Here is a 72,089-nt window from a genome sequence, read left to right as displayed (position 1 = left end):
CTGAATACGATGATCAAATTAGTGAGTATTATAGTGCTCGTGTGAATGCAACATTTACTGGTAACTAGTTTAGACAGTCAAGACCATGTACACCTCTCATGACACCTTTAGATTATGCGAGTGACAGACTCAAAAGTACTTGAGCATGAGAGACAAGCCCTTCTAGAGGAACAAGCTAAGAAGGAAGACCAATTTAGACGCCTAGAGGAAGAAAGGCAAGTTATGATTGAGATAGAAAGGAAAGCCCATCAAGAAGCACAAGGCCTTCTAGTGACTCTTCAACTTGACAATAAATTCAACAATGTGCACATTGGTGGTGGAAAAAATTCTCCTCCGCTCATTTTTCGTGAGACTCCATGAAATGGAAAACATTGGAGAACGCCTTCACCATCTCCTAGTCCTAGAGGAAGGAGAGCTTCAAGTTATGATGATTATAGGAGACCAATACATCCTAGAGTTTCAAGACAACCTTCATAACATGCTCATCATGGTTCACAATATGGAGGTGGTAGCTCTAAATTTGACCGCAATTCTTATGATTTCATGGCTATGCAACAAGACCCACATTTTTCAGCAACATATGGAAGCATATATGGAACAAAACAAAGATGCATGCTTTCAACATTTAATCAACAAGGGTGCTAAGGTCCCTTACAACTTTTATGTAGACAAAAAGATTCAAAAGCACAATCCCTTAACAAAAGAAGAAATTGACCAATTGAAGAAACAACTGAAGCAAATATCGGCACCCAAGAGTTATTTTTCACTTGATTCAATTTTGCCTAATCCTTTTGGTAAGAGTGTTGACATGAAAGATTTTCCTAGAAAAATTGAGATCCCCCAATATGGCAAATATGATGGAAATGGGGATCTAAATGATCATGTGCATCAATTCTATACTATGAGTTTTGAGTTTCATCATGAGTACTCATACCCTTTGAGATCATTTCCAAGGAGTCTTAAGGTTCAAGTAATGGAATGGTTTACCAATATAACTCCTCTTGTTAAGATGTTCCCTGAGTTAATTCAACAATTTGTTCAACACTTTGCATATAATCTTTCATGATATGTCTCACTACTGGACTTATGTCACACAGAGAAAAATCAAGGAGAAACCTTTGTTACTTTCTTGCAAGGATGGAGACGGCAGTGCTCTTGTTATTCCAGGGCTATTCCTAAGAAAGAAAAGATTGAAATCCTCATTAGTAATATGGTTCTTGAGATGAAGTATGAAGTTAGGAAGATGGTTTTTGAGTTCTTTGATACCATGGTTGAAGCTACATTTAGAATTGAGGATGCTTTGAGAGAGCAAGGTATTTTGACAAACAATGAAAACAACAAGAATGGTCAGAATAACAACAACAATAACAAGGGTAAAGGACACAACACATGTTGGAATAAGAACAAACAAGTGGTTAATGATGGAGTTGTGGACTCCTCTAAGCCTAAAGACCAAGTTATTCTCCATTTGGCTTGTGCCAATCAACAAAGTCACAAACCAAGATATCAAGAAAGGCCTAAAGGAGAGAAACGTAAGTTTACACAATTAGGTGAGTCATATGAAAAGATATTCATGAAGCTCCTTGCTCATAATATTTTGCACCCTTATGATGCCGCAAAGTTTTTCATATCTAAAGTTAAGGCATGGTGGTGGGATGAGAAGGCCTATTGCAAACTTCACAATGGCATTGGACATGATATTGAAAACTATGGGAGATTTATGTATATTGTTCAAGATCTTGTTGAGAATGGAAAACTTGAAATAGATGGATTAAATACCAATGCTAATCATGCAGTCTTCAAAGAGCCTTTGCCTAAGTATGAGAAAGAGGAAGCTTCCCAACCTAAGAATGCCAAGGTTGCAATCAATTACCAATGCTAATCATGCAGTCTTCAAAGAGCCTTTTCCTAAGTATGAGAAAGAGGAACCTTCCCAACCTAAGAATGCCAAGGTTGCAATCAATTACAATTATGCAAATGCAGAAGATGTTGTCAATATGCTTGAGGTTGTAGAAGAAAGTGTCAATATGATGGATGATAAAGATCCCAGTGGTTATGATTTAAATTTGAGCTCTCCTATCCTTGGTGAAAAACCATATTTGGTGTTAAGAGGTGCTCACTCTAGAGAGTCATCTCAAGGTCCCCTTGTGGTTAGAGGACCCAATTCTAACCAATCAAGTAAACCTAAGTCAATGACTTGCCAAAGTCTCAATGTTGTTCTGCAAACTCAAGGTCCCTTGTCATCAAAGGACCTAGTTCAAACCAACCGAGTAAGCCAAAACAAGTGCAATTCAAGTATGTTCCTTCAAAATTGATGATTAATCCTAGGTCGAATTATAATCTTGTTGATCAATTGCAAAGAACTCCTGCTCAAATTTTGATCTTTGAGCTTTTAGAGTTGTCTCTAAGACACAAACAAGTTCTTGAGGATTCTTTGCACATGGTGAATGTCCCCAACAATTCAGATGTCGTTCAATTCTAGAACATGGTTAATCATATTGCTAGCCCTCATTCCCTTTCCTTTTAAAAGGAAGATGATCAATCTTTGAGCCATCTGCACAATCTTGCCCTTCATATTGAGGTCATGATCCATATAACCCACGTTAGGAGTGTGTTGATAGATGGGGCTGTTGGGATTAATATTTGTTCTTTGAGTCTTTTAAAGACATTAGGTTATTTTGAACAAGTTATTGATACCAGAAGGAAGATTATTGTCAGAGCCTATGATGAGGCAAAGAGTAGTTCAAAGAGGTTGGTTGTCCTTCTTGTTAGGATTGGTCTTGTTGAAAAATATATTTTATTCCAAATAGTTGATGTTGGAGCCCTTGTGTACAATATTTTACTTGGTAGACCATTGATTCATGATATGCAAGTAGTGTCATCTATCTATCATCAGTGTATTGAGTTCCCTTATAATAGAACAAAGATTTGTATACCTGGGGATAATACTTTGTCTATTAACTCAATTTCAGCAAGTACTCATGTTCCCCCCCAATAAAGAAGCAGATGATTTTGATGCAACTTTAGCTGAATGTAAAGAAAAGGTCAAATCCATAGACCTTGGCATGAGGGGATATCAACTCAACTCCCTCGTAACATTACCAGTTTCACCTAGGTCTAATTGTAAACCTTCACAAGAGATGAAACCTTCCTCTTCAACTATGACATTGTTTGACACATTTGTACAGTCTTTGATGCCTATTCAAAATGAGATAGAAGATGTGGCTATTAGAGATTTGATTTATAGAGAAGAGAAGTATATGCACAATGAGAACTTCACTCCCCCTCCTAAAGCTTATGGAAGAGGGTATACTTTTGTCAAGAAGATGGGCTGTCCTGGACATGGCCCTCTTAGTAATAGATTGGATGCTAAAGTCAAACCCCTTGATCGTGGTCTTTTCAAATGTAAGTCTAAGAAGTTGGTTGGCCTAGGATATGAGAATCACAATAAGAATGTTGCTTCTATCCTTGATAAGTCAGATAGTGAAGAAGAACAAGAGTACATACCTAATTTGGAAAATTAGCAAGATATGTGTGAAGATTGGGTCCCTTCTACTAATCTCTCACAAGACAATTGCAAATTTAGAACAAGAGAGTATGACCCTTGATGATATTGAGGCTTCCACATCTAGGTGCCCCAAGACTTCATGGTGTAAGCATCCTAGTTGAGATTCATAAACAAATTCCAATGAGTATGAATGGGACTCACTCTCGAAGCCTTCTACATTTGATATGGATATTGATGTTGTTCATACATATAGTTCTCAACTCGAGTTAGTCGATGATTCATGTGTAGGATTAGATGATTTCAATTCACATGTTACCTTAGTGGACGATTCTTTGCTTGTTAGGACAAATCCCAATTTGGGTAGTCTAGGAAGTTACTTAACGAAATCTGACTCTTCAATCACCAAAGATATCATCCATATTCATAACCTTGAACCAATAATTGATTTACCCCTTGTTCATCTTGATTTGATTGATTGGTCCCAATGTAATCACAAACCTGAGCTTTTAATGTTTCAAAATGATTATGAGATAGCCTATTATTTGAATGCCATTGAACCCGTAGTCACTTTCACCAGTGAATCGACTACCAACATGGTAGAGCTAGACATCAAGTACCTTAGTCACAAAATAAAAAGAAAATAAAATAAAAAGAATAGGAGTTCTAACGGAAAAAACCACTATGTGGCACTGTCAGAATCGAAAAAAAAAAAGTAAAAAGAAAGGACGTATCCGAGGGTGAAAACCTCTTTGAGGTGCCTAAGGACGAGGTGCTTGATCATCTCCCTAGTTATTTTCAGGATAGATCTTTCGTGCTTATTGAACCAACACAAGCAGTTAATTTGGGTATGGAGGAAGCTCCACAAATAGTACATTTGGCTTAGTCTTTGTCATCACAAGAAAAAGAAGCCTAAATTAAGTTCTTACTACAAGGTGATGCACCTATTCAAGTTGATTTCCCAAATGAGCACCTCATGTATATGACTAAAAGAACATGGAAGATGTTCTTTGATGGATCATTTATGCAAAATGGTTCAAGAGCTGGTGTGTTGTTTGTTTCTCCTCATGGGTACATGATTTTTGAATCTTACAAGTTATTATTTCCATGTACAAATAAAATTTTTGAGTATGAAGCTTTAATGAATGGAATGAATTACAGAGTTACGCAATTATGGGGATTCATAGTTGATAATCAACCAAGTCAATGATGATTATTTAACAAAAAATGAGAAATTGGTACCTTACAAGAAAATGTTTGATTCCTTGAGACACTACTTCACATTTATTTCATTTCAAAAAATCCCTAGAGTAGAAAACAAAGCAACTAATGCTATCGCTACACTTGCTTCACTTCTTTAATTTGAGCAACATGAATCAAGTTTTGAAATCCCGGTGGAAGAGCTACATCACCCCATCTATGATTCCCCAGAAAGTCATGCTATTTGTACCCTTGTTGGTCATGAGTCATCCCGTTACAATGTCATTTATTCATACCTTCATGATGGCATTATACTTGAAACCTTTAATTGATCTTAACACAGAAACCTTATTCAAAATGTCTGTCACCATTCCCTTATCTCTAGTGATTTGTATAGGAGGGGTATAGACGGAACACTTCTTAGATGCTTAGAAAAGGAAGAATTCGATCAAGCGTTAGTTGACATCCATGAGGGCATCTGTGGGGGACATTCCAATGGTCTTTCCATGGCTCGAAGGTTGCTTAGAGTGGGGTACTATTGGCCCACAATGCAGATTGATGCAGTAGCTTTTGCAAATTCATATGAAAAGTTTCAAAAACATGGTAACCTCGTACATGCTTTGGGCGAGAAACTCATTCCTTCTATCTCTCATTAGTTGTTTCGGCATTGGGCCTTTGATCTTGTTGGGTAGATTCATACCAACTCATCATGTGGACATAAGTTTATTATCACTGCTACTGATTACTTCACTAAATGGGTAGAAGTTATCCCACTTTGTGTTGCCTCGGGCAAGAAAATTTCTCTATTTATTATGAATCATATTATCTATAGATATGGAGTTCCTTCTGAGATTATCACTAGTGATGGAGACCAGTTTAAAAATAAGGACCTTAAACAATTTTGTAAGAAATTCAAGATAAAATAACATTGGTCCTCCATTTACTTCCCGCAAGGAAACGATCAAGCAAAATCATCAAATAAAACCATTCTCAAAATCTTACATAGAACGGTTCATAAGAATGGTAGAGATTGGTACTTACAAATAAATTTGGATTTGTGGGTCTATAGAATGAGTATTCATATTCCTAATAGAGCTACTCCCTTTGCCCTTACATATGGTGTTTTAAGCAATGTTACCTTTAGAGGTTGAGATTCCTTCACTAAGAGTTTCCCTCAAAGGTCTAGTTATAGATGAAGACTACCACGCCATGAGACTTCAAGAGTTAGAACTTCTAGATGAGAAACACCAAGCATCATTTGACCATATGAGGGTCTATCAAAAGTGCACGTCAAAAGCATTCAACAAAAAAGTTCACCCTAGAGAATTCTAGGTGGGAGATCTTTTCCTACGCAAAAATCCCAAGAATCAATAGAATAGAGATCAAAAGGGTGAATTTGAACCTAACTGGCTTGGAATTTACATTATTACAACAACTTTTGAGTCTGGTGCCTATTTACTATCTATAGCAAAGGGAGAGAAGCTCCCTGATCCTATCAATGTCTTGCACTTGATGAAGTTCTATCCATGATGCCCATTTTGTCTAGGGGCATGTTTGTACATATTTATTGATCTTGAAAAAATACAAAAAAATGATATATTTAAAAAAATCCAAAAAAATGATATATTGTCAAAATTCTAAAAATTGGAAAATGTCCTAAAAAAATGATCATCTTAGTAATAAGTGCTTTGATGTATCTCCAAAAAAATTATATATTCCAAAAAACCAAAAAAATAATAACTGCAATAATAATCTAAGTGGTGAAAACTGGGAAATGTGTGCTACTTGAGGCCTTTACACCCCTATTTCTTAGCGCATGTCCTCAACACTTAGCCTTCCTCCATCATGCCTTGTCCTCATTGTCTTGGTTTGGAATTAGTCTTTGTCTAGGGGGCATAACTATGTTAGATTTGGTCTCTTGGATGTGTTAGTCTTTAGGACACCTCACAAATGGTGTTTTTCAACACCACCCCAACTATATTTTTTAATACAACCCTTGACATCGAGTGTTTTTCAACACTTATCGATTTGGTCTTACCTAGTTTCATCATGTGATCTTACCTACTTGCAAGCATTCAATCCTTATCATCGAAACTCAATATCAATTAACACACTTAAATTTTTAAACACAAACACTTAATGCTTGACCTATGTCATCATCTTTTCTTTGTGTGCTGACTATTTTTCGTTTAGTGTCCTTGTTTGATAAGTCTCTCCAAGATGCATAGCTAGAGGACCTGGGGCATGGGGTATGGGGCATGTTTTTATTTTTTTTCTACTTTTGGGTGTAGACTTGAAACTCTAGAGTGTCTCTTGAGGCATCATCCTTGACTACTTTGCACATAAGTTCTTATGGTCATCCTAGCATCTATGCCTTGGTTCGAGCATTGCTGCATTAAATTGGGTAAGCTAACATTGAAGTCATCTTGACCTTTATGTCTTTGATGTTTATGTTAGAATTTTTTCACATTCCAATCTGATATAAATCACATTCATATCTTCATAGTTGCGCTTATAATTAGTGATGATCATGTGATTTTCTGATGTTTGTTAATAATGGCCTATTGATGAAAACAAGTTCTTTTACATTCTCTAATGAATGATGAACACAAAATCCTATGTTACAATTTCTCTATTGCAAGTACACCTTTGTATTTTCATGTAGCTTGCATTATTAGACTTCATGTTAGTTTGGATTTTTAGGCTGCATTATGAGTTTGAGAGGGTTTTCTCTTCATCTTTCTTGTGGACTTTTAATCAACTATGGTCATGCTTTGATCTTCATTTCCTTATCTTCTTTCATGATCTCAATCAAAATTTATATCTTAAACAATTGATTGATTTTGAGGCATTCTATTTCTTACAGAATATTTTATTTTCTTCTTTTTGTTTCTTTCCATATCTTCCAAATTTCTACCTTCCATTCGCTTTCACCCCACTTCTTTTCTTCTAATTCAACTTTGGGGCATAATATTTCATGCTTGATATTCTACCTTGGTTCTGTGATTCTTATATCTTTCATCTTGCATCAAGAACTTTATCTTTTGTTCAATTTGATCAAATTTATCAATTTTTTGTTTCTCCTCTATCTCATTTCGATTTCAATCATGAGGGGGTAGTACCTATCAACTTCAATCCTTGATTCAGTTTTATCAATTTTATCCTCGACTTTTTTAAGTGAAAACTTATTTGTATTCTTTGTCTTTATGTGTTCTTGAGTCGACCACACATCTGGGTTGTTTTGTGATCCCAAATTGATCTCACATTTCAATTTCTTTCTTTGACTACATGTGTTCCCAAGTCAATCACACATTAGTCAAAGAGGGACGAATTTATGCACCCTAAAATGGTTGCCTAGACTATAGGGCCAAATTATTCAATTTAGCAAATTTCCTAAATCAATGGCTTTCAATATTTTATTAAATCAATTCAAATCAATTTCTTTGATCAGATTGTAATTAATTCAAGTATTTCAACATTTCTTAAGGTTTGATCATTTTATCCTAAGTCTTATTTAATTAAAAGAAAAAATCACTTTTAATTAAATAATTAATCCACATTTAATTAATTAAGAGAAAATCCCCTCTTTTAATTTAATTAAATATTTCCTATTTAATTAAAAGAACTTGCTCCCTTTTAATTAAATAAAATCCCACTTGAAAAAGGAAATAAAAATAAAATAAATTCTTTTTTCCTCTACACTTAAATGCTCTATTTCAAAGTGGGATTCCATTTAATTTTCTTCCTATTTTGTTATTGGTGGAATTTTGTCTCCCACGGTCATTCTTTCACCACCCTTGATTAAATCTTATTGCCTCTTAATCTTAATCATCCATTCTTTTTTATAAGGAAGAGCCCTCTCCTCATTTTTGACATCCATAATAATGCTATTATTATGTTGTAGGTTTGGAGAGCGATTTTTGGAGAAGGAATTTGAGCATTAAAGGTTTTTGTGGAGAACTTCTATCTTCTTGTCTTCTTCTCTCATGCATCCATGGCTTCCATCATCATGATCCATCCTCGCATTTTGATGCAGGAGCATCCAGAGGTATAAGGGCAATCTTGTGTCAACCAAAAAAATGTACTTAGACTTAGTTTCTGTTTCATGTGTTTTCATTTTTGGATACCCATTTGGGTCAAATAAAGGTTCCAACTCTCATAGTTCCACTATCAGTGTTCAAGGATAGAGTATTTGAACACTTTGGGATACGTGTAAATGCCAAAAAAATAAGAGTATGTAATTGAGCCATCATTTTTGTGAACTAGAAGGTGTAAATTGGCCAGATGAATGTAATTGTAATTTAGAGTATTCCAGAAAAAGAATCAGGTCAAAAGGCCCCACGATTTGAAAGTTATTGCAGTTTTTCAATTTTTGGAGACCTCCTAAGAGTGCTTCAAAGTCAGGTTAGGGGCATTAAATGACCTTTGAAAGGGCCAAAAAAGGGGAATGAGCAAAGCTGGTCCATAGGGCTATAGAGAACTTTGAGAGCTTTCAAAAAATGTAAACGGTTCGTCAATCAGAGCTATGGTTCAAAAGTTATGCCTCCCGGAAGTTCGGTTACCATTTCTGGATTCTTCTAGATTTGCGTCGACTTCTAACGCAGCTTCTAGAACCTTCCATTTGGTCAATGGATGCCAACTAGCACTTTCTAGAATGTACTCCTAATCCTTAAACCTCCAGGGTCTATTTAAGAACATTTCTAGCATTCTAAAAGGCAGTTCGGAGTGGAGTTTGAGAGGAGGTACTAAAAGGAGAAATTATCTCTAGACTTATACTATTGTAAGCCCTTAGGGCATGTTTTGAAGTCTATTTTGTCTGTACTGAATGTAATAGCATAGTTACATAGTTAATACAATTTTCCCTTTCCTGTTGTGTCCATTCTGTGCTTGGGTCGTGTCCCCATCAAGTGGTATCAGAGCTAATTTTTCTGAGTGTGTAGAAAGAGCGCCGACTGTGAGGCAGTTTGCACCAGGACTGTGTGGTTGTGGGTTTGAGTTAAGAAGATGCCTCCACAAAGAGAGTGTGGTGGAAGGGTTGGAGCTATTAATCTTGAGGAGGTTAGAGCCCTCCAAAGGCAAGTACAAGCATTGCAAGAGGAGCTCCGTAGAGGAACAAATGTTGCCGCAGGCGACAAAAGTGAGGATGATAATGAAGAAGAAGAAATTGGGCCAGAAGGGGAATTTGACAGGGAAGTTATGAATCAGGTAGAGGAAAGGCTTTTTAGGGCCATTACTAGGTTTGGAAAAAGACCTACAATTAATGTGGGTGTATTTTCAGAAAATTTGAAACCAGATGAGTTGATCAATTGGATCAATGAACTGGAAGAGTACTTTGAGTATGAGGATATCAGGGATCCAAATAGGGTTAAATTTGCAAAGGTCAAATTGAAAGGACATGCCAAAATCTGGTGGCAAGAGGTTCAATTGGAACGAAATAGAAGAGGAAAGGAGAAGATCACAAGGTGGGATCGTATGATGGACAAATTGAAGAAGTAATTCATTCCTGTTGATTATGAGCTTGATTTGTTTAAGAAGATGCATGGGTTAAAGAAAGCGGGAAAATCAGTCCAAGAATATACAGAGGAGTTTTATCGACTTCTGATTAGAGCAGGGCATGTAGAAGAAAATAAGGAGAAGGTTGCTCGTTATATCAGTGGGTTGCGACCTAGCATCCAGGAGGAATTAAGTCTGGTAAGAATGACCAACGTTGAAGAGGCATACCAATTTACCCTACGAGTTGAAGAGAAGCTAAATAAGAGGTTTGAAGGGAGACAAAGAGGGCATGGTCAAGGAAGAAGGGGTAGTGGTAGGTCATCTAGAGGCCGAAATGAAACCCAAAAGAAAAATGAAGATGTGGGTACTAGCAGGAACCAGAGGAACGAGGGTTTCAACCGCTCCCAAGATCAAGACTTTGGAAATCAGAGAGGAAGAAGTAGAGGACGTGGAAAAGGAAAAGGAGGCTTTCATGGTACCTGTTTCCATTGCAATGAAGAAGGTCATCGTGCCTTTGAATGCCCTCAACGATAAGGAAGGACAGATAGGAGAGCTAAGGGTCAAACTAGGGTTGCTCATGTGGATGAGGATGCACAATCATCACATTCAGAATATGCAGAAAGAGGAGAGACTTTAGTAAATGAAAGGGTCCTACTAAGTGGTGAGATTGAACCAGGACAAAGGAGGAGTTTATTCCGTACCAGGTGCAAGTGTGAGGATAAATGTTGCGATGTGATCATTGATGGCGGTAGCACTGACAACTTGGTATCAGAGGAGATGGTCTCTAAGCTGAAGCTCAAGAGGGAGAAACACCCCCAACCCTATCGGATTGCTTGGGTGAAAGATGATCATAAGGTCTTGGTAAGTGAAAAATGTTTAGTGAAATTCAAAATTGGGAGTTACCATGATGTTCTTTGTGATGTTATTCCAATGGATGTTTGCCATCTATTGTTGGGAAGACCGTGGCAGTTTGATAGGCATGCAGTACATGATAGTCATGCAAACACCTACTCTCTAACAAAGGATGGAGTTTGCCACAAACTAAAGCCCATGAAAAAGGAAGGTGAAAAGGTATGTAGTAGTGCTAGGATTTGTCTTGTTGATGGAAGGAAGTTTTTAGATGGCATGAAACATCAGTGTATGTGTTATGCTTTGATTCCTAAGAAATATAAAGAAGGTAGTAGTGAAATACCACTTGAAGTTTCAGATTTACTAGGTGAGTTTGGAGATATTATATCTGATAATGTTCCAGAAGGATTGCCACCAATAAGGAAAATCAATCATCAGATAGATTTAATCCCAGGAGCTAGTTTGCCTAACAAGGCTGCTCACAGGATGACTCCTACTGAAACTGAGGAGCTAAATAGACAGGTTCAGGAGCTATTGAGGAAGGGCTTGATTCGGGAGAGCCTGAGTCCATGTGCAGTACCTGCAGTACTAGCACCAAAGAAGGATGGAGACTAGAGGATGTGTACAAACTCTCAAGCTATAAATAGGATAACCATCAAGCATCGGTTTCCTTTGCCAAGAATGGATGATCTTATGGACTGCTTGAGTGGAGCTCAGTACTTCACAAAGATAGATCTCAAGAGTGGTTATCATCAGATACAGATTCGAGAAGGAGATGAGTGGAAAACAACCTTCAAGACCAAGGAGAGTCTTTATGAGTGGTTAGTCATGCCCTTTGGATTGACGAACGCCCCAAGCACCTTCATGCAGCTTATGAATGAGGTACTTAAGAAGTTCTTGGAAAAATTTGTTATTGTCTATTTGGATGATATTTTAATTTTCAGCAAGACTTTGAAAGAACATTTATTGCATATTCATAGTGTCCTTGAAAGGTTAAGGGAAGAGAAACTGTTAATTAATCTTAAGAAGTGTATCTTTGCAAAAAGGGAATTAGTCTACTTGGGGTTTGTTATATCACCTGAAGGTCTCAAAATGGATCTAGAGAAGGTAAAAGCCATCTTGGAATGGCCTACTCCAAGGTCTGCTACTGAAGTAAGATCATTTCATGGTCTAGTTAGTTTTTATAGAAATTTTATTAAGAATTTTAGTGGCATATGTGCACCCTTGACTGACACAATAAGAGGGGATAGAAAAGAGTTCAAATGGATAGCGGAAACTGTGAGAAGTTTTGAATTGTTGAAGAAGAAGGTGACAGAACAACCTGTGTTGGCACTTCCAGATTTTAGAAAGGTGTTCTAGGTGGATTGTGATGCTAGTGGCAGTACTATTAGAGCTGTATTAAGCCAAGAAGGTAAGCCTATTGCATATTTCAGTGAAAAATTGAATGATGCGAAAAAGAAGTATTCTGTTTATGATCAAGAGTTCTATGCAATAGTTCAGGCCTTAAAGAAATGGAGGCATTATTTATTACCGAAGGAATTTGTTTTATATACTGATCACCAGGCATTACAGTACCTAAATAGCCAAGGTAAATTGAATCAGAGGCATATGAAGTGGGTAGAGTTATTGTAGAGCTATACATTTGTGTTGAAGCATAGAAGTGGAAAATCTAACAGGGTTGTAGATGCACTAAGTAGGAGACAGTTGTTGCTTACAGTAATGTAGGTTGAAGTAGTTGGGTTTGATGAACTCAAGAATCTGTACCCTGAGGATCCTGATTTTGTTGAAGCGTGGAAAGCTTGTAAGGAGCCTGTTGCTGTAGATAGAACTAAGTGGCTAGACTATCTGATTTAGGATGGTATGTTGTTCAAGGGCAGCCAATTATGCATTCCAAGGAGTTCCATGAGGGAAAATCTGATTAAGGAGAAACATAGTGGAGGGATGGTAGGACATTTTGGTCGAGATAAGACCATTGCCATTCTTAGAGAACATTATTTTTGGCCTCAAATTTCACAGGATGTGAAGAAGTTTGTACAGAGTTGTCAGATTTGTCAAGTTGCCAAGGGATTTAGTCACAATACTAGACTATATCAACCATTGCCTGTTCCATCAAAGCCATGGGAGGACATAAGTATGGATTTTGTTCTTGGATTGCCAAGGACACAAAGGGGTAATGACTTAGTATTTGTGGTGGTTGATAGGTTCTCCAAAATGGCACATTTCATTCCATGCCACAAAACTCATGATGATGTCCATATTGCAAAATTGTTTTTCATAGAGGTGGTAAAACTACATGGTCTTCCAAGGAGTATAGTTTCTAACAGAGATACTAAATTTGTAGGGTATTTCTGGAGAACATTGTGGAAGAACTTGAGAATAGACTTGAAATTCAGTTCCACACATCACTCACAGACTGACGGCCAAACAGAAGTGGTAAACAAAAGTCTGGGCAATTTGCTGAGATGTTTAGTTAGGGATAAGCCCAAGGGGTGGGATTTGATTCTACCACAAGAAGAGTTTGCTTACAATAACTCTATAAACAGGAGTACTAGTAGATCACCATTCCAAATTGTATATGGAAGTAGCCCAAGGACTGCACCAGAATTGAGGAAGATAGAGCAAGGGGAGAGGACAAGTGCTAAAGCTGAAAAATTTGCTGAACATATCAAGCGTCTACATGAGGAGGTTCAGGCACACATTACCAAGATGAATCAAGAGTATAAAGCTAGAGTTGATCAAAGGAGAAGACATAAGGAATTCTAAGTAGGGGATCTAGTCATGGTACAGTTACGAAAAGAAAGATTTCCATCGGGTACTTACAACAAGCTAAAAATGAAGAAATTTGGCCCCTGCAAAATTCTGAAGAAACATGACTCAGGAAATGCATATGAGGTGGAGTTGCTAGATGGAATTCACATTTCTCCTATTTTCAACATTGCAGACTTAACAAAGTATCATGTTGATGGTGTAGATGAGGAGCCAATGTTAGAGCCATGTCCAATTTCTACTTCTAAGAAGGAGGAGATAGAAGACATTCTAGATCATCGTGTGGGCAGGAGTACCAGACATAGGCAGTATGAAGAGTATTTGGTCAAGTGGAAAGGACGACTGATAGAGGACTCAACTTGGATTTCAGCAGCCAAGGTTTCCCATTTGGGATTTCCTCTACCATTCATAAAGTCACAAGGTCACTTTTCAATCTACCCTGGGTGTCTGATGCAGGAGCATCCAGAGGTATAAAGGCAATCCTGTGTCAACCAAAAAAATGTACTTAGACTTGGTTTTTGTTTCATGTGTTTTCATTTCTGGATACCCATTTGGGTCAAATAAAGGTTTCTACTCTCACAGTTCCACTATCAGTGTTCAAGGATAGAGTATTTGAACACCTTGGGATACGTGTAAATGCCAAAAAAATAGGAGTATGTAACTGAGCCATCATTTTGGTGAACTATAAGGTGTAAATTGGCCAGATGAATGTAATTGTAATTTAGAGCATTCCAGAAAAAGAATTAGGTCAAAAGGCCCCACGGTTTGAAAGTTATTGCAATTTTTTGATTTGTGGGGACCTCTTAAGAGTGCTTCAAAGTCAGGTTAGTGGCATTAAATGACTTTGAAAAGGGCTAAAAAATGGGGGATGAGTGAAGATGGTCCATAGGGCTATAGAGCACTTCGAGAGCTTTTCAAAAATGTAAACGGTTCGTCAATCGGAGCTACAGTTCAAAAGTTATGCCTCCCGAAAGTTCGGTTACCATTTCTGGATTCTTCTAGATTCACGTCGACTTCTAACGTAGCTTCTGGAACCTTCTATTTGGTTGGTCGATGCCAACTAGCACTTGCTAGAATGTACTCCTAATCCTTAAACCTCCGGGGTCTATTTAAGAACATTTTTGCCATTGTAAAAGGCAGTTCGGAGTGGAGTTTGAGAGGAGGTACTAAAAGGAGAAATTATCTCCAGACTTATACTGTTTTAAGCCCTTAGGGCATGTTTTGAAGTCTATTTTCTCTGTACTGAATGTAATAGGATAGTTACACAGTTAATACAATTTTCCCTTTCCTGTTGTGTCCATTATGTGCTTGGTTCGTGTCCCAATCACATTTTCATATTAGCTTAGATCCATATTTTCTTTCATAGATTAGATTTCCTTTCTTGCATTGTTATCATTTATATTAGCTTGCATCTTCATTTGCATGCATTTTTTGATATTTGAATCTCTCATTTTATGGTGTACTTGCATGCACACAAACTAGGTCAAATTGAGGGCCTCCATTACAAACCCTTGCACTCCATGAATAGAGAGCTATGAATCGCTATTCGAGACCTCATTCTTGAACAATCTTGGATATAATGACTCATAGAAGTGTGTGAACATTTTAGGCATACAAAGGGGGGTGTTAGAGTGATAAAAAAAAATTCTTATTAATTAAATCATAGTGATTTAATTATTAAGTTGCTTATTATCTCTAGTTTACTTAAGCTAAACTTTGAGCATATGATAATTAATTCTTTTATTAATTATTATCATGCAACATAGGTTAGATACCTATTATGATTTTGATCTCCTTTATAAGGACGATCTCTATTCGTAATAATTCATTCATTAACTTTTGATAATAGCAATCTCTTTTTGGCTCCTCAAGAATGTCTCGTCTATGGATCTGGGAGTTTCAGCCTTCATAGCTTTCGGTTGTCTCTTTCTGTGGCAGGTGTTTGCATGTAGGTGATTCTTAGGAACTATGGGGTTGATCTTTCACCACCTTCAATAGATACTTTGTTGGATAATGTTGTCCTTGATGTCACACAAATGTCATATCAGTCATTAGTCTCAAGTTCACCGAGCTCAGACAGTCTGCAATACAATCTATAGTGCCAACCGATCTCACTCGGTCATCGAAGGAAATATGGAAGAAAGTGTTAACCGAGCTAACTCGGTCAACAAAGGAAAGGTGAAAGACAGTAATCACTGAGCTCACTCGATCAATGAAGGAAATGTGGAAGTCAGTGTTAACCGAGATTCACTCGGTCTCCAAAGGGTAGTTTCCACCGAGCTCACTCGGTCATCAAAGGAATCATGGAGAAGTCAGTGTTAACCGAGCTTCACTCGATCTCCAAAGCGTAGTTTCCACTGAGCTCACTCGGTTATCTTAGGAAACTCAGTACTTACCGAGTTCTCTCGGCGATTGAAGGATTGTCACGAAGTTCGCTGTATTAACTGAGCTCAGTCGGTTAACACAAGAATTATTTTCTGGACAATATTCACCGTGCAGGGTCAGCCAGTATAGGGATTTGCAAATTAATTACTTCTAGCCGACTGTTGTAATTGTTTGTTTGGTCAGTGATTTGAGCCGACTAAGATAATCTAAAAGGTATATATGGTCATTCAAGTTATGAATTAAAAAGAGTGTGTGATTGTGAAAGAAGTTATGAATGCGAATTATAGCATGAAATGAAAAGGCGAATGTTGAGCGAAGTCTAATGAAGGATCAGATGTGTTGAAGGAGCTGTAAAGATGCATTTGATCAGTAAGGATCCAGCCAAGCACAACAGAGATCTGTAATCAGCAAAGATAAGTTGTACATTATATCAGATCACTTCATTGTTGCTTTCTAACCATTGTAATAGTGAATTCAAAATCTCTTAACAGAGTTGGTTTAATAGCCATTCAATAAATCCTCTAACAAAGTGACAGTTCAATTGAATTGTTCTAAAGACCTCTAGAAAGGCCACTCCTAACAGGGTGATTAAATCCTTTAACAGGGTCACACCTAACAGTGTGTTTTTGTAACCTTTAACAGGGTTGGCTCCTAACAAGGCTCACTTCAGAAGAGTGAAAAACAATATCTAGTTACATTGGTGGTTTTTCCCATATTGGGTTTCCACGTTAAATTTAGTGTCTCTTGTGTTCTTAATTGCTGAATTGCTTTGTGCATGATAACATATCAGTTCTTAATATTTGTCATTTGTTGCATTATCAAGTTTCAGCATTTTATATTAATCAGATCAAGGGTATATTCAGACATCTTAGGGACTGTGAAAGTTTTTGTAGTAACTGATTTACCCCCTCCCCCTCTCAGTTACTCTATTCTCATTTCCAACAATTGGTATCAGAGCTTTTGGTGCTTGCAAGAAGAGATTCCAAGGATCTAAGCCAAAGATCAAGATGTCTTACAAAAGAGAAATTCCAAAACTCAACAGAGATAACTTCTCCACATGGCAAGGATTGATGAGACTTCATCTGGCTACTGTTGGTGATACTGGACTAAAATACCTTGAAGAAAAATATGAAGAACCTCCTGGCACATTGTCTGTTAATGAAATTTCTGAAAAGAAGACTCACAACAATATGATGATAGACATAGCATCCGCTCTCAGTTATGAAGAATTTGATGACATTAAGGACTGCAAAACTGCCTTTGAGATGTGGAACAAGCTAAAAGAGATCTATGGAGGAGATGATAATGTGAGAAGAGCAAAAGCAGAAAGTCTAAGAGGACAATTTGATCAAATGAGGATGAGAGAGGATGAAAACATTGCAAAGTATGTTGAAAGAGTTAAGCATGTGTAAGTGCAATCAGAGCATCTGGAGGTGATATCAAAGGAGAAACAGTTATAAGCAAAGTTCTCAGAACCTTGCTTCCCGTTTATGCAATCAGAGTTTCTGCAATTCAGGAAAGAAGATGTGAAGCAAATCATCAGATAAATCTTGAAGCCATAGTTGGAAGACTAAATGCATTTGAACTAGATAACTTTGACAACTATGTTCCAGCCTCCAAGAACATTGAATCAGCATTTCAAGCCAAGCTCTCACTCAAAGAGAAAAACAAAAAGGAGAAGGAATCTCAGTCAGAAAGTGAAAATGAATCAAGCCAAAGTTCAGACAGTGACCTCGAAGTGATTGAAGCTCTACTGGCAAGGAAATATTCTAGAGGCAGAGGAAAATACAAAGGTAAAGTTCCTCTAATCTGTTTTTCTTGTGAAGAAATTGGTCATATTGTAGCAAGGTGTCCAAACAAGCAAAACAATGATGAAAAGAAAGATTACAAATGGAATGGCAAGAAAGACTTCAAATCATCCAAGAACAAAGGTAAGAAATCATGCTTCATGGCTGAAAATTCTAAAGATTCTGATAATAGTGAGGATGAAATTGTTTATATTGCCGTTAAAGATGATTCTGACAGTGATGAGGAAGATAAAATGGCACTTGTTTCTCATATAAGTAAGAATGATACGTGGATTATAGACAGTGGTTGCTCACATCATATGACTGGTGATAAAACAAAGTTTGATCAGTTTGAAGACTATGATGGTGGCAGTGTAAGGTTTGGTAATAATGAACCTCGTTTCATAAAAGGAAGAGGAAGAATCTGTCTAACCAAAGAACTTGTATGTAATAATGCCTATTGGGTTGAAGGTCTTAAAAATAATTTGCTAAGTGTGGCACAGTTACTCAATACTAGATTCAAGGTGGAATTCATGCATGGAAAGGCAAGACTGTTAAATAAGCAAAGAAAACTGATAGGATCTGGCACCCAAACTAAAGGTAACTTGTTTTATCTAGAACTTGGTGAATGCTCATGCTTTATTGCTCAAATTGAAGAAAGTTGGTTATGGCATAAAAGGTTGTGTTATGTCAATTTTGATAATCTGGTAAAAATAAGCAAATTCAAGAAAGTGAGAGGCATTCCTAACATTAAGAAACCTGAGGTTGGTCTATGCAAGAATTGTCAGATTGGTAAAATGGGAAAGACTAGTTTTAAAAGTAAGAACTATCAGTCTGAAGATATATTAGAAATTGTGCATACTGATCTATGTGGACCCATTGGAATAGAAAGCTATATTGGAGAAAAGTTTTTCATTCTCTTTGTTGATGACTACTCAAGAATGATGATTGTCATGTATCTAAGGAATAAATCAGAAGCATTTGAGAAATTCAAATGGTATTTGGCAAGAGTAGAAAAAGAAACAAGAAAAAGACTAAAATTCTTAAGGTCAAACAGAGGTGGTGAATTCATCTCACATGAATTCAACAACTTCTGCATTGAAAAAGGTATTAAAAGACAAGTCTCGGCACCAGGAACTCCTGAACAAAATGGAATAGCTAAAAGAAGAAACAGATCCATCATGGATTATGTAAGAACCTTGATGATAGAAAAGAACATTGCTATCAAATACTGGAAGGAAGCCATCAGCACTGCAGTTCATACCTTAAACTGAGTACAGTTGAAGAAGGACTCATTCAAAACTCCCTATGAATTATGGTATGGCTACAAACCCAATGTAAGTTATCTGAAAGTATTTGGAAGCAAATGTTATATTTTGAAAGAATCTAGAAAAGGAAAATTTGATGTAAAAGGTGATGAAAGAATATTTATAGGATATTCTTGCAAAAGCAAAGCATATAGATGTTTAAATCTATCCACTCACAAAGTCATAGAAAGTGCACATGTGAAAGTTGATGAGTTTGCAGACAAATCTGAAGAAGAAAGCAAAAAGGTACCTGAAGATTACAGAACATTTGTTTACATTGAACCAGATACTATACCAAGCATACCGTTCACTCAAGAATCCTCAACTCCCAAGTCATCAGTAACCGAGTTGCAAAAAGTTCAAACCAAGCCACAACAACACTCAGACATTACCGAGCTAGTGTCTACCAAGTTTGAAGCACCCGAGCCAATTCTTACCAAGCCAGAACAACCTGAACATAAAATTGAAGCACAAGGAGAAAGCAATGAAATTCATTCAAGAGGCAAAGAACTTGTATTAGCTAAATATGTTAGAAGACATCATGCATCAGATCAGATCATTGGAGAAAAATCTGAAGGAACCTTGACAAGAAGCAAGCTGAAAAATACTTGTTTACTTGCTGATTTTGAACCTAGAAGCATTAAAGATGCATTTGCAAATGATAGTTGGATTGAGGTAATGAACAAGGAAATACAACAGATAGAGAAGAACAAAACATGGACTCTTTTACCCAGGCCTAAAAATAAGAATGTAATTGGAACCAAGTGGGTATTCAGAAACAAGTTAACTGAAGATGGTAAGGTATCCAGAAACAAAGCCAGATTGGTATGCAAAGGATATCTCAAGAAGAAGGCATCGATTATGGAGAAACCTTTGCTCCTATTGCAAGATTAGAAGGAGTCAGAACCTTACTTGCATATGCTGCTCACAAAGGATTCAAAGTTTATCAGATGGATGTCAAGTCAGCATTCCTCAATGGAATACTGGATGAAGAAGTTTACATTGAACGACCTGAAGGTTTGGTTGATCCAAATAAAAGGAACATGGTCTGCAAATTACACAAGGCACTGTATGGTCTGAAACAAGCCCCTAGAGCATGGTATGAAAGATTGCATAACTATCTTATTCAGATTGGTTTTCAAAGAACTAATGATAATAGTAGCTTGTATATAAAGGAAGGACCAGATAATAAGATTGTCTTGGTAGAAATATTTGTAGATGATATTGTTTTCACAGGACATGATGATCTTTGCAAAGAATTTTCAGAACAAATGAACAAGGAATTTGAAATGTCTATGTTTGGTGAAATAAAATTCTTTGTTAATCTTCAAATTCAACAAAATAAGAATGGCATCTACATCACTCAATCAAAATACATCAAGGAGATATTGAAAAAGTTTCATATGGAGGACTGTAAACCTGTTGGAACTCCTATGTGTACTGGATTGAAACTTACCAAAGATGATGAATCCAAAGAGGTAGATCAAACATTGTATAGATCTATGATTGGAAAGTTGCAATACGTAGTTCATACCAGGCCAGATATTGCCCTTGCAGTTGGTATTGTTGCAAGATTTTTAGCAAATCCAAGAGAAACTCACCTGATGGCAACCAAAAGAATAATGAGATATTTGAAAGGAACTGAAGATTATGGCTTGTGGTACAAATTTGGAGGTAATTTGGATTTGAAAGTATTTACTGATGCTGATTGGGCAGGAAACTTTGATGACAGAAAAAGCACAAGTGGAGGAGCATTCTTTCTTGGAAAAAGATTGGTTTCTTGGACAAGAAAAAAGCAGAATTGTACATCCCAATCTACAGTAGAGGCAGAGTATGTTGCTGTAGCAGTAAACTATTCAATTATTGTTTGGTTTAAGCAGTTATTGCAAGGAATGAAGATGGAAATCAAAGAACCAGTTGTCATGTTCTGTGACAATACTAGTGCAATCAACATATCTAAGAATCCAGTGATGCATTCCAAGACCAAGCATATTGCAATAAAATATCATTTTGTCAGAGAATTAGTGCAAGACAAGGAGATCAAATTGGAATATGTCCATACAAAGGAACAAATTGCTAACATATTTACAAAGCCTTTACCTAAGGATGCATTTTTGTATCTCAGAGGTAAGTTAGGGGTCATTCCCCTATCTGAAGTCCACTAAAAATGAGCTCTAGTGATGCATCAACGCATACTAGATTGAAGATCTATCTGTTGATGTAGTTTAATCAGAAATCATTGCATATGAATCAGTACTAAAGGTACATTACAATTCACTTAACTTCTGTTGTCCTTGGCATGTGTTGTCAAAGAGGGAGAGATTTACTGTCATATCCTTCTAAAATTTGTGAGATTTGAAAAAGTTTGCTATGAAGTCCCTTAATAGAGGGAGATTATTGAAAGAGGGAGAAGTATGTTATCTTGTTGGATTTGTTTTCAAATTTCCATTCTGTTATGACATGTTGTGTTGCCATCAATGCCAAAGAGGGAGATTGTTGGATAATGTTGTCCTTGATGTCACACAAATGTCATATCAGTCATTAGTCTCAAGTTCACCGATCTCAGACAGTCTGCAATACAATCTACAGTGCCAACCGAGCTCACTCGGTCATTGAAGAAAATGTGGAAGACAATGTTAACCGAGCTAACTCGATCAACAAAGGAAAGGTGGAAGACGATGATCACCGAGCTCACTCAGTCAACGAAAGAAATGTGGAAGTCAGTGTTAACCGAGCTTCACTCGGTCTCCAAAGGGTAGTTTCCACCGAGCTCACTCGGTCATCAAAGGAATCATGGAGAAGTCAGTGTTAACCGAGCTTCACTCGGTCTCCAAAGCGTAGTTTCCACCGAGCTCACTCAGTTATCTCAGGAAACTCAGTACTTACCGAGTTCTCCCGACGATTGAAGGATTGTCACGAAGTTCACTGTATTAACCAAGCTCAGTCGGTTAACACAGGAATTATTTTCTGGACAATATTCACCGTGCAGGGTCGGCCAGTATAGGGATTTGCAAATTAATTACTTCTAGCCGACTGTTGTAATTGTTTGTTTGGTCAGTGATTCGAGCCGACTAAGATAATCTGAAAGGTATATATGGTCATTCAAGTTATGAATTAAAAAGAGTGTGTGATTGTGAAAGAAGTTATGAATGTGAATTATAGTATGAAATGAAAAGGCGAATGTTGAGCGAAGTCTGATGAAGGATCAGATGTGTTGAAGGAGCTGTAAAGATGCATTTGATCAGTAAGGATCCAGCCAAGCACAATAGAGATCTGTAATCAGCAAAGATAAGTTGTACATTATATCAAGTCACTTCATTGTTGCTTTCTAACCATTCTAACAGTGAATTCAAAATCTCTTAACAGAGTTGGTTTAACAGCCATTCAATAAATCCTCTAACAAGGTGACAATTCAATTGAATTGTTCTAAAGACCTCTAGCAAGGCCACTCCTAATAGGGTGATTAAATCCTTTAACAGGGTCACACCTGATAGTGTGTTTTTGTAACCTTTAACAGGGTTGGCTCCTAACAGGGCTCACTTCAGAAGAGTGAAAAACAGTATCTAGTTACATTGGTGGTTTTTCCCATATTGGGTTTCCACGTTGAATCTGGTGTCTCTTGTGTTCTTAATTGTTGAATTGCTTTGTGCATGATAACATATCAGTTCTTAATATTTTTCATTTGCTACATTATCAAGTTTCAGCATTTTATATTAATCAGATCAAGGGTAATATTCAGACATCTTAGGGACTGTGAAAGTTTTTGTAGTAACTGATTCATCCCCTCCCCCTCTCAGTTACTCTATTCTCATTTCCAACACTGGGAGTTTCAGCCTCCATAGCTTTCGGTTGTCTCTTTCTGTGACAGGTGTTTGCATGTAGGTGATTCTTGAGAACTATGGGGTTGATCTTTGACCACCTTCAACGGATACTTTGAAGCCCATTCTACTTTAAAATTCATTATAGATATATCCCAATTTTGATCTTTTTAGAATTCTTCATCAGTTTTTGCATTGTATTTCCTTTTTCCCTTTATTGGTCATGCACCATCACCATCTTTAGAATTATCATCCAAGTCTATTATATTGTTCTAGCTACTCTAGGTATTGACCTAAAGATCTTGGCTACTCTAGGTATTTGCCAAAATATCTTCTTCAAGTTCATCATGATCAGAGATATATGCGTTGAAGTTGATGAAAGATTAACCCCATAGCTCCCAGGAATCACTTGCATGCAAACACCTATTATAAAAAGAGAGAAGCAAAAGCAATGGAGGTTGTAATTCTCAGATCCATAGATGAGTCATTCTTGATGAGCAAAAATAGAAAATTGCTATATCAAAAGTGAATGATTAGTCTCAATGAAATGTTCACAATGAGAGATCACCCTTATAAAGGAGATGAAATCCTAAAAAGGTCTATCCTAGGTTGCATAACAATACTTAATAAAATAATTATTTATTATATGCCTAAATTTTAGCTTAAGCAACTATATTTAATTAGGAAATATCTAGTGTACTCTAACACCCCCCTTAAGATAAACTTAGGAAGTAACTAAAAACCTAGAAACTATTACTGAAAGTAGAAATGGGTCCTGAAAAACTAGGCTTGATGAGGTACCCAAGAACAACCAAATCTTTGAAAGGACGAAAATTAGAGAAAACCACATGGGAAAAACCCTACTCCAAAAAGAGATGGAAAACATGCTGAAAGAAACCAGTGAAGGACTGAAGAAACCTCCAAACTAGGGAATGTCCCAGAAGATAGGAACAAAAGATGATCATGTAGGACACCACTAAAGCATGTAGAAGTTGTAAAGCTCTGTCAAAAGTAACTATTGATCTAAGAACCTCCATTGAAATAGAACTTGACTAGGTAGAGAAGACTATAATCTGCATCGATCAAGAGGAACACAAAGGCAAACATTTGAAGTCAAAGATATGGATGACATGAAACACCAAAGCTTGAAGAGCTGATCAATCAAACCAATGAAGCATGAGAAAGAATAGAAGAACCCCCCCTTTAATGCAAATGAGGGTGAGGTGATAGGCAACTAGAAAAGCAGGCCAAAAGAACTTCATGTCAAGGAACCATGATCAAGATGCACAAAAGAGTACATATGTGTGTACTAAGATGATCAATCTCAAACATGTCATGAGGCTAATGTCACAAAAGAGACACTCATGGACAAAGGAAGATGGCAAACAAAGGCAAAACATCAACCCCCTCATGGCACTTTAATCATGAGTAGTTCATGTACAATAAACTATAAGATACGGTGTATCCCAAGAATATAATAATGTGCACGAGTGTCCTCAGATGACACTACTCGAATCATAAGACAAAACAAGGCAAAAAATTTAAATGAAAATATAGATGCAATATGACACTTTATCTCAATGTGTTTGCAAGAACACATACAAATGATGTTTAAATATATCAGAAGAGACATAAGACTAATACAATAGATAGTACAAGCCATGAAAAATCATTTGAAGCAACAGAATCGATCCCTGGACCTAAAACAACCAAGATGTCCACCAAAATGCAAAAATGGAAGAGATTGAATAGAATGTTCCTAGAGCACAATCTAGACAATAACTAACATAACTGGAAAGAGCTCGAAAAGAGCTCTCTAATGATATAAAGAATTCCCAAATCAAAGATTAGATGCTCAAAATATGCCTCCTGGAGCACAAAATTGTGCCCTTGACTTTGACAATAGAAAAATCCATAAAAATTTATCAAAACTTAAAACTAACTATACCACTATGATGGGCTCAAAACCATCTTTTCAACGATATATTATTGCAGAAAACAGAGTCTGTATGCTCGAGATATGACCAAAAATGCAAAGGTAGGTCCAAAAAAAGCCTAAAGAGGTGACAAGAAGTGATGATGGCACTGATGTCAACAAGTGACAAGCCCAAATTTGATGGTCAAATGGTTGTCGAGGCAAAACTATGCCTTAAAAATGACCCCTATCAAAGTAAAAAATTTGATCACTGGAAACAAGACAAAAATTGCAAAAAATCATTATCGTCAGTAAAAGAGTCAGTGCTAGAGTAAAAATTTGGTGGCCAATAATGATGGAAAAAAATAACAATGGACAAATTCCATGCATCAATAATCATGTACGGGAATAGGTAGATAGAAGTCAACTTCATTGGGAAACATGCCGAAGCCAATAAAAATAATCGGTGGCAAAAAATACCCATGTGTTTGAAAAATACACCTTCAAAACACGTGAGTTCCAATATCTGTGCAAATCAATGTTGATCTTGGTTCCCAGGAAAGTGGAGTGCAACTAGAATTATGCCGGTGCCAAAAAATGCGCACAAATAGCCAAGCATAAAACACCAAAGGCATAAGCTCAAAAAATTGGAGCATTCTTTGGTATGAAACAAATCCTGTGCACAAAACATTTATTCTCCAAAGAAATTGAACCATCACATGTACATACTTAAAAAATGTGCCTCCACTAAAAAGTTGTCAAGTTTCCCAAAAGTCATAGAAAAGCTCCAATATCTACAAAACATGTAGCCATCACACTCAATAAAACACAAGCTCATTTATTAAGCAATCTCCTCCAAAAAAAATTGCTTAGAGTCATGTGAATAGAGGTTATCATAGACCAAGAAGTATCCACGTGGGTTGTCAAGACTAGCGATTGCTAGGTTTGGACCATCAAATTTGCAACAATGAGGCTGAAGACCACCTTCGGAATATGGTATGGGCACATGAGAGGGCACGTGCATTGGCAAAGTCACCCTTGACCACATCCAATCACATTATCCTCCTCTCCTTCATGTCCCTAAATCGAATCTCGCAAAAAATGTCATTGACATGGGCGTTGACGATCCTGTGGCTAGGGGTGTGGATATTTCCTATTTTCACCAACATTTCCCAATTGCTTGAAACATCCATCGACATCATTCCATTCACTACCTTTCAACTCCTAGACATCTACTGGAAAAATGAACATCGACTTATCTGTACCTCTCACGATTGCAATGATAAAAAAAATGAATTGATAGGAAAGATCCATAGTCACTCTCAGGTAACTAGAAATCTCGTCCTCTACATGAAATTAGAAATTGGTAAGAGCAAGGCATGTCTTTGCGCACTACCTCACCCGAGTCTTTCTCCCCACCAATACTGCTCAAAAGGAAGCAAAATATGCCAAACAATGCAAATCAGAATTGGAGGACCAATGCTTCCAAACACCAAAATCAAAGGTGTGATCTACAGACATTATACCATGTAACTTAATGTCCCAAAAAATAGCTTACAAAAAAGAAGCACCAAACTCCAAAAGACACTGCTCACCACTGACTTTGTTTACATATCCCTCAAAGACTACCACAACAAGTGTATAAAACAATCATGATCCACAATATACTGTAGAATACCACCAATTAATTGTTGAAACTGCCAATCAAAACCACCCAGAATAATTGGAGGGGCCATGTGAGTAGAGAATTCAAAATTCAAAATCCACCAATGACCCATGCAAATTTTTCTCAAAAATTACTCGTGAAAGTAACTCTCACAAGACCTAATCAGATTCGTCCCAAGTGTGGAAAAGGTAGATCTATCTCATGAACATCACTCCCACTACCTAAACACTTAACTCTGTCATCATCATTGAAATTTGCTTGCCTGTCAACATCAAACACTTCAATGACGACCAAACTCAATATGCGCAGTTGATGGAGGGAGTTGATTTGGTGTGATCTTAATCACAACATTCACCATCACTATCAAAATCTCTAAAACAAAATGTCAAAACTACCAGAAGGGGCATGGTAAAAAACACAGATCAAGCTGCATGGAAGAGAGACTAGAAAAAAATGCTGGTGACGGGAGAAGATAGGCTAGACAAGGAGCACACCACCCAAAAAGCCTGTGCAAACCCAAAAATAGGGTCCAAACAGAGGTATGTGTACCAAAGACAGTCCACGTGGCTCTCAGATTTGGTTAGCATTGACCAAAATAGGGAAGAGGCATGATCGGAGAGGGCTTTGGATGCCATGAATGGGCCCAATTGCCTAATGAGCCTACACACGCAAGGATAGGGTACAGGGGCGCCATGCCTTTTTTAAAAATCCCCTCCTCCTTATCTTATTGTTTAAAAAAAATCCTCACCATGTGTAAAAAGGCATGCCCTCCTTCATATTTTTGATAAAAGAAAAAAAAAAGATATGAAATATTTTTTAATAAAAAAAATCACCACCTCGTTTTGTGTGCCTAGGTCAAAATGACCTGGGTGCTATTTTTTGCCTCAAAAATCAACAGTGTCCAAATTGGACGTATTTTATATGAAAATTGGGGTTCTCGAGCACTCTGAGCTCAACACTGATGTCTGTTTGGGCTTAGAGTGCTCCAAAAAATAGGTTGATCCAATACAAAACACTTATGAAAAACTGAAACCCTCTAAAAGAAAAAATATAGATCTAAAAGCCAAGCCAACTTCTCATAAATAGAATCGAGGCATGACAATTTGGAGCTTTGATACCATGTTGAAGTTGATAAAAGATCAACTCCATAGCTCCCAAGAATCACCTACATGCAAACACCTGTCATAGAAAGAGAGAAGCAAAAGCTATGGAGGCTGGAATTCTTAGATCCGTAGATGAGATATTCTTGATGAGCAAAAAAAAAAAATTGCTACATTAACTTTTAATGAATTAGTCTCGGTTAAATGTTTACTATGATAGATCATCCTTATAAAGGAGATCAAAACTCTAAAAAGGTATAATCTAGGTTGCATAGTAATAATTAATAAAAGAATTAATTATTATATGACTAAAGTTTAGCTTAAACAACTAGAGTTGATTAGGAAATTTCTAATTTACTCTAATAATCAGGTTCACCAACTTCTTCAATATGTGCCAGTGGAAATGGTTGGGAATCTTGTAAATGTGCTTGTGATGTTGTAGCTTCTTGATTTTGGCCACTAAAATATGATGACAAGGTTCTATGAATGTGCTTGACTGGCCTTTCTTGACTTCCACCACATGTAAGAGTCTTACCCTGTTGAGAGGTCAGTGCCTCCATCCCCTCTAGGTTGGTGCCTCTGTCCAACATAGACCCACATACTTTATGACATGTACTTAATTGCCTCTCATGGATCCTTGTTGCTGGTTGTTGTAATGTTCATTGATAGCTCAAGCTTTTGGTGTAATGACAACAATGATTCCAGCAAGTGGTATCAGAGCATTGGATTACGGGGTAAAATCCCTTGGGTTGTGCTAAGGGGGATTTTTGGGAGGTCAGTGCCTCCATATCCTTTAGGTTGGTACCTTTGTCTAGCATAGACCGACGAATTTGTGACATGTGCTTAATTGCCTCCCGTGGATCCTTATCTTTGGTTGTTGTAATGTTAATTGACAACTTGAGCTTTTACTGTGATGACAATAATGATTCCAACATGCCCTTATTCATTTTCAACATCTCCCAACAAATATAGACTATCATAAAATTCAAGTTGTTCAAAAAGTGATACTCAACTATTGTCTCTTATATATATTTATCTAAATAGTATTCATTAGTTGTACACTACACTATAAAATATAGATGTCATAAGTCTCCTTGGTTACTGCATGACTTAGTGGTACTGTTCACTGGTCCTAGTTGAAAAATGACCACTAACAGTTTAACTTGTATCCACTAAATAAGAACAAACTAAAATTACAAAGAATAGACAGATAGGGGTCTGAGTTACTCACCTTTAGCTAAAATGCAATCATCACACTCATTACTCGTCTAACAATGATCTCGACAGTTTGTGAAATTGAAACTTTGCTAAATTGATTACAATTGTGACAACCTACTGATCTATGAATGTATTTATGCCACTCTTTTGTCGTGAACTCTGTGGGAATATTATAGCGCATACAAAATATTTGGTGAAGCCTGCGTAATAAAACATGTATTCTGGAATTTCTAAGGCGAATATGGTTCATCCATTATACAAACATGCATTTTATAGTTGAGGAAATTGAATTAGTGTGTTACATGCGTCCTTATTTTGGGGGGGTGAATGTCATCCCTGTTGGCCTGAGTTTTTGTATAATAGGTTTCGTCTTGCCCAGATAAAATTTCAGGTTGTGATCCTTTAGTGGTGATTAGGTTTCCAACTAAGTTTGTGTTTTTCTTGAGCTAGTCCCTTTTTCCTTTTAAATTTTCCTTGGCGCGAAAGTTTTTAAAAAAAGGGGGGGAAGGAAGTTACGCAGATGTTTTTTATTCACCTATGTTGAATTTGTTGTTTTAATCCTTGTGAAAGTGTTTTCCCCTCACCGTCAGATTTCTTTTAAATCTACGGTTGCCGTTGACTCGCTAAAGAAAAGTGCTCAGAAGCAAAGCATAGCAAGTTGGCGACATGATGACACGTGTAGGTGGTCATTGGGAATAATAAACCTGGCATCCAACTTACTCTGGCAAGTCGCTAAGTCGCTATTAGAATATATAAGTGAGTTGTTGGTAGCGACATAGCGAGGACGAAATCATCGCTAAAGGCGGCCTTCTTTTATGACCAGAAATGATTTGGAAAGTCCCAAAAAAATTCTTTGCAAGCTGTGCTACTTTTCCCGGCGCTTGTTTTCCGATGGGTTGTTGCATCGCTAGCCGGATATTGTTGTGTTTTGCCGGTAGTGACATAACGACTGACCCACATGTCAAAAACACGGCAAAACCTAAGATAAAGGATGATTAAAATATATATGTGTATGCCAGCACATTATGCCAGCTTAGCAACAGTGGTACCATGGACCCACTTCCCAAGAATGTAATACAAGGTTTTCCGACCGTGAGATTGGGCCAAGATCAAGGGTTGTCGTTAGCTCGCTATGAAGAAGTCCTCAGAAGTTAAGCATAGCGAGTTAGCAAATGATGGCCCACCATTGATTCCTTGAAAAGTCATTTCAAATGAATGCCATATGATTGACATAAGATCAAAGGTTATCACTAGCTCAACATGGAAAGATGCTCGAGGTATAAGTATAGCGAGTTGGCGGCGTGATGACACGTGTCCGTGATCATCCGTGGGCCCAATCTAAAGCGCCAGCATTGAAGGAAAGGTGCAGGTGGAGCTATTCTATTGGTTTGATTGCAAATATGTTAATAAGGAAATGAGCCAGCTTAGTTGTCATTACCAGATCGCAAGTTTTTCCAAGAATTGATGGCGCAAGTTTTAAAAAAAAGGGGGAAGTGTGGTGACATTCTGTCCCACGCATTTATGATGAACAGAGACTTCGCGTGTGAGAAAAAGGCAGAGTATAATTTGTAAGATTTTCTTTTATTATTCATTACAGTCCACTCCAACAAAGATTTCATTTTCTCTAAGCATAGGCACCCGTCGATCACGTTGTGATTAAGCATTGGTGAAGACGGGAAAACAGTTTCATACCTATTTGAAAGCAGTTGCAAAAGTTCAAAAGAGGATAATTTTGGCAAAATCAAGTAAGTACTCGATCATAACCTCTGTAACATTCCAATTCCCATTGTTAAAATCAAGATGCCTCCTAAGAAATCATTCTTTGGGCAAGTTAATTATATGAATAGGAATATCCACGATGATTTCCTAGAGTTACTCCCAAGATCCACTACAGAGTCTGCATAGGTCAAAAGATTAATTTCATTAAGTCCTAGGCTTAAAATTGCAGATGACTTGTATGACAAGGGGAACTGGGTAAAGGATGCAGTAACAAATCAGACTGGCCTTGTTTTGTTTAAAAAGTGGTTTTCAAAGATGAATCTGTTTGCCCCTCACGCTAATATATGGAATTTTGACTTGGGAAAGTTAGTAGTTCCTAGTGTTTTCATGGACTACGACTTGCTAGAAGATATTGCCAAAAACTATGACCAAGCCATTAGGGTTGTGAGAAGAAATGATGGTGTGCCTCTAGTATCAATTAGCCCTGAAGAAATTAGAGAGGTTTTTCACTTAGAACCATTATCAGATTTCCACGTGCCAATCAATTTGCTGGAATTAGAAAAGGAATACAAAGCAAAAAGAGATATAATTAGGGGAGGTGCATTGAGGGCACACATTGGTACCATAGGAACTCTGCCAGTAATAACTGCAGCCTCTAAAGAACCTTTTAAGAAGAGCCTTTTCACTTCCTGGGCTGTAGAGATATACAGGACCCTGTGCCGTGTTCTTGGTGAGGATGAGCAGGATTTCATGCCCATTGACCTTATGTATATGATGATTCAAATTGCCTCTTTCGGTGTAGATGTCATTTTTTATTTTGCCTCCTTTCTAGCTGAAGAAATTCACATCGGTTTGGTTGGAATTGCGAGAGGTAAGGTGGAGAAAACTTTTGGCCACTATTCCTTATTAATGCATATGTTCTTGTTCAAAGGGGTAACATATTTTGATAATGAGATGAAATTGAATAGAGAAGAAAATGGGGAAACATTTCCAGTCCAGTTGTGGAGTGCAAATATGACTTAGGATGCACATAAAGCCAGTTTTGTCAGATTTGATAGATATTTTGCCTCCAAATTGAGATGTCTATTTTTGAGTGATAATCCTAGGATCCCTAAAGTATTAATGAATCTCGTAAGACCTATGGACAGCCCCCATAATTTGAAAGTTTCACACAATTGGGGAGATATTATTCCATACCCTGTTTCTACAGTTTTCAGAATTTATGGTTTTAAAGGGAGCCCTCATGTCTTGCCTTACCAAGTGCCCCTAAAGATAGGGATGGCAGAAGTCTTATGGCAACTAGGAGGAGTAGAGGAAATGTTCTTGTAAAAGAGGCAACTAGGGTCGATTTTCCCTACCTGCATAGTGGCCCATCAGTTTGTGATTACTAAAGGAGGATGGCTCTTTTTGTACAAAATTTTGGATCAGTATATGATGGCTGTCTCCCACCCCCGTTTTTGTGATTCTGAGGGATTTTTCAATCAGACTCTGAGGCATAGGATCAAGCTAGGACCGGTAAAGCATGATTCATATTACTTAGAAGACATTATAAGAAATGAATTTTCTTTACAAGAACAAGAAACTAAAAAAGAAAAGTGGAGAGTTTACTCCCGGGTCCTAGAATTTATTCATTGTTTTGATCAAAATTATAGTCCTTTAGACAATGCTAATACAGAGGCTGACATAATAAATAAGCTAATAAATAACTTCCCTACAATAATGGAAACCATGAATGAGAAGAAACAAATTTTTATTAATTCTTCTCCTGATAAGGCCAGAGAAGCCATGAAGAGGTTAGCCTTCACTCCTAATATAGGGGTTGGTCAAATAATTGTACAGAAAAAACCTGGTTACTCTATAATTCAGAATAAAAGGGCTCCTATAGATAAGGGAAAACAAATAATGGGATCCACCAGTATAGTTTTGGAGGAGAGACCTGATGAGCCTAGCCCAAAGAGGCTGAAGGTAATAAGAGAAGGGAGATCTCAAGCTAAGGAATATTCACCCACCCAATCTCCTTTGAGAATTGGAGAAGAGCAGCTCACAGGTGAGCAAGTTGAAGAGATTGGATCACAAGGAGTTGTTTTTATTACCCAAGCAGAATTGGATGAAGGTAACCCTCCAAAGCCTCCTCTCCCAAGTTTGGATCTAACAAGGGCTGATTATAGAGGCAGGGAATTAGACCCTGTATTAGAACAAGCAAGTCATCAATTTTTGATTGATGACAATTTTGTAAAATCAAGAGCTTTTCAGCAATTTGCATGGAGAACAAACATGAACATCTTTGAGGAGAAATGTAAAAGGATGAAGACAGAGCATCCAGAGATGGATGAAACTTCCATACAAAACTAGATTAAAGAAGAAATGATGAAGGAATTTCAGAACATTACTCCTGAAGAAGGAAGGCAAATGGTAAAAACCTCTAACATATTATTGTTGCCAAATTGGAATATTGTAGATGCCTTAATTTTCAATTCTGTTTCAAGTAAATTGGAATTGCAAGATCCAAATAAAAAGGATTTCCAAGGAACTGCATTCATTGAGGATCAAGCTGCTTTGGTCAGTTGGTCGTTGAAAAAAGGATCTAGAGCCACATCATCGCAACCAGATGAGTCTGGACTGACGGGCAACATACTTGTAAGAAGGGTTGTTGACACCTCCCATGTACAGGCAACCTATTGGAATGTGGAGTCTTCCCAGTTTCTTTTGGCCACTGCTAAGAAGGAGGAACAGGTTATGTTTGAGTTACAAAGCAAGTATGAGACAGTGGTGGATGCATACAACAAAGAGGTAAAGAGGAGGATTGAGCTTGAAAATAAGCTATTGGAATAATCCACCAGCCCTAGAATAACCTACCCTCATCCCCCTGTAGAACCTTTTAAGTCTACCCCCCTCATTGAAATGCCAGATACACCCCAGGGGCCACGATATTACACTGCTAAGGAATTTGAAGAAGAAAAGGCTAAACTATGGGCCTTACATATAGAGTTGGAATCTAAGTATGAAGATAAACTAAGAAAAGCTCTTACATATCTGGGAGACAAATTTGAATGGCCATTAATCCATCATCAATTGGTCAGGGTGATTAACATTTGGGAGGAATTAAAAGGAAGTGATGAGGCTCTAAAGCCTATTGTGGATAAGTGGGTAAGAAGGGAAAAAGTAGTAACCTTTTTGTGTTTATCTGTTATAGATACCTCCCATGATTAGATTGAAAAAAATCTTTGATATTGTTTCTGACCTTGCTGACTTTGATAATAAAAGGACACATTTACAGAAGATAACAATAAATCACTTAGACAAATATAGGAGTCAAAATTTCAAATTATTTCCTCATGCCCTGGATAAGAAAATAATTTAAAAAGCAAAGAGGAATGGACGAAAGAACTTGATGATGCATTCTGTTTAAGAATGAATCAAGTAGTAAATGAAATTGGGCATGCATGGTGGGCCACCACAACAGAGGAGATGGTGAAAGCCAAAATATTCTTTGATTCTTTAAAACAGGATTTCATTGATATTAATAATGTGGTTGATTATGTAATAAAAAAATAGAAGGACATTTTACAATTCAACTGGCCAAATGATGCATTATTTGACAGGTGGATGGCAGAAATGGCTTCTAGCGAACAGTTGGATGCAGATGAAACTGACAGTGATAACGTGCAGGATGAGGAATTCCAAACTACTGATACTATCATTTCTCAAACCCAATCAGAAGAAGAAGACAAGAGAAACCTGTCATTTTCAGTTACAAACCCGGGACCACAGGATGCTGATAAGGCTAGAGAAGAGGACAAGATAGAAGTTGTTCCTGCCACCCGAGATAAAGACAAAGAAAGCCTACAGGTGGAAGTTAATATGCCATCATCAGAACAAGCTTCATCTTCGGCTAGTTTGGCAGTTACTTGTACAGAGAAAATAGATCAATAAGCAATCAGCAACACAAAATCGTATAACAAAAGTTGACTCACTTAAAAGAATATTTTGATCTGGACATCTTCTGTTACCCGCTTTTTGTCTTTTTGTGGTAGGTGTATGTAAATATTCTTTGTAAAGGACACCTGTCATTTCTTTTAGCCCGAAGCTTGTTGCATCTCACACTATTTAAGTGAGATTCCAAGGCAAAAGAAGGGTCTGAATTCTATTTTTCTAAGTAATATGCTTAGTCTGTTTTTGGTCCGAATTTTAAAAGCAATTTTATGATGTATTTTCTCTGTTAATTCCCTGAGAATACATGAATATAGAATGAGTTGTGTTTCTTTCTGAAGGTCATTCTGAGTCTATTGTAAATGATATACCATTTTCAAAGAAGATGAATACAAATTGTGAATTGTCTCCATATTATTCTTTCTGAATCTTGTCTCCTTCCAATTACTTGGTTGTCTTGATATTTTATAAGTAAAGGCTTGTGTAATTGAATGTAATCTAGTTAGGTTGTATATCTGTTTATCACTGCTATTAATTCAATGGATTAAATAAAAGGTTTGGTGAACATGATAAGGTTTCTTTAGTAGTGGGAAGGATTTTGAATGATGAATTCTGATAAGAATTGCTGATAGAATTTGTTGTAAGGCAATAAACTAGATCTGAGAACTTGCTATAGACTCTGAATCCCAATGGATTAGGCACTGATCAAATTGATTCAGCTAAAGGAGAAATAGATCATAAATGATTATCAAAATGCAGCATCAAATCAAATTTTCCTTTTATTTCCTGTAGATCTTCAAAATTGGCCAGCACTTGTCTGCATGGAATGTTTTAGCTTTAGTTAGCCACTATTGTTAAGAACATCTGCAGATCTATAGAAGAATTCTTGGCCATATTTGTTTTATGTGATGTGTTTATCGAGTTAGCAAGAATTATGTATATGTCTGAGGATTTTGAAATGAGAATCAGAATGAAACTAAGAATAATCCTCATACAGTTGTTCCAGTTTTGAATCATCCCTGGGTATACCCACCCTGGTTTTGCAGAGCCAAAAGAGTAGAAAACCACCTTTGGTTTTGTAGAAATTGGATCCAAATGTTTTACACATGCAATTGTTAACAAGAATTGGCTGATCTTTAGATTGTATGAGTATTATCATCTTGGTATTAAGCATTTTGTTGCTTAGTAGTTTTTGTGCATTTTAAAACACCAACAATCCCTCTCCTAAAATATTTTTTAAAACCAAGGGCAAATTGAGGTCATCCAATAAGTTATGCTTGGGAAATCATAGGCGAATGTGTTTAATTTATCATGTACAAAAAATAAATATGATTGACTATTTCGTTTAAGAAGGAGATCTGACAGCATAAATCCTCTAGCGATGGGTTTGGGGGTTTGACTTTTTTTTGGTAAACTTGGGGTGATGCGCCATACTACATATGCAATTTTTTTTGCCAAATCACCGTTGGTCGATGGGCATAATTTGCAAAATGAAAAATATTTGCCACTAAAGTGAACACTGTAAACAAGTGAACAACATAATATATCTTCACAGTGCATATGTTTGAAATCAAACACATACATTGAATATACAACTATAAACTTAACCTTGACTTGCAAAGTCAATCTAAGACATAACACAAATTCTGTGCAAGTTTTAAAACATTTCTTCAATAGAGAGGTCACATATTTGGGGAAAAACAATCTGGTCTCATAATCTTCATTAAAGATATGTACTACTAGATCATTCCTTGTTTCCATTCTTTATGAAGGCTGTGACTACAATTATCTGTTTTATTATTCCTAATTATCATTGTTAAATCTAGATAGATGAGTACTTAGTGAAAATTCAAATTCTTTAACCAATCTTATGAAAAAAAATCCTTCTTTCTAATCAAATTTATAATAATCAATTAATAAATAGGCAAGATCCTACATCACAACAGTAAATTGTGAGCCTCTTACTGATTAAAAAAAAGGCAATTAATAAATTTTATTTAATTATTTATAAATTTAAATTATCTTTAATATTTATAACAACTCTTTTTTTTTATTGGATAAAAACATATAGAGATTACATGAAAAAAGAGTTACAACAACAAAAGAACAGTCATACAATGAGTATAACAACTCTTATTTGATTGAGAAATCACACATTTAGGCATGCAATAGGATTTTAAATCTCAATTAAAGATATGCATCACTTGATAAATGAACTAAATAACTCCATTTTTTATGAAGACCTTGACCATAATAATATGTTTTATTATTTATAATTATCATTATTATATCTAAATTGATTAATACTTAATCAATTCAATTTCTTTAATTAATCCAACATAAAATTTACCTTCTTTCCTAATCATACTTATAATAATCAATTAACAATTAATAATTTATAAATTTAAGATCTTTAATATTTGAATATTGAACTTTTGCCCAATGAATATATACTTTTATATTAATATTTAATATTTAATATTTTTAAATCAAATTTCTATAACAATGAGATAATCAAATTTCTAATTGATTATTTTGTTTAAGAAGGAGATCCGATGACATAAATCCTTTGACGATGGGTTTGGAGCTTTGATTTATTTTTGGTAAACATGGGGCGATGTGCCATACTACATATGCAATTTTTTTTGCCAAATCACCGTTAGTCGATGGGCATAATTTGCAAAATGACAAATATTCGCCACTAAAGTGAGCCCTGTAACAAGTGAACAACATAATATATCTTCACACTACATATGTTTGAAATCAAACACATACGTTGAATATACAACTATAAACTCAACCTTGACTTGCAAAGTCAATCCAAGACATAACACAAATTTTGTGCAAGCTTTAAAACATTTCTTTGATAAAGAGGTCACGTATATGGGGAAAAACAATCTTGTTTCATAATCTTCATTAAAGATATGTACTACTAGATCATTCCTTATTTCCATTCTTTATGAAGGTCGTGACTACAATTATCTGTTTTATTATTCCTAATTATCATTGTTAAATCTAGACATATGAGTACTTGGTAAAAATTCAAATTCTTTTACCAATCTTATGAAAAATTAATCCTTCTTTCTAATCAAATTTATAATAGTCAATTAATAAATAGGCAAGATCCAACAACACAACAGTGAATTGTGAGCCTCTCACCGATAAAAAAAGAAGAAGACAATTAATAAATTTTATTTAATTATTTATAAATTTATCATTTACCAATTTAAAAAATATTTTTTAAAAATAAATTTAAGATATCTTTAATATTTATAACAACTAATTTTTATTTTTATTAGGTAAAAACATATAGAAGTTACATGAAAAAAGAGTTACAACAACAACAAAAAATAGTCATGCAACAAGTATATCAACTCTTATTTGATTGATAAATCACACATTTAGACACTCAATAGGATTTTACAATCTCAGTTACAGATATGCATTACTCGATAAATAAACTAAATAACAACATCCTTATTTCCATCTAAACCTTCCATATCAACCTTCTCATCCACAAGTCCCAAAACCTTTGGAAGCAATTTGGATGATCAACTTAAAAATAAACACGAGAATCCATTTACAAATGATCCCCATGTCTCCTCTAATCGACATGTGAATCTAGAAATAGAACTATTCAAGAGACCACAAAGGTCCACTAGCAAAAGAACAAAATCAAAGAAAATATGGGTTCCCAAATCTATCATTGAAGAAATATGCTCTAAAGCATCCAAAAGTGAAGAAAAATATAGATCCATATGGATTCTCAAGTATCTCTTGAAAGATTTGAACTTTGAAAGAAAATCAAAGTTGATATTTAAGCTTCCAAAGGATTCCACTTCATCTTCTTCTAGTCATCTTCCTCAAAAGATTATGAAGCCTTCCATTCCATCTTCCTCCAAAATTATTTTACCAACTCATACATCTAAACCTCAAACTATTTCGTCCATATTTCTTCCATGATTCCACTACCCTTCAAGGTGTGTGTCAATGTTAATCTTGCCCACTTTTTCTTCTACCCTTTTGCATCCCTTTCAATACCCTATTTACTCCACCTTTTATCCTTCCATCCCATTTATCTCATCCATAGCCTAAAACTTTATCCTCCATATATCTTTTCTACTATCTCCCTTCCATTACCCTATCAACATCTTTGAGCATACCTTTCTGTGGTCTTGGCTTATCATAATTTCTCCTTCCAATAGGAACACTATTCAAATTGAAAAAGGCTTGAATTATTTCCAAAAACTCTAAAAATCCAAAAAAAAGAAAAAAAAAATGTGCCTTGGTGAAAACTTTGAAATAGGTACCTTGGTAGCAAAAATAAAGATAAAAAAATCCGTCCTATGGCGAAAAACCACTTCTTGTGGCACCGTGGACAAGTACCATGATGAAAACCTGGCAAACATGCATTATGCATAATTCTTCCATAATCAGTCTAATTCCATCTTTCCTATTTGATCTTGACACTATTGAGTTATTTGTGAGCATAGGTTATCTTATCCACCAAGATTCCTATCATGAACCTTCTTATCCTAGGTCACTCACTCATAGCCTCCATAATGAGCTTTTGCCTTACTATGATTTCTTATCACTATCCTATCCACTTGACCCCTTGGTCTTGATCAAAAGAAAAAAAGAATATGGTTCGTAGAGGCCTCTTGACATATCCACTCTTTTGGATTACTTTCTTCCATGACATCATGCTATTTCACTCATTGACTTTCATTGATTATCCAAAACCCACTTTATATGGCTATCTTACATTTTCCCTAGCTTGGGTACTCTTGGAGAACCAATTCTTGAGGATCACTTTCACTCACTTCATACTCCTTGCCTATCCATCTCTGCTTATCCACTAGCTTGCTAGTACATCTTGTGCTACACCTTGTTTGACATTGGAACAAAATGATATGATCCTACTTGAGAGCTTGTAATTTCTTAAAAAGTCTAAAAAATTGCAAAAGGTCCTGAAAGAATCATTACCGTGGTGAAAACCTAGAAATAGGCACCTTGGTAATACCAAAAACATTTGAAAAACTCTGAACTACAAAAAAAGAATGAAAAAGACAAAAAAAAATGGCATTGATGAAAACATGGCAAATAGGCATCATGGTAGCAAAAAAAGAAATCTCTTCCCAGAAGGTAAAAAACTGAGAAACAGACACATCTTACTTCAAATACTATATCTCGCAATGCATCTTCTAGCTCCTTTACAGTTGCTTTCCTAATTTACTTTGCTGCTTTCACTCATGTATCCATGGATTGAATCATGTCGTAACTTGGGGGCAACCCCTGCAATGTCATAGGAATCTCTCGCGTTAGTTACCAGTTGTTCTAACTGTGTTTGTCTATTGTCACTCGTGTCACTTTTGAGATTCATCTCATGGAAGAACATCTCTTACACCAGTCACTAGTTGTTCTAATTGTGTTTGTCTATTGTTGCTCAATTCCTACCAAGGTTCTTCTTACTGAAGATTCCTCCTTGACTTCAATCACCAGTTGTTCTAACCATGGTTGTCTACTGTTGTCACCCTGCTGAAGAGATTTCTTTCAAACATGTTCTGAACATTGACACTTGACATCAATCCTATAACACAAAAATTGAACTCAAAATGATGAATTTCTTTGGAATATGTTGAGCTTTTCTTTATTTGTTTGCCTTTTGTTTTATCATGTCTCTTTAAGCAACTTGATGATGTCACGTTCAACTAGAGAAGCAAGGACTGGTGGCATGATATTTTCTTTGCTTTCTATTTGTGGTTTAGTTCCAATGATCTGAAGTAGCCATATAAAGAGGGGTGTCCACTATAAGAGCCTTCATCTCATATTGGATGGTTGCGTGCCTTGACTCCTTTTATATGGATAAATCAATACGGTTGGTTCTTCTCCTTGCTTATTTGAGTGAATTCTCTATGCTATAGTAAATACTGATACTCATCCTACTAAGTGAACGTACATGTCACTGCGAGTATACTTAGCACACTTATGTCTTAGGTTACGAATGTAAGGGTTGTTCTAGACATAAAACTTTATGATTACTCAGTGTAAGAAGGATCTCTCACGTGTCTACACGCAAGAAACATTCTAGTCATCCTAGCATTTATGCTTTAATGCTTATGTTAACTTGCTACATTAAAAGGGACAAATGTTTTGGTCATTCTAGCTTCTTGTGCCTCAAATGCTTAAATTTAATCCCGACAAAACTAGAACAGATGTCCTATTCATATTCCTATGATTGCAATGTCAGTGGGGATGGTATGACGTATGGGATTCATTACATGCTCAATGATGATAATTATTGAAGCTTGGTAACTAGACTTAGGGTTGCATCTAGCTAGGATAGCATTGCATAAGCACATGGTTCAATTGCATATCTACTTGCATCCTTCATGACGAGGAATTGTTGACTTCTTCAAAGTATCACATTTCTTCACTACTACACAAATTATTAATTCATCACCCCTTGGCTAATTTGGCTACTCTGAATCCATTTTCAAGATCAATTTTGGAATCTGACACACTTAAATAGCTCAAACTCACACTAAACTTTTGGGACCAACATGATTGAAAGCTTGTGCAGTCCAATTTTGTTGATACTTTATGAATCTTGGAATCTTTTAAAATCACATTTTTCTTCAAATTTTCCAACATTTATGTAAAAAGTCAACTCTAGTCAACTTTGGTCAAACTTGGTCTTTTGGACCCACAATCACTTCGAATTGACTCCAAATTTTCTCCTGATCGTTCTGATCTCTTATATATTCTTTTGAAACTCACATTTCTCGTGTATCTCTTAATATATTGTTCTACATCATATTTATGGTGTGTCATATTTTGATTTCGCTCCCGAGGGACCAAGATGATTACATCATTGAATTTGAATTTGAATTCAATCTAAATCTTATGTCCTCATCACTTGGAGCATCTCATCACTCGAGGCATCTTGTCCCCTCTACCTGGCATCATTTTCCATCTATCTTATCTCTTGATCAGCTAATCAACCTTATTATAGTTCTTGTCAGAGTTCAATAGATAGGCATCGGGATAGTCTAAACCCCAACTCTTGAGGATCAAGCCTCATTCTGGAGATGATTCTACAACTCATAATAGGTCTTGTTATCTCTTTTATCAATCTAAGTATCTAGGTGCTCTATCTGGATTCCTTGAGGTTAAGCTTCATTCTGGAGATAATCTTTAAAAGCTTATCAATCTAGGTATCTAAATGTTCTATCTGGATTCCTTAAGATTAAGCTCCATTCTGGAGATAATCTTTAAAAGCTTATTAATCTAGGTATTCTATCTGGAATCCTTAAGATTAAGCTTTATTCTGGAGATAACCTTTAAAAGCTTATTAATTGGTCTCCATATCATCAATTTTAGAACCAATCTCATTTCTTGATCTTTGCATCATACTTTTGATTTCTTTGAATCGAATGTGCTACTCACACATTCATTCAAAGAGGGGCAAAATGTAATACCCCAAATTTGGCAAATTGTCATATTAACCAATTTTGGTTTATTCAATAATTCCTAAGTCCTATTTTACTAGGCAATTCTAATTCTGATAATCACTACTTGACCTATGTGTCAAATGCAGAAAACCCTAATCTGCATTAATCACACTACTTATTTAATTCCTAAATATCAACTCAAATTAGCTATAACAAACCTATTGATTTAATTTAATTTAATTATAAGTGTTCATACTTTAATTAAATTTAAATTCACCCCTTTAACTAATGTATAAAGGAATTAAATATATTTGATTTAATAAGATATATCATCTTTTTAATTAATAAATTTAATTATCCAATTAATTAAAGTTTATCCATTTACGAGGTCATATTTTATTTTATTAAATTAAATATTCTGTCCAAAATTCTCTCTTCAATTCAAAAATGGAAATTTTGGATGAACTAAAATCAGAAAAGGAATTAAATTAGTTAACTCCTTTTATCACTCAAATTAAATTAGTTAATTCCTTTTATCACTCAAAGACAACTAGTTAACTCCTTTTCATGAGGAAGTTTCCATTATGACTGAGTCTCCTCTTCAATCTTGATCGTCCATTTCAATTAATCTTGAGCGTCAATCACCTCTTGGATTCTATTTAAGAAGCTCTCCATTCCTCATTACATAGGTTGATTTTGAATTTGCATCGAACTTATGCTGGAATATCTACTCATTTTCTCTTGTATTCGTAGCTGAATATCCTTGCATATCAATCTCACATAGTTTAATAATGCATCCATTTATATTAATTGTTATTTCTTATTCTTAGAATAATCTTGCATACATTTAGATTAATTTTGCATATCTCATATAGCTTAAAATCCTTCATTCTAGAGGTCTGGTTGCCTACTTCTTGTTCTGAGAGCAAAGGCAAAATCCTTCTAGTTAGAAGGCAATAGGTCGAATTGTTGGATTACTTGGATGAATAATCTAATATTCATTCTAAGATGATCTTTCAAATAATGACTATGTTGAAGTGTGTATGAGGATCTGAGGCCCACATTTCACATATACAATACCTCTCATGATTGCATTGATGAGAAAATGAATTCATAGGAAAGATCCATAGTCACTCCCAGGTAATAGAAATCCTGTCCTTTGCATGAAATCATAAACTAGCAAGAGCAAAGCATGTCTTTGCATGCTGCCTCACCCAATTCTTTCTCTCCACCAACACCACTCAAAAGGAAGCAAAAATTGCCAAACAATGCAAATCAGAATTAGAGGACCAATGCTTCAAAACACCAAAATCAAAGGTGTGATCTGAAGATGTTATGCCACATAACTTAATGTCCCACAAAATGGCTTACAAAAAAGAAGCACCAAACTCCAAAAAACACCACTCACCATTGACTTTGTTTGCATATCCCTTAAAGACTGCTACAACAAGTGGATGAAACAATCATGATCCACGATATACTGCAGAATACCACCAGTCAATTGGTAAAACTGCCAATCAAAAGCATGCACGATAATTGGAGGAGCCACGTGAGTAGACAATTCAAAATGCAAAATCCACCAATAACCCCACACAAAATTTGTTCATAAATTACCCATGAAAGTAACACTCATAAGACCTGATCAGATTTGTCCCAAGTGTGGAAAAGGTAGACCTGTCTCATGAACATCACTCCCACTACCTAAACACTTAACTTTGTCATCATCATTGAAATTTGCTTCCCTATCAACATCAAACACTTCAATGACCACCAAACTCAATATGCGCAATTGATGGAGGGAGTTGGTCTAGTGTGATCTTAATCACAACATTCACCATCACTATCAAAATCTCCAAAACAAAATGTTGAAATCGCCAGAAGGGGCATGGTCAAAAACACTGACCAAGCTACATGGAAGGGAGACTAGAAAAAAATGCCAATGACAGGAGAAGATAGGCTAGACAAGGAGCGCACCACCCAAAAACCCTGTGTAGACCCAAAAATAGGGCCCAAATAGAGGTTTGCGTACCAAAGACAGGCCATGTGGCCCTCAAATTTGGTTAGTGCTCACCGAAATAAAGAAGAGGCCTAGTCAAAAAGGGATTTGGATGTCATGAATGGGCCTAACTGCCTTATGAGCCTACACAGATAGGTACAGGGTACAAGGGACCCCACACCTTTTAAAAAAATCCCCTCCTTATTTTATTATTAAAAAAAAAATCTTCACCATGTGTAAAAAGACATGCCCTCCTTCATATTTTTTATAAAAGAAATAAAAAAAGATATGGAATATTTTTTAATAAAAAAAAATCACCATCTTGTTTTGTGTGACTAGGTCAAAACAACTAGGTGTTATTTTTTTGCCTTAGATTTCAATAGCGTCCAAACTAGACGTATTTTATATGAAAATGAGGGTTTTCAAGCACTCTAAGCTCAACAATGATGTCTATTTGGGCTCATAATGCTTCAAAAAATAGGTTGATCCAATACAAAACACATTTAAAAAATTGAAACCCTTTGAAAGAAAAAATATAGATTTGAAAGCCAAGCCAAACCTCTCATAAACAGAATAGGGACATGACGATTTGGAGCTTTGATACCATGTTGAAGTTGATGAAAGATCAACCACACAGCTCCCAAGAATCACCTACATGCAAACACATGTCACAAAAAAAGAGAAGCAAAAGCTACGGAGGCTGGAATTCTCAAATCCATAAATGAGATATTCTTGATGAGAAAAAAGAGAAAATTGCTATATCAAAAGTGAATGAATTAGTCTCAATTAAATGTTTCCGATGAGAGATCATCCTTATAAAGGAGATCGAAACCCTAAAAAGATCTAACCTAGGTTGCATAATAATAATAATTAATAAAATAATTAATTATTATACGACTAAAGTTTAGCTTAAACAACTAGAGTTAATTAGGAAATATCTAATTTACTCTAACAATCGGGTCCACCAACTTCTTCAATATGTGCTAGTGGAACTAGTAGGGGCAATGGTTGGGAATCTTGTATATGTACTTGTGATGTTGTAGCTTCCTAATTTTGGCCACTAAAATATGATGACAAGGTTCTATGAGTGTGCTTGGCTGACCTTTCTTGACTTTCACCACATGTAAGAGTCTTACCCTGTTGGGAGGTCGGTGCCTCCATCCCCTTTAGGTTGGTACCTCTATCTAGCATAGACTGACATATTTGTGACATGTGCTTAATCGCCTCCCGTGGATCCTTGTCTTTGGCTATTGTAATTTTCATTAATAGCTCAAGCTTTTGGTGTAATGGCAAAAATGATTCCATCAAGTGGTATCAGAGCGTTGGGTTACGAGTTCAAATCCCTTGGGTCATGCTGAGGGGGGACTGTTGGGAGGTCGGTGCCTCCATCGCCTCTAGGTTGGTGCCTCTATCTAACATAGATTGATGAATTTGTGACATGTGCTTAACTACCTCCCATGAATCCTTATCTCTAGGTTGTAATGTTCATTGATAGCTCGAGCTTTTAGTGTAACAACAACAATGATTCCAAGATACCCTTGTTCATTTTCAACGTCTCCCAAGAAATATAAGCTGTCATAAAATTCAAGTTGTTCAAAAAGTGACAGTCAACTATTGTCTATTACATATGTTTATCTAAATAGTAATTATTAGTTGTACGACCTACACTATAAAATATAGATGTCCTAGGTCTCCCTAGTTATTGCATGATTCGGTGGTACTAGTCACTCATCCTAGTTGATAATTGACCTCTAACAGTCTAACTTGTATCTACTAAATAAGAATGAACTAAAATTACAGAGAATAGACAGATAGGGGTTGAGTTACTCACCTTTGGCTGAAATGCAATCGTTGCACTCATGACTCGCCCGACAATGATCTCAACAATTTGTGAAATTGAAACTTTGCTAAATTGATTAGAATTGTGACAACCTATTGATCTATGAATGTATTTATACCACTCTTTTGTGGTGAATTCCGCAGGAATCTTATAGCACATACAAAATATTTGGCGAAGCCTGCGTAATAAAACATGTATTCTGGAATTTCCAAGGTGAACATGGTTCGTCCATTATACAACCATGCATAATATAGTTGGGGAAATTGAATTAGTGCGTTACACGTGTCCTTGTTTTTGGGGGGTGAATGTCGTCCCTCTCCTAAAATATATTTTTAAAACCAAGGGAAAATTGAGGCCATCCAATAAGTTATGCTTGGGAAATCATAGGTGAATGTGTTTAATTTACCGTCTACAATTTTTTTTTGATTGACTATTTCGTTTCGAAAGGAGATCCGATGGCATAAATCCTGTGGCAATGGGTCTGGGGGTTTGACTTATTTATGGTAAACTTGGGGGCAACGCTCCATAGCTCATATGCAATTTTTTTTGCCAAATCATTGTTGGTCAATGGGCATAATTCACAAAATGACAAATATTCGCCACTAAAGTGAACCTTGTAAACAAGGGAGCAACATAATATATCTTCACATTGCATATGTTTGAAATCAAACACATACATTAAATATACAACTATAAACTTAACCTTGACTTGCAAAGTCAATCCAAGACATAACACAAATTTTGTGCAAGTTTTAAAACATTTCTTCGATAGAGAGGTCACATATTTGGCGAAAAACAATCTACTCTCATAATCTTCATTAAAGATATGTGCTACTAGATCATTCCTTGTTTCCATTCTTTATGAAGGATGTGACTACAATTATTTGTTTTATTATTCCTAATTATCATTGTTAAATCTAGATAGATGAGTACTTAGTAAAAATTCAAATTCTTTAACCAATCTTATGAAAAAAAAATCCTTCTTTCTAATCAAATTTATAATAATCAATTAATAAATAGGCAAGATCCTACATCACAATAGTGAATTGTGAGCCTCTTATCGATTAAAAAAATTCAATTAATAAATTTTATTTAATTATTTATAAATTCAAGATATTTTTAATATTTATAACAACTCATATTTTTTTGATTGGATAAAAACATATAGAAGTTACATGAAAAAAGAGTTACAACAACAAAAAAACAATCATGCAACGAGTATATCAACTCTGATTTGATTGAGAAATCACACATTTAGACACGCAATAGGATTTTACAATTTCAGTTAAAGATATGCATTACTTGATAAATGAACTAAATAACTCCATTTTTTATGAAGACCTTGATTACAATGATATGTTTTATTATTTATAATTATCATTGTTATATCTAAATTGGTTAATACTCAATCAATTCAATTTCTTTAATTAATCCAACACAAAACCTTCCTTTCTGATCATACTTATAATAATCAATTAATAATTTATAAATTCAAGATATCTTTAATATTTGAATATTGAACTTTTGTCCAATGAATACATACTTTTATATGAATATTTAATATTTAATATCTTTAAATCAAATTTCTATAACAATGAGATAATCGAATTTCTTATCATAGAAATGGATCCCAATTGAGAAAACACAAAACCATTCAAACACAAATGGCAAAATATTTTGATTTTTTCTTTTAAATGCTTAGCACCTAGTTGTTCTAACTTGGTAATAATAAACATTAGGTGATACGATCATATTCTAAAATTTAGTATTTAGTAAAGAGCGGTGAAAGATGATTTTGAAAAAAAACAAAAACACACACAAACAAACACCAAGCGGGTTATTTTCCCTAAGAAAATCGTGAAGCGGGCGATGCAAATATCATATATAATCCCCACGAATCCTGACCGTTGATTTCCTCGATCCGTGGCACACTCGCGCGGATTGATGATGTGCAACAGTCCTTCCAGAAACAAATGCAAATTAAATTGCGGAGCAGATTGGAAATTCATTTTCCCGCCCATTCGTACTTGAAATTTCAATCTCATCTTTTTGCTTTGGGTTCGGTGATTCACCGGCTCTCCCGGTCGAACAAGTGGCAGCGAAGCAGCGTCTTTCCTAAGGCGGTGCGAGGTGACCGGCTGGGGACGGCTCAAGCGGTCCCCTTCTCTCCATTAGGTCTTCTTCTTGTTATTAATGATGCTTATTCATTGCGCGTAAAAAAGCAAATTGAAAAAGAAAAGAAAAGAAAAGAAAAGAAAAACCCTCTTCTCTCTCATCCGCTTCTTCTTAATATCTCGCGTTCTATCTTGAGTTTCTCTTCAACGGAGAGTGAAGAAGAGTTTTATTTGGCTTTGAAGCGGTTCTGCTGTAATAGTAGATCGGGGTCGGGAGCTCGACTTCTGCTGCGTATTGAAAGGTAAGGAAACCCTTGAATATTTGTTCTGCATCGTTTTCTGTGTTACTTTTCGAGTTCTGAATGTTCTGTTTTTACTTGTTTTACGTGAACAATTGGAGCTCTCGTGGTGTTGGCGTTAAGAATTTCAAGTTTTTAAACTTCAATTTTACTTGGACTTTTGCTTGCTTTTGGTTTCAACATAGGTCAGTACGTCTTGAAACCCCTGCAAAGAAATGGTGATGTTGAGTCCAGCTGTGTGTGATTTTGTCAAGTACTTCTTGCTGTACTCGGTTATTTTACTCGGTTATTTCAAGTTACTTGTGAATGCGAGGCGTTGCGATTATTGATTCGCCGTTGTTTAGGTTTTAGGCTTGTTTAATTCAATTCTTTTGGGTTAGGGAAAGCTAGCATTATTGCCGTTTAATCACGCGCTTGTTTGTAATTGCTAGAGCTACTCTGCTAGGTATATCCCCCATTTGTTCGAGTGATTTTTTATTTTCCCAAACTTCAACGTCTCTCTAAAGCAGTTTTTATATGTAAATTTATTGTTTGACGAGCCGGTATACGAAACACGATTGTTTGCGAATTCATCTGAACTGTGATAGTTTTCTATTTGTTGCGAAAGTTCTATACGTTTATTTTTAAAATTTGCAATCACAGCTTTTAGTACCAGGTTTTGATCTTCATACGCTTTGTTTTGTTTCCAAGTCTTCTAATAGAAAGTTATTAGCGCTTTTTCCCCTCTATTCGAAACCTTTGTTCGTATCTGTCTGCGAATGATGGACTTTTTATTTTGTTTGTATTAGCCTTTATTACAAGGTATTTGTGAGTGTACAGTAAAATACATACGTCTCAGAACTTTGCACCATTTGTATCTTTTAGATCCGATGTCTTGCATTGAGGATTGGCGCTGTTTAAATAGACAGGGGTTGATTCAATACGAACTTTTTATCTTTTAGTTTGGTTCAGTTATTTCCTCTCTTATTCGAAAGTTTGTGCTGTTTTGCTTTTATGGATCTAGATAGTATGAACATTTATTGTTTAACAACATTCAAATGCAAAAGTTTGATGGTGGTATTAACAGATACTTATTTTAAAATTTTTAATTACATCAACATGTTTCAACATTAATCTTCTAGAATTGAACAACTTGAATTATGGAGATGCGAATTTTACGTATAGTCTATATTTGAAAGCTTGTCATTTGCTTAAAGAGTGCCATTTTGGTTGATCTGCGTTCCACACGGAGTTGTATAAAAGTTTTCTTCTGTTTTTTAATCTATAAGATCTTGTGACTAAATTTTCCCTTTTCAATCCTTGATGAAGGTGTTTTGTTACGAAATTCTGATTGCTATTAAATGCTTGCTTGCGAGATTGATTAATATGTTATACATCTTTGGGGTATGCTCTTTGTTGATGGCTTGATTGAACAATTTCTTGTTTCTTAAAATAAAATAGTCGTTTCATATTCTGCTTACATGAGTATTTGTCTTGTCTGAAAATATAGGGTCATGGTATTAGGATATTATGTCTGTTTGATAGTCTCCCTGAGGTATAAAATTTATATGAAGAATTTGCAGTTTGCATACAGATATTGGTGGATTCCAATGTGTGTGCATTGTATAACAATGCAGGAATAGTACATAGGCCCTTTTTAAATTATGTGTACTAGAGTGATTTAATTTACATTGGACCAATTGGAATTTATATATTTTTTGTTATTACATATATATTTTGTGGCTTTATTTGGACATGTTTACATGAATGTTTTAATCTTAGAATGCCTAATTTGTATTCAGTGTTAATGGTTTTTCAACATTAAATTTGTTTATTTTGGTCTGAGGGTACAAGTTCAATTTGTGAGTATTTCACCCATTATTGTTTATATCTACTCTATTTTTGACACGGACTGTGTCTAGAAAACACTTGACTCAAATATGCCATACTCGAAAGTTGTCTGACGGTGGCCCTTAGTATTCTGAAACTACATTAGCATGTTTCTATGTGCATGCTCTCTGCCTGTCAAGAATGTTGGTTCCATTGGTGTATTTTAGACTCTAATTTACTACTTATATGTAGGAAGGGGTTATTTATTAAATTGGATGGCAATTTTGGAGAAGGGATTAATTTACCTATAGTATAGGTTAATGTTTAGTTGTGAATACCAGGTTGAAACTAATATTTTTCTTTACTAATTTGCCTAGGGACCATAATTTGTTTTTCACCTTGGCAAAGATCATCTTACTTTGTATGTTGTACATTTGAAAATTTAACTCTCTTATCAGATCAGCATTTATTTCAGAGACATCCTTGTTTTTATTGATTAAAATTATTATGGTTTGCATAAGCCTTCCATAAATTATTTTAAATGCTAATGTTGTGGAACAAGCAGTTTATGGTTATTTTGTGCCTTATTTGTAGATATTTGCAGCTTTTAAAGTTTATTTGATGTATTTAGTTTTCCTAGAGGTTCATACCTTATGTTTACAAGGTAGAACACTGATACATACCTACCATTAATATTGTGACTGCTAGGTTAGTTTTTGTTTGGGATGCTATTCCCAAGAATAATTTGCATAATGTAGGGTACTTACAGTTTCAGGATATTGCCACCACTTGTTAGCAACATGCATCCTTACCTTAAATAGAACTTTCTGTGTGTACTACTTTCCAAGTTGTGAACTGCTGCTTTAGCCTTTATTTAAGAATGAACACTGAAATGCACTGTAAATAGGTAGTTTGTTATGTGCATTGTTGCAAAAAGCTTTGCTAAAAACAGATGGTATAGTGTTCTTGCCAAATTTTTGTGACAGATAAAAAATGTGGTTGTTGTGAGGAATGTTATCTAGTAATCTAACAAATTGGAGGCTTTGAGTTAGCTAGTCAAATTTGCTAGAATAAACTAGTTTCTTTTGGGTGTTTTGCTTGTAATTATGAATAGATGTGTAAATAGTGGATGGCTTTGATACTATTCAATCATGATCTATGTTATTGTTGTTTGTTTTTATCTAGAGTTTGAATAATTTTAAGCATGATGAGTATTGTTGTTTTTGGTTGCTATAGTTGTGAAAGGTGGGGTTATATTCTTAGTTTTGGGTGTAAATATGTTATTGTAATTCTTTTTTTGATTTTTAATTAAAGATGACTTTTTTTTTAGTCATGTGCCTTTTATAGTGGCCAATCAGTTTTCTATTGCTATTGTGTTCATGATGTTTTGAATTTTGGTGTATTTTATTGAGCCTGATTTTTGGTGTATTTTATTGAGCCTGTAATGCTAGTGTAATTGAATGGAAGTCAATGCAATGTGTAGACAAGTTCTTCATTTTTGCAAATGATAAAATTTAAAAAATTGAATGAATGTTATTCTCTCAATTTATCTAAATGTACAAGGCAACACAAGTAATGTATGGATATGTTGCTTGGACTGTATATTCTTTATATTATTTGCTTCTTAAATTAATCACAATTTTGAATTTTGTTTTTGCTGTAGAAAGAATTATGGTATTCCTGCTGTATTTGTAACTTTAAGGGTTTTTATTTAATGATGTGAAGCTTCTGTAGTGTATGGTTTGAGTGTCTTGATTTAATAATGTAAATCTTATGTTTTGTATGATTTCAGATAATATATTCTTACAATGAAGGGAGGAAAGGCTAAAGGCGAGGCATCAAGTACACTGAAGAAAGTTGAGGACAAGTGAGTGGTTCATATTTTTTTATAAAGCTATAAATTTGTTCATGGATGTCTTGTTACTGTAAGATGAAAGCTGAATGTTTTTACATTTTGTCTTTCACCAAGTCTCTGCATGTTGACATGTAGGTTGCACCATTTTCACTGAAAATGCTTTGAATCCTCTTATTTTTTCCAGGAAAATTGGAAAACGGAAGCCTGCTGCTAAGGAGGACAGATCTAATAAAAAGCAGGATAAGAAAAAGACAGCCAAGGACCCGAACAAGCCAAAGAGGCCTGCTAGTGCATTTTTTGTTTTCATGTATGTAAGATTATAATTTATTGAGTTTATGGTATATGCTATACTGATATATTTAGGTGCTGGATAATAGTCATTTGAGTTACTCAAATATCTTATCTCATTATCAAAGTCACGAGAGTGCTAGCTTCCTATCTGTTTGATCTTTCAATCAATTTTAATTTTCAAGTGAACTGCAATGAACAATATCAATATTTCTAACTGCAGATGTCTTTGGTAAGTAAAAACCATATGTATTTAGGGCTGAAAGGAAATGTGTTGAATGGCCTAGTAGAGGAAAAAGTAATTTGATGTTTATGAAGTGTTGTACTTTTTATTGTTTAATGTTTTCCTATTAATATTGTCATGCATGGTTTAAAAACTTTTAGTAAATATTCTAATCACTCAAAAAATGTTCTTGATTAAAGGGAGGATTTCAGAAAGACTTACAAGGATAATCACCCCAATGTGAAGTCTGTGGCTGTTGTAAGTAATTCTTTCTTGTTGATTTTATTTCTGAGCTGCTCTTATGTATTATTGTTACTGCTGTGGGAATGGCTTTGTAACGTGCATGATGAATGAATTATTATACCATTGATGTAACTGTGTTGGGTCTTTTTTCAATTCCTCTAATGATGCTTTGTTTGCATGCTTTTACGAATTGTTTTGATGATGTAGATTCCAACATTGAAGTAATTGTGTTGGATGTTTTTTCTTTTCTTTCCCCCCTTTGTGGCAGTTGAATAGTGAAATTAGCTTCTTATTGTTGTGTTTGGTTACTTGTAGATTGGAAAAGCTGGTGGCGAGAAATGGAAGTCAATGTCAGAAGCTGTATGTTACTAATTTCTAGTAAAAATAGTACAAATTAGTTTCTTAAATGGTCTTCTTATTGGTATGCCTTCAAACATAATAAGAAGGCTTTAATTGAACATTGGAAATCGGCTTCCAATTTAGTTTACATCTGGTATGTTGCAGTTCTAATAATATTTGTATTTGCCAGGATAAAGCTCCATATGTCGCCAAAGCTTCAAAGAGGAAGACCGAATATGAAAAGAACATTGCAACATACAACAACAAAAAGGTGATAAATTATTACTGTCTTTGCCATGTTCTGAATGATATAATATCAAAGCTCATACCCACATAAGTAACATTATAATAATTTGTAATGTTTGTTGATTTCAGGTAAGTGCAGAGGAAGTGGCTGAAGAATCTGATAAGTCGAAGTCTGAAGTGAATGATGAGGATGATGAAGAGAGTGGGGAGGTAAACATTTATGACCTGCTTAAATAGTATATTTGTCTTATAATTTTGTTGTTTATGAAATGCTAAACTACTGGTTATATTTCCTTTTCAGGAAGAAGATGACGAGTAGAAAGTGTAGGAGAGCCTTTGATGGTTTTTTGTATCATTGCTGGGCTTTTACATAAAATGAATTTGTAACCTAACCTACTAGCTACTATCGAAATGTTTTGATGTTTACCCACCTTCTAGTAGGGAAGGGGGAAAACCTTTGCACTCTTTTTTGGCTCCCTTCTGTTAACTCAGCATATTCAGGAATATGCTGTAACAATCTTATTTGTATCATGAGATGATCTTTGAATGATCAGATCGCCTTAGGTATGCTGTTTTTATATAGTTGTTTTTTGTTAGAAAATTGTGTATTGGCCATCTTGTCTTAATGTATATTTGCCTCTTACTAATGAATTGAAGGAGATAAAGACTGGCTAGGAGTTATCAAGTTATTGTAAGATTTATTAATTGTACCCTTCCATTTGTCTTGAAGTATTAGTCTAGATTGGCTGCAGATGGGAAGTTATTTGAAGTTTACTTTGTGGCAAACTATTAGACTAGATTGGCTCCAGGTGGGAAGATGTTTGAATTTTACCGTGTTTGTGTTCCTGATTGGTACTCTTAGGGTCTGTTTGGTTCCTGAGAATTGACTTTTTCATAAGGCATATATGTATATATATATATATATAAAATTATTTTAGTTGTTTGTGTTTGTTTTAAAATTGGCAAAATAGAATTTTAGAATATGTTTTGTTTTGTTTGTGTTTGATTTAAAATTGGCAAACTAGAATTTTAGAATATTGCACTTTTATTAGAATATTAGACTTCTAAATTTGTAGGTAACGAGGCTTCCCACTAGCAAGTAGGATCTAAAAATTAAATTGGCAAAAACTGAATTTGAACAGTTCAAAAAAGTTGGGACAATTTTTTGGGTCTGCTTTTAGCACCAAGTTTACACATGGTCTTGCTAGTTAGTTAATTCTTTGGCTTGAATTGTAAAATTGGCAACTCAATATTTTATTATGAGGCACATAAATTAGAATTGCTTTTCTTGCACAGGTCTGACCAAATTGTGTTGGAAGGTTAGTGAGTTCTTTAGAAACAATCCAGTTCATTCTTTGGCCTGAATTGTACAATTGGTAAGGCAATGTTTTGTTGCCGAAGGCATATAAATAGAAATGTTCCAACCCTCGACTGGTTTTTATTTTTAAATTTCCTTCTTTCAATACGAAGGAAGCTGCTTGATGCCAATTGTAGAGTTGAACTGTATAGAAAAAGATTTGATGTTCTCGCCGTTGAGAGATCTGCGTACATTGTACGAATTTTTTAAAATTTTCGTAGACTTTGAATTTGGTTTGTATGTTAGGGATTATGTCGTGTACGTTCAGAGAGATTTTCGTCGATAATGTGACACATTGTGTAGGCTTACATGTGGCATTACAAGTCACAGACGATCTTCTCTACAATTTACTTAGGCTTCTATATTCTTGTTAGCTCAAATCCACTAAAGACGTGGATTTGAGCCAGATGGTTAAATGAAGCTCTGCTATACGCTAGTATGGTCAGCTAAAAGAATACATTAAATTCTTAGAAGATGCAATTGTAATTAAATAGAGAAGCGTGGGCTTCATCTGCATGCATTGTGGAACACATATGAGAAGATCCAATTTTCGATTTGATTGAATTTATGAGCCCATGTTTTATACATCATGGTGAGGGTAATGATGACAACAATTTGATGACTTCTGTTTGGAAGGTTATTTGTATATTAGTTTTTTTTAATGCTAACCTTCAAGTGAACTATTTTTTATAGGTTTGTTTTGAGAGTTCTTTATGATTCTCACTAATCTTTTAATGGGATTAGTAGAGTAGGGTCATGCTAATCTCTCAATGAGCCAATTTTCAGTATCCTTTCAATGAGTTTATAGTGGCTGTTCATAGTTCTTTATGATTTTCACTAACTTTTCAATGAGCTTGGAGTGGTTGTTAGATTTTGTGAGAATGTTAGAGCTAGAATCAAAATGATAGATGACATCAAAATCTTTTGGCAGTGATATTGGAGTTAAGTAGGGCTGTCATCTCTTGCATACCCTATTTAGCTTATATAAAGATGACATCAAAATCTTATGGCACTGATATTGGAGTTAAGTAGGGCTGTCCTCTCCTGCATACTTTATTTGGCTTATATAAAGATGACGTGAAATTTTTTTGGCATTGATATTGGAGTTAAGTAGGGTTGCCCTCTCTTGCATACCCTATTTGGCTTATATATTGATAACTTAGAGGAATGGTTAAATAAAACTTCGAAGGGAGGAGTTTAATGAATTAAATATTAATTGCACAAACAACCAAGGATCTAACACTTGAAAACTTTGGAGAGTTTTTGCTATGAAGTTGGGATGTAAGCGAACACTAGCAAGTGCTAAAGTTATGGTGTTCTCTCTATGAAAGAAATAACCTCAAGTTAGCTTGCAAATTAAAGAAAATACTTTTCAGATTGTGGAAGAGTATAAATATTTGGGCATAGACTTTAACAAGCAGCTCAATTAGGAAATTTGTAGAGCCAAGTAGATAGTTGGGAGTTGGGAGAGTTTTACTCTTGTTGCAAGATAGATGTAGATACATGGAGCTTTGAGATTGAAAAACCAAATTATTTTTGGATGGTCACCTTTGTTGTGTTATATGGGTGTGAGGTTTGGGGTAGTAACTTAACTACAAATGGAAGCAAATAGAAGAAACAAATCCATATCACTAATAACTATAAGGTCAAATCAACTATATAATACAAGATCCTCTTAGTTGAAGTAGAGATGTTCCTCATTGAAGCTTTTGTGGTAATATGTTTAAGTGATTCAAACAAAGTGGAAAATATGGACAAACAACACTAGCCCAAATTGGTGGTTGAGGGGCTAGTGGGAAGAAAGAAAATATGAATGAAGCAAAATGAAAAAAAATGGTTAATTAAATGGGATATTAACATACTAGAGTGCCTCAATGCTAGTAATGAGATGAAAAAAGTGTGTTTGAGAAATTTAAAGTGGTCATGTGGACAAAACAATAGGACAAAAGAGGCTCATGATGTGAAAGAGGTCAACCATGTGTGGTTCCATGGGATTAAAGATTACATAGATATGAAAGGTAAAAAAAGGTTGATAGTGTTGTATAATTATGAAAAAGATTCCATCATTTATAGTGTGATATGAGGGGTGGATTGAGCCCAAGGAGAATTGGGAAGAAAGAAAACACATCTATTGTAGTAAAAGGATGTGTCAAAATGGAACAACACTTCATTTTTGAGGGGCTAGTTTGGATCATGGATTTGAGTGGGAATTATAATTTAGAATTTTTTAAAGAATTTAATTTGTTGTTTTGGTTGCAAAAATGGGAATTAGAATTTAGACAAATGTGGATTTGGTATGCTTAATTTGACTCCAAAACAAGAATTTTGTATTCACTCAAAATACTTGTTATTTGAGATTCTCATTTTAAATCATCATTTAAAAAAATGACGATCCCAAATAAAGTGAAATTTAATTGGGTTTGATAGCCACATGCCTCATTTATAAATATCAAACATTTGTAATTTAGATGCTTCAACTATTAAGAAATTATAGTTAATGCTAATAGATGTAGGGGGAAGCATTCAATTGATTAAGACTATTGTTTCATTATAGTAGGTATAGATGCCCAAATGGTTGGCACTTTCTTAGTAGTTTATAGTTCTATTCTCCAATCATGACTTGGTCTAGATAATAAAATTAGAGTTATTCTCATCCCAACAAGTAGCTATTGCAAGCATTACATGTGGAAATGTTGATGTCAAAACATGGCATGGAAAATAATGCTTGAATAGGTACTACAAAGAGTCAAATTGTAGTTTTGAACCCATGCCAAACAATGGGCAAAATATTGGTGTGAGAAACTTGTAACCCCCCACCCTAATTGATAATGCTAGATGCTAAATATTAGTCTATTGATGTTGTAAAATAGAAATGCCAAATAGGAAATATTAAGGATGTTCCAAATGATGGCATTCATCAAATGATTTTTCCATATTGGTTTGCTCTTTAGTCACATAACTTATAGTAAGGAAAGTGCACTAATTTAGAATTCTTAATTTGAATTCAACAAGTCCCAATGTAAATTCAAAAATTGTAATCTAGGTTTCACATTCTAGAATCCCAAATCAAGGGTTTCAAATTCACATTATTAAATTGTAATCCAACAACCAAATGAGCATTGAGTGTGACATACCAAGACATTTGGGAGTAGTTTGAGGACAATTTGAAGGGGAGCCAATTAAGCTAGATTTTTGAGGAACCAAGATTATATAAAAAATGAGCTTTTCATAATAGATTCATAATAATTGGGCTAAAATAGAAAAGACCATGAAAATGGTTCCATAGGTTGGTTGGTCTTGTGGATGTTATTAAAATATCTTCATTCATTTATTCATAAAAGAGAATAATCATTAAATGGTGAATGAAATATTGTGCTTGTTTTTGATAAATATCGTTTGAAAGAAAAGTGGGTATGTAGAGGTACAAGTGTTAGGATGAGGTTTCAATTTTAGTGAAAGTAAAATTTTTCTAGAGTAAAGTTGAATGTCTTATGTAGGGTTACAATTTGGCATAATAAATGTTATTTAGCATGCCATTTTATGGGAATCATAGGTTGAGATTCCCCCCTTCCCCCCCCCCCCCCCCCCCCCCCTTATATTAAGATAGTTTAAACATTTACCAATATATTTGGGAGTCTAAGATAAAATAGTTGATCACATTGTGAAATACATATATAGTACCAAAATTTTTGGGGGGGTGATAACAAAACTTAAAGGATTAGAGTACTATCAGCTTGTACATATACATTCATTGATTATAGCTTTATTTATATTTATCATAACAAAAATCAAATTGAAGGAATAGGCTAGTTATAGCTATGTAGTCGTCAAGATCAAGTTGAGCCCTTGGAACCTCATTAATATTTTGAATTGCATCAGCAGTTGCTTCCTCTTGATAGGTTGAACTGTAACCTTGTAATATAGTACTTACATTGTTCAAATCTATTGCCTTTGAAGGAGTTAACAAATTTTGATACTTAGTAATATAGTTTGCTGAATGCACATTATTCTTATTGATTAGCACATTGCCTTCTTGCATAAGTAACATGAAATCACTCTTGGAGATATATGGCACCAAAGCAACTTGAGACATAATGTGAAAATGTGTGAGTTTAAAATTAAACTCAATAAGTACCCTTCTCTCCTAAAAGATATCTTTGTTCTTGTCCTTCCAAAGAGTCCATAAAATCATACTAGAAAGAGTAATTGAAAGTGTTAAGTTTATAATAAAATTTCTTTACATAACTAGTAAGAATTTCACTCTAGGAGATATTACTTTCATAATTCAATATACTAAAGGAACCAAGAAAAATAGACCACAACTTATGGGCATGAACACACTCAAAAAATAAATGTTCAAAAGACTTAGTCACATTACACAAATTGCAAGACATAGGGGATAAACTAATAAAAGAAAGAATTTGACCTACAACTAACTTTTTAAACAACTACCACCATTTAAAACATATCTTTTTAGGCTCAATTTTACCTTTCTAAAAAAAAGAAAAAAAGAAAGACCAATTAAAGAATGGATTAATTTGCCCTCAACATTGGATCACTCTAGTAATGAGAGAAGAATCATTCTTCATGCACAAATAAAACCCTTTAATAGTAGTATTTTTCAACAGAACACCATCAACCCATTTAGCTTTATCAATAAAGACCTTTGAATCAATAATATCACAAGTACTATTAATCTTGATTGGTTTCTTAATCAAAGTGTAAGTTTTTTTTTGAGACTTAGGAATATTAAATTTGCCTTTTAACTCCTCCCACACCCCCAACCTCCCACCCATCAAGAATTCTTGAATCAATGAAATCCCCTTCAAGATCCAAGCTTTGGCAGAACAACTTTGAGTAAGGGCCAAAGCTTTATTATTATACAAAAGCCCCCACCAAATGGATTTGTCCTTCACAAGGAAATAAGGAGGTTCTCTTGCTGCTTCTCTTTCTTGTATAAACTTTCTCACTTGGATCCAAGCCTTCCAAAAAGTCTGAAATTTTTTGACTTGAAAAATCTCATATTAAACTCTCTTAAAATAATATCAATCATTGGAATATCCTTCCAATTCTTGCCTTTCCTAATAACTGATTTCAAAAGGTTATTTCTAATAAGAATTTTTCATGTCTCATCTCCCCATAGTGCTTTTAACACCCATTTGGATGCTAGAGCCATACCTTGTGTTTTAAGATCCTTCAAACCCCAAACCTCTCTGATTTCTTACTTGACAACACTATTCCCACTTAACACAATGTCTCTTCTTACTCCCTTTTCCATCTAACCAAAGAAAATTTTGCAGTATTCTTTTTAACATATTCACATGTGAGTTAAGAAACATCCGATCGAAGCATTAAAGATATGACGAGAGGAAAGAATTTTTTGCACAACTTGCAATCTACCAACAAAAGACAAGGAATGGGTTTTCCATTTCAAGGGCTTTTTATTAATTTTTTCAGACCCAATCCCACATCTTATTGAGTTGAATCAATTGAGAAGGGGATATCCAACTATCTAACAATTTGATTAGTACTAGACTAGTGCTAACCCTTATTGACCAGCCAATCTAGAGGATCAACAGACCAACCCAACACATTAGACTTTGAAGGTGAAATCTTGGACCCAAAGGCCATACAAAAGAAATTAATCCTTTTATAGGCATTCTCAAAATTCTCCTCTGAAAGCCCTAAGAACAAAGAAGTATCATTTGCACACTGAGCATTAAGCAACATCCCCCCATTAGACAAGGAAATACCTTTTAGTGGTGGACCCAACTTCTTTTCCCTTAGAATGTAAAACAAGGCATCCGCTACAATGACAAACAACAAAGGGGCAATCAGGCAACCTTGCCTGATCGACCTTTCTAGCACAATAGGTTCAGACATGCATTCATTCACATCAATGACAGTATTGACATCCTTAAATAAAACATTTATCCAATTGCAGTAAGTTTCCAGAAAGCCAAATGCTTTAAGCATACCAATAACAAATCCCCACTCAATCCTATGATAGGCTTTCTCAAAATCTAACAAAACCATAGCTACCTCTTGCCCATCATTTATCAATAGCAACTTTAATTTCCCCCATCACGATCTCCTTGCTAAGATTAATCTGCTCCTCTTCAAAAACTTTGAGAGGAATGAGTTTAAAGCAATCTTCCATCACTATTCTGCTATCTGGAGTTAACTTTGAAGAGAATAGGTTATTGTAAAAAGTATAAAAAGCATTCTGAATCTCCTCAGGGACACTTGAAATTCTATCCCCTACAAGAATATCACTAATTAGTTCTATTTTGTGTTTAGCTTTAATGATGTTAAAAAAGTACTTCGAACCTTTATCCCCTTCATCAATCCAATTCATCCTAGCTCTAATCCTCTACCCTTGAATCTTGTACCTCTGTATGCAACTCAAATGGTGCTTAATGCTCGCCATTTGCATTTCCAGTTCCTCACTCTATCCTATATCTTGCAATTCTTTTTTTGTCCATATCAATTTGTATTGCCACAAGACTTCCTCTTGGTTCTTCTCCATGGCTAACTTTTTACCAATTACTTGAAGAAGATTTGTCCAAGTTTCCACCTTCAAGTTCCAGAGATCAATAGGATCAAGCAAGGGGTTACTAATTCTAAGAATCTCTGTAACCATGACTATGGCTTCAACATTATCAGGATCCTCGAGGAGCGAAGAATTAAGCTTGAAAGAACTATGAGTCCTCTTAAGAATTGGAGATTTCCTAAAAGCTTCTATCTTACAACAAGTATGGATAGGAGAATGATCAGAGAGAGAAGTTGGAACAACTTGGATTGGAGCATGACTATTTTGTTGCAGGAAAGAAACAGAGGAACCATCCCCATACACCCTATCCAGTCTACAATAAACCCTTTTCTTGCTTGTCTGATTATTGCACCAAGTGAACCAAATGTTTTGAAATTTGCCATACATATTTTCCATGGGATCCACCAAGTTGAATTTTCTTTTGAATTTATACCAAAAATACATTTCATTACCTTTCCAACAGTGAGGCAAACCTCCAACTTTATCACTTTTGTGCTCCACCATGTTAAAATCCCCTATGACTACCCATGGAATTTTAGGCAAGTGCACACAACATCGCTCCCATAACTTTGTTCTTTCTCTATAGTTATTTGAAACATACATATTACAAATACCAAAAACACTTTCACCTTGCTTGACAGTAACCCAAATTACCCTCTAACACACAACACCCATGGCTTACAATAGAACTTTCCCATTTAGGGTGAATAAGAATAGCCACACCACCCTTTCCTCTCTCATGATTGGAGTAGAAGCCTATAGATTTGTCCCAAAGGAACTTCAACATAGAATAGGCTTGAAATCCAACCACCTTAATTTCATGTAAACAAATAAAATCCTTATCCTTCAACTTATTGCACCATCTTCTAACAAGATATTTCCTATCTGGCATTTCTAGCCCTCGAACATTTCAACTATGGATATGCAACATCATAATAATTTAGGGAGAGTTTTGGAACTCTTGCATAACTTATTAAAACAACCAGGAAGATTCCTTCTTCCTATATCCCCTAAAAGACCAGAGCTTCTTTCTACAGTCTTTCTCTTCTTCCTACCAACCTCTGTAAACTGACCCTCTAAATTAGATACAACTAGGGCTAAAGATCTAGGTGAGGAAGCGAGAGCCAAAGGCATAGAAAGCATCTCCTTATTTTCTTGCTGAATTTTAACTACCCTCTCTTTAATGGTGTATACACCTAAAATTGTCCAAATACTTGTTTCATGACCAATTAAATAGATATTTATTATTTATTTAATTACCCTACCTTTAATTTAATAAATTTGCATTTGTTTAATTATATTCGCCTTTCCTTGATTTAAATAAACTAAGGTTTATTTAAATCCTAGCCTTTTCCACTTGCATCCTAACCCATTCACTTTAATTAAGTAAAGTACTTTGTTTACTTAATTAATCCTTTGCTAATTCCACTTGAAACTAAATATTACATTTAATCCTATTTAATCCCATGGCTCCTAACTTTAACCCTCACCTAACCTCACTTTCCTAACCTAACCCATCTTTCTAAACCTACCCACTTCCTAATCCCACTTACTTTTCTTAATCACCTTGCTAATCACCTTTTAATCCTAAGTGCGTGCTCACACATGTGAGGAATTCTCACACGTGTGAGGAATGCTCACACTTCCCACACCCCTCATGCCTTCCACACCTCTTGCACACTTGTCCTATTGCATGAGAATCAAGGTGTCTCACACCTCTTGATCATGTCACCATCAAAGGTTGCTCACACATGTGTGAGCATATTTCCTTCTTTGAATGGTCAAAAAACCTAATCCACATGGAGTCTACTTGGCCTCCACCTCATGGACACCTCATTGATCCTGAGAGATCCTAGCCCTTCATCTTGCATTTAATCTCAGTCGTTCTATATAAGGAGAGCCCTCTCTTCATTTCATCATCTACCATCTACCTCATTGTTATGCTGTAGGAATTGTGAGCAATCACATCCCATAAGCAAGGAAATCATCAACTACTTGGTGATTTCATGAGGTTTGCATTAGTAGATTAAGCTATTTTGATTTCATGTTATGTTTATTTACATGTTCTCTTGCATATATTGAGGTTTGCATAATCATGTAGGAATAGGTGTTAGAGGTTTGCATAATCATGTATGAATAGGTGTTAGTTGCTTAGTGTTTATTCCTTGGTTACATTTTTATGCAATACATTTTGGCACGCTCGGTGAGACCCACTTCACGGGTTCAAACTAACTATCTAATGTGTTTTTGAATATTTTGTGAGCTTGTAGGCTGAAGAAGCACTTGGAGATCAAATCTTACGAAGAGCCTCTAATTGAGCCATAAAGCCCATCATCGCATTTGGAGCACATAAGGGAATTTTTTGACATAAAAAAACTCTATATTTTCTTATCGCTTTATTTTCAAGTTGTAGAGGTACATATACATTGAATATACTCTTCGTTATTAGGAAAAGCTAAAAAAAATAAAAAAATACTCCCTCTTTGTTGATATATAAATTCTTTAAAAAAGAAAAGAAAAGTGGGGGTTTTGTTTCATTTCATTTCCGTTTGTTTATACACTCTTTTTTAAAAAATCATTTGCATTTACATATTAATAGGGAGGATTTTAAAAAATAAAATAAAAGTGTTAGTCTAAGTAGAGAAAATTAAAAATTAAAAAAAAATAGAAAAAAAGAAAAAATACTTTTTTTAAATCTATTTTTTGTTTGCTGTAAGCTATCGTTGCGGCGCCCCCCGCGAGCGGCGCAACTCACCACTGCAACTCCCGACACTCAAACCCTTCCGTTTGCTCCCCTGTGCCACCCTCCAACTTTTCACTCCTTGTCTTTGACTGCCTCTGTTGCGTCGGCCACCGTTCGCCGCCGTCCACAACCTGCCTGCAACAGACCTTGCTCCACTATAACCGCGACCACCTACTGTCCCCACTGCGTTTTCCTTTAACCTGCCACCACATGCGGCGCCGCTTGTTGCTGCATCCCCACTTCCCTCCTCGCCCCATCCCTGGCTTCGTCTTTCCCTCCGCTCACTTGCTTGCAATCGCCCTCGCTGTCGCTGGCATCATGGCTGCCCTTCCCACCGCCGTTCCCATGCCTTCCTTTTACCCCATCAGCCCGGCAAACCCTTCGCCACTGCAACCACCAACCCTCCCGCACAGTCCATTTAAAAACACATCGCCTATGCTCATCCTTTGCAATTGCCCCCTTTCCTTCGCCTTTTCTCCGCCTAGCCCTGTTGCAGCCTGAAACCTCTGCCCTCCCGCTACTCCTCCACTCCTAACCTTGCGCAACCGCTCGTAACTCCACACTGCCAGCCTGCAAACGCCGCTCTTATGCCACCTCTTCCTGCCACATGTGGCCGAGCAGCTTCCCCCCGCCACTGAAACCCTGCGATTTCATTTTTTTTTTTTTTTTTGATTAATTTTTTTTCATATTATTTCTCATTTTAAAAATGTACAAAAACAAAAACAAAGTTTTCTTATCTTTTCCAAGCTAGTTTTAACAATAATATTTATCTTTTTTTTTTAATGCACCATCTGGATTTCAAATTTTATTCAAAAATCGTCAAAATAATTTTTTTTTTGCTTGACGTGCCTCTAACTGTTAAATTTAACCTCACAGGTCGTTGATGTCATCACTGCATTAGCAGTCCACATGCTCTTCTAAGCCATAAGGAGCAACCTTTGGTTTTTTGCTCATAACTTGAGCATACGGACTTTGTTTTAAAAAAAATGAAATATTGCCAAAAAAGTTGATTTCGAGCCTGTCGTCATGGTGCTAGTTTCATGAGATTTTGATGCTATTTAGATATCTGTTTTCTCTATCAAAGACCAAACTTTGTGCTAACCTTTTCATTGCAGGGTTGTTTCACGTTTGTCCTACATTTTCACTGCCCTAACTTGTGTTTTTGCAGGGATATTTTCTCACTAACCATATTTCTTGCAGATTTTTGCTTTAATTTTGTTTTGGGAATGAACTTGTATGCCTAAACACTCATCTTTAAATGCAAGGTTAAAGCTAAAATAATCAAACGCAATCTTGAATGCTATAAGGAAATTGAACACTTTTGCTTTGGAATGAATGATAACATAATCTTGCATGTCTAAGGATCAATGAACATTACAATACACATTTCATTTTGGTGCTTAAAATGAACAATCAATCAATTTTGAACTCATAAACGAAATTGATTCTTTCCTTAGCAAATTTGCTTATGTTGATGACACTCAATTTACTTATGTTGGCAAACTCTTGATTTGTATGATGTTCTCAAGTTGGAAAGAACATTGTATGTTACAAACACGTGTGTCTTCAAAGTAGATTAGAAAACCTAAAGTTTTATTGGGAAAGAACGCATCTTTTCAACCCTTGGCTACTTATGTATTCTCTCCCCTCGCACCTTCGGGTGATCTTGGGTGCACAAGAAATAAGTGGTCTTATTTTTTTTAAATTTTTAGGAGGCCTTCTTGGAGATTTCATCACCCCTTGGGATGACCTCAACTTCAGTGTTCTGGCGGAGTATAAATATTGGGAGGTGAATCGAAAGACACCTCTCTTGGAAGCAAAATCTTGTCACTTTTGGCTAAGCCCCAAAGAACTTTATACCTTTGGAAAGTGAAGGAGGAGATTTGGGTTACCATTTCCCCCTGGCTGTGTGGCATTATTTTTTTTCATCTACAGATTTGGGCCTCACGTACTTTGCGTATATCGAAGACGCCCTGTAGTTGATCCTTGTACATCTTAGTTGAAACTTCATAGGATTGTTGGTGTGTTTGATGTTCTTGAGTGTTTGAAACACACTTGCTTTGTATATGTTTCCTTGTTTGATTTTGCCTCTCAAATTTGAATAAACCCAAAAACATTGTAAAACATAAAAAATCCAAAAAAATTGTAAAACTTCAAAAATTCAATTTTTAATTTTTTTTTTAAAAACAACAAAAACAAGTCTTGGTTTATTTTCTCTTAGTCAAGTTGTCCACGTCAATTCCACGTTACATCTTCTTTCCATCAAAGTCATCAACCTCATACATCTCTTGTCTTCATCATTCAAACCATTCCTCCATGTCTTAATCATCTCTATTCGTCCACATCGTTTACTTGTCTTGCTAATCATTCAATCTAATCCATAATCTTCATCCTAGTCATAATTCATCATCATCCAGATTCAATTTCCTTGGCCAATCTCATCATTCATCCTTAATTCAATCCTTCAAATCATCATCCTTCTAATCCAATTCCTTGTCAAATTCATTCTTTTCTAATCAATTCTTAATTCGATCCATTTACCTCTTCATCCATAATCAATCTTTCTAATTTCATTCACGTCTTCTTCTAATTCAACTTTGCATCACATTTTCTACTTTGGATATAGGAGCATTGTCATCACCATTGGACTTTCATTCAAATCTCACATTCACTTGGTTAAGGTTTTTATCAAATCAAATCAAACCCTCATCTAATCATATCCAATCAAATTAAATCAAATCCAATCAATATCAAGTCAAATCCAATTCAAATCAAGTCAACACAAAGTCCAACATTGCTCCTAGTCCCAAGTTCATATTCCATTCATCATCAAAATTTTCATCACTTTTCGTCTAACATCTGTGGATCCAAATTTACTTAATTAAATGGTTGACAATCTTCAAAGACAATATGGAGTTCTACCTCTCGTTCAACCTGCATATCAAATTCATCCTCAACATTTCATATCCAACTCTAATCCATCTCATGTTCATCATTCTTCTACCTTTGACAAGGGAAATTCACCTCATTATCCTTCAACTACATACAATTCCATTCATAGCCTACACAATTCCTCAAACACAAATGTCCTTGCCACATAAATGAAGCAACTAAAGAATTATCTCTTAGCAAGTCAGCAAAAAAAGGCCACCTTCCATGCCATGTGTCCTCTTCTCCCATGTTTCGAATACCCTAGTCCTCATGTCCCATCCAACCCCAATCCTCCATGCAATTCCCCATACTTTGAGCCTAATGTCAAAAACCATCATCCCAATCCCCTACCCATACCTTCACCTTCACACAATCCTAATCCTCCACAAGCATCATCCCCACCTTGTAAGGGGTATTTCTCATCATTCTTGGCTAAGTGTAAAGAACAAGATAAAGTGCACCAATTACCCAAAGCCATACCCCCAATTCTATCTCAAGATCTTCCTCTAAAGCATGACATTATAGATTCCTCTTCTCTTCTAGATCGAAGCATTTTTCCATCCCATCATTCCCTTATCCCTCAAGATCCATTTATCCCTCCTAGTCCATCTCATGATTCCCTCCCTAATCAAGATCAAGTCATTCCATGTATTGCACACCTTACCAATTCCACTCCATCTCGAGGGTTAACACCTATCGATCCTTCACTCCATGAAGAAATTCCTTCCACTCCATCCACTAATACTCCTCATGTCAAGATCAAATCATTCCATCTCATGGTTCCATTCCCTTCACTCAATCTCATGATCCACTCATTCCACTACATGATCCCCTTTTAAGTCAAGATCAAAGCACCCCTTCGTCCATCTTTTATGATCCCCCTCCATCTCAAGCTCCTATTACCCCTCATAATCCTGCTTGCCATCCTAATCCGCCACATGATCCTATCACACCTATCCAATCCACACATGAACCCCATACACATGGACTTGCATCTTGTGTTGAAAATAATAAGCATCCCATGGAAGAAATAATGTCTCAAGATGTTGGTACACCTTCCACTCCTTCCAAATCTAAAATTCCTCCATCCAAACCTAAATGTTCCCATCATCCATATTCCAAGTCCATTTTGGGACCTTATATCCATAATTTGCTTCCTTCCTCATTACCATCCATTTTGGGTCCTTATGTTCCACCGCCAAACCCTTCATCTCTTCCTTCCATTTTGGGTCCTTACGTACCTCCATCCACCATATCCATGTTTTCCACTTCATCCCCTCATACTCCTAGTAAAGATCAACAAAGGCACACATCCTTGAATTCCTTACAATGTTCACCATCCATACGATCTCCACCCTATTTACCTTCATACACCCACAACATGGTTAATGGAAGCAAATTGGATGCCAAAGAAAAAGAGAATAAAGCCAAAAATCCACAAAAATCCAAGGATCAACATGTCCCCTCTAAACAACATGTTCAAGAAAAGAAAAATATGATCCAAAGAAAAATCAAAACGTCACAAAGGCTAAAAATAAAAAATTCAAAAATTATGTGGATTCCAAAGCTACTTAATGTAGCAATGAATCTCAAAGAAAAATTCAACATGACCTCCAATTTTGCCAATCCAAAGGCCTCCCTCATTCATAAATCACCCAAACTTCCATTTTCCAAATCCATTTTGGGTCCTTATATACCCAAATCCACCATCCTAAATCCATCGTCTCCTTCATCCATTTTGGGTCCCTATATCCCAAAATCCAAACTTTCTCCTACCTATCCTCCACAATTTCCACCTTTCCATTATCCTTTAAGATGTGTACCAATGATGATCTTTCGACCTCCTTCATCCACCCATTCACAGTTCTTCCAACCTAGCATCCATCAATCATGTCGTCTTCCCACCCACTCCACCCCCTTAATCCAAACCTTTTCATAAGTCATTGTCTTCCATTCACTACCCTACCAACATCTATGAGAAACTATACAAATTCCTTGAAAATAACAAAGAAAGAGACATAAATATCAAGGGATACCATCCATATATCTTGATGCTTGAGTCCTCCCTTCATTTTCCTATCATGTATCCAATATCTTCCACTTTCACTTATCCATCCATTCACTTTTCCTCTTCCACTTGCACTCTACATTGGGGGCAAGCTCCAACCATACCACTCTTCCATACATATCTTCCATACTTCCATTTACTATTCATTATCCTTTTCCATCTTTGATTTTGACTTTCACTTTCCTTTCATCCATCTGTATGCACTTTCCATGTCCATACATACTTCCATATCTTTGATCTTGATATGCTATCCATATCTTGCATTCCATAGTCCCTATCATGTTCGTTTCATCCATCTTCCATCCATACTCCTACATACTTCGATTCTTCTTTCACATGTCCTTGATCTTGGTTATCCCTTCCATCCCATCCACTTCATATCCCATATTTCATCCATACCCTTCATATCCTTACCCCTTTTCCATACCCTCCTTCCCATATCCCTTATTCATTACCCTTTCATACCCATGCTCGTGATCATTACTAGAGGGACAACAAAAAAATGCTCATACATGCTTTGGAAGAGCACATGCCTTCCCTTCCTCTATATGCTAGCCTTCGTCCTATCTTTCCATTTTCATGCATCTTTTCTCACCATATTTCCTTCCATTTTCCTATCCTTGGTATGGGACATTGAGACTCCTTTGAAACATGATCCTTGGCTCTGCATTTTCTGATACCATATCATTTGGCCCCTCATATCCTTTCACCATTCCTTTCATCCACCAACTCACATTGCTTTTCCTCCATTTACCATGCCTTGGGTCTCCCTTGTCATTGGTCCCAATCCCTTCTATCCCACATTCGTTCATATCACATTCAATCTAATTCTTCCACTCACTTCAATCAAATTCATTTATCCTCTAATTCAATCAATTTTCCCTTCTTATAATCCTTTCACATCACATCAATTCTACTCTCATCATTCTTCATCCTATCACCATCATTCTTCCAATCTCATGCACGTTCATTCTTCCAATTTCATTTCAATTCAATCTATCCATCACAATCTCCATAAAAAACCAAAAAATCAAAAATATAAAAAAAAAAGCAAAAAAATATCACTACACAATCAATACTAATCCCATCAATCTAATCTTGCAATCTTGTACATCAATCCTTCATCAATTCATCAATTTGACCCACTCAGTTGATAATCCATTAACCATAGTCAAACATTATCATGGGATGAATCCTTCCCAATCCTTGGATGTGCATTATGCTTATTGTTAGCTTTGCCATCCTTAATCAGTCCATTCATGGGTTTTCAGTTTGATTAGGGGCAAAATGTTGGTTTACTTTTGGTTTTTTGTGCATGATTGCTTGTTACTTGTATGCATTAGTATTTTCTCCATCTATCATGGTTTTTGCATCCTATTGACCCCGAGAATCATGGTCTTCCATATCATGGTTTCATAAGGCATATGGTTGTATTAGACCCTTTTTATCATGTACTTAACACATTGTCATCTTGGTTCCTCATACCTTGGTGCATAGTGTTGAATACAATATCAAACTTTGGTTGTTCACACCATTGCATCATAACTTTATCACTCTTATCATTTTTCACTCCCTTCCATTTCAAGAGAACATCCATGTTCTCCTAACTTGCATGTCCTCTCAAGGGGGCATACCCTTCCATCCTCGTCATCCTTCCTCATCCTTCCATGACTGGGGCATCACGCTACTAGTCTTATCCTCCCAGCCACTATATTTCTTTGATATAACATTACTAATGCTATATCAAAGAGGGGCAAAATGTAGACACCTAAAATTATCCAAATACCCGTTTCATGACCAATTAAATAGATATTTATTATTTATTTAATTACCCTACCTTTAATTAAATGAATTTGCATTTGTTTAATTATATTCACCTTTCCTTGATTTAAATACACTAAGGTTTATTTAAATCCTAGTGTTTTCCACTTGCGTCCTAACCCATTCACTTCAATTAAGTAAAGTACTTTGTTTACTTAATTAATCCTTTGCTAATCCCACTTGGAATTAAATATTACATTTAATACTATTTAATCCCAAGGCTCCTAACTTTAACCCTCACCTAACCTCACTTTCCTAACCTAACCCATCTTTCTAAACCTACCGACTTCCTAATCCCACTTACTTTTCCTAATCACCTTTTAATCCTAAGTGTGTGCCCACACATGTGTGAGGAATTCTCACACTTCCCACACCCCTCATGCCTTCCACACCTCTTGCACACTTGTCCTCTTGCATGAGAATCAAGTTGTCTCACACATGTGTGAGAAGTCATGCTTCTCACACCTCTTGATCATGTCACTATCAAAGGTTGCTTACACATGTGTGAACATATTTATCTCTTTGAATGGTTGAAAAGCCTAATCCACATGGAGTCTACTTGGCCTCCACCTCATGGACACCTCCTTGATCTTGAGAGATCCTAGCCCTTTAATTGGAACTTCACACATTTATCAAATTTGCAAATATACATTGCTTGTTTCCATACACAACTCTTCACCTATTGCCTTTGAGGTACATGCAAAAGAATCAAAACCTTTACCCTTTTGTTTAGTACAACAATTCATATTTATTTGAATTGTATCATTCATCTTTTCCTCCAAAACACTTACCCTTTTGCCTAGTACAATACCTTATTTGAATTGTATCTTTAATCTTTTCTTATCCCCCATTTATAGCAATTTTATAGGCTATGATTAACTTGTTTAGGTTGCTTGACAAAAAAACACTAAACCTAAGTTCCTTGCTTCCTTGGATCCTCAAAGTATTTAGTTTAACCTTAACACCTTAAGGGTTAGCCCAATTTACTGACAATTCCATTTTGATAAGAAGTTTGTCTAAACAACAAGTGCATAACCCTTCTCATTGTAGCCTCCCCTTTTCCCAACTCAAATCCTTAGATCAATATCATAGTACTTATTTCATAACTTGATTTCCATAAATGGGTAACTCTTTGAAAATGGTAGCTAGGAGTTTTTTGAAAAATGTTAATCATCACCTTTGAAGGGCATTTCAGTAATAACTTTAACTGATGGTCTCAGTTGGCCCTAAAAGTACCTTTTGTTGCTTCCAT

The 72,089-nt window shown here is 35.7% G+C and overlaps 1 protein-coding gene across 1 annotated transcript; it reads left to right on the top strand.

The window, feature by feature from the left end:
* Positions 1-48,171: 48,171 nt before the first annotated feature.
* On the top strand, positions 48,172-53,965 carry LOC149556106 (high mobility group B protein 3-like). The gene is made up of 8 exons (XM_089830246.1): positions 48,172-48,364; positions 51,963-52,037; positions 52,210-52,332; positions 52,737-52,794; positions 53,095-53,139; positions 53,309-53,389; positions 53,494-53,574; positions 53,666-53,965. The coding sequence occupies exons 2-8, from the start codon at positions 51,979-51,981 to the stop codon at positions 53,681-53,683; spliced, it is 465 nt and encodes a 154-aa protein (XP_089686372.1). The 5' UTR covers positions 48,172-48,364; positions 51,963-51,978; the 3' UTR covers positions 53,684-53,965.
* Positions 53,966-72,089: the final 18,124 nt, after the last annotated feature.

Source organism: Cupressus sempervirens, chromosome 5 (genome assembly GCF_028749045.1).
Source record: "Cupressus sempervirens isolate cs-2001-9-10 chromosome 5, ASM2874904v1, whole genome shotgun sequence".
Lineage (NCBI taxonomy): Eukaryota > Viridiplantae > Streptophyta > Pinopsida > Cupressales > Cupressaceae > Cupressus > Cupressus sempervirens.
The sequence above is the reverse complement of the archived record's forward strand: the minus strand, read 5'-3'. Positions and strand labels throughout refer to the sequence as shown.

Excerpts from the sequence above, each read along its gene's own strand:
- LOC149556106 (XM_089830246.1), top strand. The coding sequence starts at position 51,979 with ATGAAGGGAGGAAAGGCTAAAGGCGAGGCATCAAGTACACTGAAGAAA. Across the intron at positions 52,038-52,209 it reads CTGAAGAAAGTTGAGGACAA|GAAAATTGGAAAACGGAAGC; the intron begins GTGAGTGGTTCA and ends TATTTTTTCCAG. Across the intron at positions 53,390-53,493 it reads CAACATACAACAACAAAAAG|GTAAGTGCAGAGGAAGTGGC; the intron begins GTGATAAATTAT and ends TGTTGATTTCAG.